The sequence below is a fragment of the Labeo rohita genome, chromosome 10, assembly GCF_022985175.1.
Source record: "Labeo rohita strain BAU-BD-2019 chromosome 10, IGBB_LRoh.1.0, whole genome shotgun sequence".
Classification (NCBI taxonomy): domain Eukaryota; kingdom Metazoa; phylum Chordata; class Actinopteri; order Cypriniformes; family Cyprinidae; genus Labeo; species Labeo rohita.
This window is the reverse complement of record NC_066878.1, coordinates 1,286,585-1,351,759: the sequence shown is the minus strand read 5'-3', so window position 1 is coordinate 1,351,759 and position 65,175 is coordinate 1,286,585. Positions and strand designations below refer to the sequence as shown.

Here is a 65,175-nt window from a genome sequence, read left to right as displayed (position 1 = left end):
AATACACATAAAAGAATTAAAAAATAAAAAAAATTTGAACTTAAAAAAATACTACAAAAACTAAAAAAAAACAAAAAAAAGAAAAATAAAAAAAAAATACATAAAAAATAAGACTTTGTTTCAATGCCAGAGCAGTGATGTAAATTAGACAAGAATATCTCTGATTGAGCGATTGAGGTGTTGTGTTGCTGGATGTAATAATGAACAAAGTGCTCGTCATTTACTCCCGACATCTGAGCTGCTGAAGATGCAGTAGATTACGTTTGTTTGTGAAGGGAATGCGCCTCCCGATCTACATATATGTGTCTGTGTTCGCGCAAATCACTTGTGATCCAGCTTCACTTACTCCAGAAGTGAGTATAAGGGTCTTTTTTTATGAATCTTTGCGATCGACTTTACTAATAATGTGATAGTTAGCAAGTTTAGCGGCTAAATGCGGCTAAAGTAAACAGACTCGTCACATCACGGCGAGAAGAGAGGGGTGGGGCGAGCACAGCTCATTTGCATTTAAAGCAGCCTCAACCAGAATGAGTCGATTTTGGCAAGGTAAAAAGGGTGTTGTTTTACACTACCATTGAGAATTTTTAACCAAAGTATATTACAGACTTTTCATTAAGACCCTAAAGAATCATATCAATTTGTGGAAAATGGGCATCCGATGATAACATTAATAATATTACCAAGGGGCAGCATGTATATTGAAAATAGCAGAGGACCTAGGACAGATCCTTGTGGCACTCTATACTTTACTGGTGATAACTGAGATGACTCTCCATTTAAATAAACAAAGTGACAGCGATCGGACAGGTAGGATTTAAAACATCTTAAAGCCTGCCTTTGGATACCCGCATAGTTTTGTAGTTGATCTATTAGTATGTCATGATCTATAGTGTCGAATGCAGCACTAAGATCAAGTAAAACTAGCAATGAGATGCAGCCTTGGTCTGAAGCAAAAAGCAAGTCATTAGTGATTTTAACAAGTGTGGTTTCTGTGCTATGATGGGGCCTGAAACCTGACTGAAATTCTTCATAGATATAATTTAAAATTAAATATAATTTAAAACTAAAATTTCAGACATAAAACAGAAGATTAGAAATGGGTCTGTAATTTGCAGATAACGATGCGTTAATATTGAGAAGTGGTTCTTCTGCATATTTGCATGTTATAACAATGCAAACAATTCTTTCAGTAATTTAGTGGGTACGGGATCTAATAGCCATGTTGTTGGTTTAGACACAGTGATGAGTTTATTTAGCTCTTCCTGTCCTATAGCGGTAAAGCACAACATTTTTTTTTTTTTTGGGTGTGACAAAAGTAGTTGACATATTAGACGCAGCAGAATCTACATTGGTTATTGTATTTCTGATGTTATCCATTTTTTCAGTGAAGAAATTCATTACTATTAAACTGTAAGGGAATATTTAGTTATTTATAATATCTGGTTATTTGTTAATCAAGCCACTGTGCTAAATAAAAACCTTGGATTGATTTGGTTATTTTCTATGAGTTTACGGATATACTCAGCCCTGGCTTTTAAAGCCTGTCTATATCTGGACATACTGTTTTTCCATGCAATTCTAAAAACTTCCAAGTTAGTTCTTCTCTATTTGCACTCAAGATTATGAGTTTCTTTCTTGAGAGAATGGGTAACACTGTTGTACCATGGTGCAGTATGTTTTTCTCTAGCATTTTTCAATTTGATGGGGGGCAACAGCTTCTAACATACTGGAGAAGATAGTGCCCATGTTGCTAGTCTTTTTGTCTAGATCCTGTATATTATTAGATAACCAATAGTTCTGAAATTCTGCAAATTCTTTTAGAAAATCTGTATACAGCCCTGGTGGACTATACACAGTAGCTTAAACAAGAGATACGAGAGATTTTTTTGCATATCTGACAGAGTAACATTAAGCAGAAGTATTTCAAATGAATTAAACCTGTATCATGCTTTCTGAGTTACATTGAGAATATTACTATATATTGTTGCAACACCACTGCCATGACCACTCTGATGGGGCTGATGCTTATAATAGTAGCTTGGTGTAGACTCATTTAGACCAATATAATCATTAGGTTTTAGCCAGGTTTCAGTCAAGCAGAGTACATCAAAACTATTATCTGTGATAATTTCATTCACAATAACTGCTTTGGGTGCAAGTGATCTAATGTTTAGGAGTGCAAGCTTTAAAAATGGTTTGTGTTCAGATTTTTTCTAGATCCTAAATTTATGTTTTGACCTCACTATTTGAGGAACAGACACACTCTTTATAGACATGGACAGTGCAAGTACTCAGAATAAAAGCCATCAGAGCAGCCATTTGAGAATTCGCTTACTAGTCAAATGGAGTGTAGCATCCTGGAGATGTTGTCCGACAGGAGTTCCGCTCCGACTCTGCTGGGGTGCAGGCCATCAGCACAGAAAAGCCTAGGACGTTCCCAGAAAAGATTTCAATTATTAACAAAGAGCAGTTTCTGTTCTTTACAGAAACGTGCCAACCATTCATTTAGAGCAAAAAGTCTACTGAACCTTTCGTGCCCACGTCGATAAGTGGGAAGTGGTCCTGACACAATGATCCTCGTCACAGGTGACGTACTGCGAATTGTCTCGATCAGGTTCCTGAAGTCCCTCTTCAGGGTCTCTGTCTGCTGTAGCTTGATGTCGTTCACCCCCGTGTGCAGGATGATCGGACTGACCGACCTGCGCAGAAACATTGAGAACGTGAGCACCAGGAAAACAGTGAGTGTGCACTTTACCTTTAGCTAAGGTAGCACGAACGCACCAGACAATGAAGTCTCTGACAATCACAGCATCGTGTTCCGTCTCGCAGAGGGGAGCGAAGCGGTTCTGGGTGGAGATCTCGAAGACCGGAGGGGGCGAAGTCCTCGCCCAGGGCCTAGCTTGGGTCTTCCGCCCCTGCTGCACCCAGGGTCCGTGGTCTGAAGGACACCTGGAGAGATTGTGTCGTGGGTGCACGGGACCTGTGCAGAGAAGCATATGGAGTAGAGGTGGTGGGAGTGTTAGTAACACGCTGTATACTTACCCGGGAGGATTCCAGAGCGGCTCTCCGCACTCCCAGCCCGCCTGCCTCTCCAACAACTCATGAATCTGCTTCTCCATGGCCTCCAGCTGGAGCTGCACTGAGTCGAACGTGTCCTCACCTGCACTTAAAGGTATACACAAATTCGCCATTAAAGCAAGTAACAGTGAGTAAACAACGGTAATGTGTGTAAATAGTGTGTAAACAATGCAAGCAAGATTAGCGGCAACCACACTGGTGCTGCTAACGGGCTAAAGGTTGCGGACTCAGGAAATCAAAACAAAACTAGTGATAAGGCAATCCGGTTGTTTTAGTTGTAAAATACAGGGGTATATTCGCATGTTATAAAAATGAAAATGATGGTGTATAAAATTGATTTTAGATTGAAAAACAGACAATAAGACCTGACGGAGCTCAAACTTTAAGCGTGCAGCAGCAACAAACGGGCACTTAAAGGGTTAGTTATTTTAATGAAATCTGAGAGCTTTTAGTTGACAACCAAAGTAACTACCACTTTCAAAGTCCAGAAATTTCGTAAAGACATAATTAAAACAACTAATGTGACTCCAGTTGTTTAACCTACATTTTAGGAAGTGACATGAGTGCTTTGTTTGCACAAAAAACATAGTTTACCATAATGTAACACTATATTTACAAAATATTAATCTCCAATAAACATTCATGTAAACAACTCTCACAACAATATAACACATGTTGAGGTGCTCTCGTGAACACACATTGGACAGTAATATTTTGTGCGAATAGCGCTCAATTCGCTTCATTAAATTGAGATTAAACAACTGGAGTCACATGGATTACTTTATGCCTTTACTAACTTTCTGGACTTAGCTGCTTAGTTTGTTAATGGAGGTACAGAAAACTCTCAGATTTTATTACAAATATCTTCATTTGTGTTCTCAAGTTGAATAAAAATCTTCTGGATATGGAATAACACAAGGGTGAGTAATAAATGACATCATTTTCATTATGGCTGAACTCTCCTCAAGAGACTCAAGCAGATAGCAGATAGTGAATATGCTTCCTCAGTTCTTTGTCTCTTGTTAGGGACCTCATCTATGATTACAGTTGATGCACTTGAGCCACTGCTTGAATCAGACATCTCAGAAGAAAATTCTAAAGAATCAGATAATAACATATTATAAAAATATATTACAAATATTTTGTAGACCAGCACAAGTATCGGAAACACAAACTTGCTTATTTATCATATTGTTAGTGCTTGCTAATACTTTAATACCTCTTTCAAATTCAATAAAACTCACCATCATTTGTGAAAACTTTCAGCACCACATTGCCTTGACCAATGAGGTCACTGAATATTTCAGCATCAACCTCGGTACCCGTTGCATCCTTGTATATAACTTTTGCATCTGGTGGGAATCAAAATCTCTCGATGACTGAAAAAGATGAGGATAAAACTGAATATGCTTTTTAAGTCATTCTGATATTAGCAAGATACATTAGATAATCTTTTATCACATTTTTAATCATTTTAATCACATGAAATAAAACAAACCTTTTAGATGAAACTGTAGAAAGTCAAACTGCACTTCAATACAATCCAGCTTCACATACTTCTGTTGTTTGCCATACTACCTGGACCAGCATCTTAACTGAGACATGCAAAGACAAATCAAATCAGTGTATATGAAGAATGGCCATGCAGGACATTGTTTCAGCATTAAATCACAATGTGCTGATGCAATAATCACATCGCAGAGCCAATGTGACCAGCACCTTGACAGAAAACTGTGACGTCCTTTAATATTTATATATATATATATATATATATATATATATATATATATATATATTTAATAATTTGTTGCATCATTTTAAGTTAAGCATCACATTAAGTCAAGGCTACGTTGTGTTAATTTGACCCCTTGTTTAAGTCAAAACGAGGGAATGTAGAAGGACATGGCCACGATTTACACAGGCCTATATATCCAACATTATACATTAAATATATGTAACAATTGATGTATCGTGTTAACATAAATGTATGAACTGTGAGAAGATACCACGAAGTATAACGTTACTTATAAGAATTTGTTTCCTCCTTTTAGTAAATCGTGGCTACGCTGTGCTATCCTAATTCATTCAACTCAGTGTAATGAATAGTCCACTTAAGGCGAGATGTGGATGAATCCAAGTGCAGTTTATTATAATCCAAACGTGAACATCCAAAATGCAAACATAATCCAAACATGAACGTGACTTGACTTGAAAACAGACTTGACATGAAACAGGAACAAGAACAGATCTCAAACTCACCAACAACAGGTACACACTTCAATACACAAACAGGAACAATGGCTACATGAGGGCTACTTATACCAAACAATGAGAGTCACAAGACACAAACCAACCAATGAGCAAAGACACATGACTTGAACAACCAATGAGAACATGACACACTGAACTAGGGAACCATTAGCAGGAATACAAGAGGGCAAGGGAAGCAAGACTAGACAAGGAACATGGCTAAACTTCAAAATAAAAGACATGAACATGAAAGAAAACCCAAAGCCCACGTTACACTTGAAAAGATATAACACCGAAATTTCAACTCTACAATTTTTGCTGTGCACAGACTAAACGACCAGAGACAACATTACTACAATACATTGTGACACTGAGAAGAAATGTTCAACAGTCCAGATAGAAAAACTGTGTGGTGCTAATAATGCATGGGAGACAAGAAGATGGCATATTGTCCCAGAGTTTAATAAAACGCCTCAAGCGTTGTCACATTCATCCACATAAATGGGGATCAAGCGAAGAAAAATGTACACAAGCATGCATCCAACTCAGGTCACAAACAGAAAGGAAATAAATAAAATAGAGACACATGTCGGTAGAGCGAGTCATCTCTTCATCTTTAGAGAACGTACAGATGCACGTTATGCACATGCGCAGCTGTCGGTCTGCCTTCAAACTACCATAAATGCACTAGCAGCGTTACAACATCACATCATTAAACGTGAGAACACTTTTTAACTTTTTTTTGTATTTTTAAATATAAATAATTTGTAATAAAGCAGACACTAACTATTGTTCATGTATTTATGTCCTCATTTAGCAAGACGGCAGATGCAGAAAACACTGCGAGTGTCATGCACAGTTCAGCATGTGTGTAATAAACAAAACCCGCACGTCTGTGTCATTCATAAAGAGACAGGATGGTATTAATGGTATTTTTGCAGCTTAATATTTACATATACTAGTTCATATAGCGGTTTAATTTAAGTGTAATGACCTACTTTTGATTTATTCATCCAAAGTTTGACAAATTAAATGACATTTCGTTGTTATACAGTAAATTCTGTTTTTATGACTGGATTCCATGATTCTGTCCATGTTTTCCGCATCGTGGAAATAATAAAGCCCTGATTATAATGGGTTCTATCAAAGCCACTAGAAGGCAAGCCTGCAACCATTAGCAGAAAAAGCCTAACTGCTGAAGCTAACACTTCCGGTCTGGCTGTACGTGGGAAAGGAGACCAGAGTCATTTTTTTTATTTTTAATGGATGTCAATGGAGGAGAGGCTGTACTATGCTGAATAAACAGCTTTTTGGAGGAAACGGCTTATTTAATGAATCAACAGCCTATCTGCTAATCTTAAACATGTTTTACACTAAACAATACTGTTGTATTGAACTATTTTTAGAGCTTACCACAAAAAAAAAAAAATGCTGTTTTACGAGAGAAGTCCCTGACTTTTTGCGACAGGTGGGATTCTGTTTACGGCACTTCTCATTCATTCCTATGGTATCCATAAACAGTGATTGAGTGTCGCACAACTCTTACTGAAATTCAGCGATGTCAGTGCTGTAATGTGATTAATTATTAGGGGCACATGATCCAAGTTAGCCATTAGGCTAACTTAGATCACATGCCCCTAATAATTAATCTTTCTCAATAGTAAGTAATACAGACCCTCTCATCTCCCTATAGTAAGACAATCTCTGGTTCTATTGTCTTTTGTCGCAACGCTCTCATCCGGTGTAGACTAGGGATGGGTGATATGGGCTTAAAAATTTATCACAGTAATTTCTGGTATTTATTGCGATAATTTGATATCGATAATTATAAAACCATATGAAGAGTTCGATAAATGTTCGATATAATTTTTATGTGCCAAAAACGGAATGAAAAAGCGTGTCTCATTTGAATTGCGCCACACGGACCATTTATCCGCTCGGACCAAAGTTTAAACTGCCACGCTGCGTGAACTCACTAGAGAAGATGCATTTATTATGTAGATGTGGCGCGGATGCACCTGGAAAAACTGAGCCCATCCCCACGTCACTTCTGTTATGAGCTGCCACACGCCTACATTTGAAATAATGAACTTGAGCACGCAAAAGACGTGATATGTGAACAGTTCAATCACGCGAGCACTAAACAGCGCTGTGAGATCCAGTGGCATTGAGGTTCGATTACATCATCGATCATGCTTGCTACAATGGGAGACCAATGCTTAATTAAAAAAAAAAAAAAAAATGGGTCAGAATAAATTTAACCATATAAAACTGAGGTTGCTACAGTTTTTACAGATGTTACTGATTGATAATGAACACAAATTTACCTCTGCATCCTCAAGCTACTACCAAATCAAAAAGTGATTATTATTATTATTATTATTATTATTATTATTATTATCAGGCAAACCAAACCTGTTTGATTTGAAACAATATATCTCATTAGAACATGCAGAAACTTATTTTACTATTTAGATATTTATTTTGTTAAGGAAAATTAATAGTCTGGTTTCTACAACTTTCACTTTGGAGCAAAAATCTGACTTTAGACTTGAAAGAAATAACGATTTGACATTTATCGTGATAATTATCAATATCGACTGATATGAAAAAAATGATTGTGATATATTTTTTTTTGCCGATATCGCCCAGCCCTAGTTATGAGCCACTTTAATCATTCACTTTATGAACCACCATGATGATACATTTCATCCTTACAAATTCTGTGGCTCTAAATGTCTGTCCCCTTTTTGCCACTGCAACACCAATGCAACATAACTGATAAAAAAAAAAAAAAACAATTAAGCATAACATGCTTTTATCTACCTGTATCATTTTTTACAGTAGACTTAGAATTTACATTGTTAATGAGCTACTGCAATACAATTCATGAACATTTTGTCACTTAATTTCTGTGTGTACAAAGATGTTTACTGTTAAATTCTGGCAGTATCTGCATTTGAACATTTGAACCGAGTTTGAGATTTAAATGGCAAACATATTAAAAGATTATCACATCTACCTTAAAGAGTTACATCTTTACCAGTTTAATTACAACTGATATTCTGTAAAAATATTGACCAGAGAGGATGCAGGCTGACATATTTTCAGAGTGAAGATGTGTTTAACTGTCTTTCTAAACCAAGGGTAAAATAAAGCATAGATAAGAGGATTCAGGCCTGAGTTAGTATACATGACCCATGCCAAAATATTTTTGGTCGTGGAAGAGATTACCGATATAGAACAGATATAATAAGGAATGTAGCAAAGCAGATAAACAGTCACAATGATTCCTAATGTCAGAGCAGCTTTGCTCTCAGATTTCCTCCTCACTGAACCTTCCATTACACATTTCCCACTCTTCATCAGTGAGTTAATAACTTTTACTTGCTGATGTACTACAAAGAAAATCCTCATATATAAAGTTATGATCATGATACAAGGAAAAATGAAAGCCAAAAATAAATCGGTAATTCTCCAGGCAAAACTTATCATAGCATCTGTTCTTTCTGAAGTGTCCAAATTTCTGTTATTAATTACAAAGGCAGTGTTATAAGTTGAGGAGCAAACCCAGCCCAGACAGATGCTTATTAATGTTTTAGTCATTGTTATTTTCTGTGGGTACTGTAATGGTTGACACACAGCCACAAAACGATCAACAGCAATTAAAACTAAATTACTAAGAGATGCTGAGAAAAGCACTGTAAGAAATGTTAAATAGTGTAAACAGAAAGTGCCTCCAAAGTGCCAACACATCTGAATTAGCCTGGTGGCCTCTATGGGCATCACAAATCCAATAAGCATGTCAGCCACAGCCAGAGAGAGGATGAGCAAGTTGGTTGGCGTGTGAAGCTTCTTGAAGTGAGAGATGGAGATGATCACCAGCAGGTTCAGAAACACAGTCCATGCTGACAGCAATGATACAAACGTATAGATGACATTATATTCAAAACTGGAGTGGTTTCCCTTCATGCATGATGAGTTAATGGTAGGAAAGCAGTATTGTGTTTCATGATCCTCTGTATCATTAGCCATGAGTGAGTCTCCTCCTGTAATGTGTTTGTTCTGCTCTCCCTACTTTCCTTTTATTTAAACAGTGTCTGGATCAGACTGGCCAACCTAACTACCACCCACTCTGATGTAACTTTTTTTTTTTTTTTTTTAACATTAGCTTTGTGATGCAATTCATTTCTTCAATCCAGATTAGGAATATCTTACACTGTTCAAATGTACAGTAAGTGTTAGTAGTATAGTAAGTGTTTGTTTTTGTATTGTCATTACTTCACTGTTATTTCATGTATTATCGGTTGGAACTGAATTTAACACAGGTCTGATGGTTATTGCTTTAATCAGTAATCAGCAGCTGTAGAGCACCCTTTCTTTGAGTGGCTCCTAAAGCTCATCTGAGGGGCCCCCTTTCTTGTACTGTACATAGCAAAAATATTCAGCTCACACACTGAAGGTGCCCTGTAAGGCATGTAGTCTATCCTAGTCCCAAAGTGGCAGGCTGAATTTGTTGACTTTTCTCAGAAAGTGTTGTTTGTTCAACTGAAAATTAGTTTAAATAATGAAGATAACCGATTTTAGGAAGCTGGTCAGCAGTTTTTCAGCTTTAACATGTAGTAACAAATACTAAAGAAATATATAGTAAGTGTATAACCACAACACTGCATAGTCTACACGTTGTGAATGAAATATGAAATTATTTTTTTAAATTAAAGACACAAAAGTGATTTACTACAGGACCGTAAGTGATTTCTTTGATTTAACATTAATGACACAGGCAGCAGCAGTAATATTAGACTGCTATACCTTTTAAGATTGACTGCATGAATTCAGTATACAGATACACATCCGATTTTCACCCAACTGTGTGTTAATTTTACTAGGACTAGACAGTAATTCAACATCAATATAACATTATTTCTTTCAAGTTTAAATGCAGATTTTTGACATGCAGAACATTACAAACACTTTTCTTTTTTTTAATTCTTACACTTAAACTCTTACAATTCTTTACACTTTTTCCTTTACAGTTTCTCTTTAAAATAAATATCTTAATAGAAATAAATAGTTTCTCAGTTCTACATGTTCTAATGAGTAATGTTGATTCAGATCAAGAAACAGGTTTCTGTTGCCTGATAATATTAATAAAAATATAACATTTTTTGAAATACACATTTGATAGTAGCTTGAGTTAGGATGCAGATGTACAGCAGATTTATGTTCATTATCAAAATAAGTCATTCGCATTCGCTCTAGTATGTGTCATGAATCCTGTCCGGTCTGCCCGCCACCAGAGGTCGCCTGTGCATTTCACATTACACAGACTGTTGCACCACACCCTGGACTACGTTTCCCATCATCCATTGCGCAGAAAAAAGGATCCAGCAGCTTTCCCGATGAACATTGTACAGGTATGGACACAACCCGAATACTTTTTAGACTTAAACAAGGTCCACGATCACTGGAGCAACATGTCTGCGCGTTTTTGGCCATAACAAACTATTCAGATATCTGACGGTATTTTTAATAGAAATTTTCTGTAACAGAGCGTCTGATTGGATACAGGTGTGTGCAAGTAATCAGCGCAATGGATGATGGGGAACATAGTCCAGGGTGTGGTGCAACAGTCTGTGTAATGTGAAATGCACAGGCGACCTCTGGTCTTTCGTTCCACTTTTGCCGAATAAACATTATATGTTTATCGAACCCTTGTTAATGTTTATCAAAGAAATGTATATCGCGCAATAGGGATGGCTCGATACCATAATTTTGGCTTCGGTAAGATACCAAAATGTGATACTACGGTATCAATACTACTGTAAATTGATACCATAGGTAACAAATAACCAGCCTCAAAAGATAAGTGAATTGAAAACAATTTAGTAAGTAATGTCAACATACTAAGCATGGATTAGTTCATTGACCTAGATTAATAAGTGCCGTAATACTGTTACGTCAGTTTAGGCCTATCTAATGAATTTTAACAAAGTTTGCTTTACTGTAAAGTGTTATTCTAACAGTCAGAGTATTCAAAATCAAGGTATTACCTCTCTCTCTCAGATTGTTTTCAGATTTCAGACTCCGATAGCCAAAGAAAAAGCATTAAATGTAAATCTCTCTTGCGCGCTCTCAGCTGCTTCATATTAGCGGTCAGCAACGCGGCATAAACATTCCTTTCATATTATTGATACTAAAATTAATACAGCAAAACTGTTGATTGTTTGAAAACTCAAACCCATATGTCTCCAGAGGGTTAACACATGTCTTTTGAAGCGGATACATGGGTTTTTTGTAACAAAAATATTTCTATTTTAAAAATTATACACTTACATCACTGACTTCCGGCAGTGGCGTATGCTCGTTTGCGAGAGAGTCGAGTTCCGGCTTCTTCGCTGACTCGATCTATGACATATAACCAGAGGTCACGTTAACTGAATTTTTTCCGTCATTGACCGTCTGTCCGTCTGTCCTTCTGTCACTTTGACAAATCACACGGAGGGTAATCTATTGTAATTTGTAACTGTAATTCCCACCCCTGACCAGCTAGTGGCAAATGCGCTCCAGTATGGTTCCTTATTCATTTCAGAGCACTGGATCCAGACCAGAACGAAACTGACAGGAATCTTTTGCCATGCGTTTGATTTTGCAGAGGTGAATACCCAGTTTAAGCTGTAATCTATCACGCCAAAACGGTATTTTATTGCTTGAGTTTCCTAATGAAAGGACAGAATTTGAAATAGACTGTTTCATATCAAAAGTAAAGCACAGAGCTTAGCCTTGCGATTTATTGGATGTGAGGCACACTATGTAGCCTACTGTTTATTCATCAACTGAAAACGGCATAGACCAAAAGATCGATTGGGATTTGTATCGATATTGGTTCATAAAAATGAGAATCTATTAAAATTGAGAAATCTTTTTTTTTTCTACCTAATCCTAGTGTATTTTGTTGTTTTATTGTCCTGTGCTGTCACTGTAAGGTGTGGTGTTGAACATGAAAAGTGACGCACAGTCTCTGTTTATCTGTTTTCATAAATAAATAAATAAATTCATAAACCTATATGTTTGTCTTGTAATTTCATGATTAAAAATGAAAATGTAAACAAAAATAAAAGCAATTAAATGTGTTATTATAATTAAAATATGAAAATTAAAATGCTGGACGGAATTATTTCGACTCTATCCATCAAAATAACGGGCAATATTGAAATCTAATGCAACCTTTGCATATGACGTACGCCGCATTCATAGTTTAATCTCAGGTGAGAATAAACGAACAAGGATAAAGCAATACTAAAAGCCGGTAGCGAATTAAAAGTAGAAAACTAGAAGTTTAAAAAAATGTCCGCAGATTTCACTATAAGAGAAGAAGAGCTTGAGTTTTTTTTGCACAGCCTTATTTGTTTGAACCGGAGTAACGTTACACTATAGACCGACCAGGAACTCGACTCTCTCGCGAACGTGCATACGGTCATTGCCGGAAGTCGGTGATTTGAGTTTATAATTTTAAAAATATTAATTTTTCTGTTACAAAAAAACATCAATCCACTTCAAAAGACATGTGTTATCCCCCCGGAGGCATATGGGTTTGTTTTTTGAATTTCAAAATAATGGCCACTATCCAGCACCATTATAAAGCTTGGAAGAGCCAGGATAATTTTTTAAACAATTCTGACTGTGCACGTCTGGAAGAAATAAGTCATATAAACCTGTAACAGTCGTGTGTAGAAGGAGGCGCTCAAAGACGAAATGCAATGACAAATCTTTTAATAATATCCACAATAGGCAAATCCACACATGGAGGGCTGGAAGACACACACGAACATAACCTTGTGATCGGACAAAGAACACTGAACTGAAACCAACTAATAAATGAATGCTAATGATACAAGGACAGGTGTGGGTGATTACCTAATAAGGACTTAACGAGGACAGGAACAGGAAAACCATATATTTCCATAAATTTCCATAAATATAACCACAAATTTCTAAATTTGCGTTAATTATCAGGATGAGCAAGTGACAAATGGCAAATGCTTCGCAAGATTTGATGTGTTGTGGTAGAACATGATTTATAACAAAGCTTGCATACAGGTGCAGTAAGGTTAGCTCGTTGATATTTCACTTTGACTGTTGTCTTTATTTACTAATTTCGAGCATGTTGGAGTTTCATCTGTTTGATGATCCATCGCGTTGTTCTGTTGTCACGTTTACCCGTTTCGCAGCAATTTGGGAAGCACTGCCCATGAACTTCGGAACAGCAGTGTATAAAATACGGAATTGATCAAAATGATGGTATTGAACTGTTTGAAATTAAATATATACCGGTATTTTTTAAAATACCGGTATACCGCACATCCCTATTGCACGATAATTACTGTTAACGATTTATCGCTCAGCCCTAATCAGTATATCATTATATAATTTTTGTTCAATAACAGTGATATGATTTTTAGATGCATTTCCGTTATTTCAATATACATTACCAGTGTTTTCCATACATTGATTTATTTGTGGTGGTTGTTAAATAAACATAAGCACTGCACATTTCAAAATCAAAACACGGTGAGGGTGTTTTATATGAATGTATCTCTGAAGGAAACTGTCTTCAGTAAAGTTTTGATGGCATTTTCATTTTATCTGATAAAGTTGCGTTCAAGAGTGCAGTGCTGCTTTGTATTAGAGCTGAAGATCTTTGCCCATCGGGTTCGGGCTTAATTTATATCATTTTACTCGGGCTCGGGCCGGGCACGGGCTTGCGCTCCGGCGGTAAATGAGCGGTCATGTGATGCGTTTCGATTAGCGCGAGAATGAGGCGAAAATGGATGTTGAGGCTTGCCTCTGGCGATTACGTTTTGGCAAAATTTACAAAACTTGCAAAATTAGCCAGATCAGTACTATGCATCCCGGCCAGTAGCAGCAGCAGTGAAAGGGTGCACCATCAGTGAGCGCAGGACCGCGCTGAAGCCATCTACCGTGGATTCAATAAATTTCCTCCACAAAAACATGTAGCCTAATCTTGGTGAGGTTTTTCAAATTATAACTAAATATTAATTGAGTCTTAAATGCATAATGTAGACAGAGTATATAGGCTAATGTTGGCATTATTCTTTTATTAAATTTCAGCTGCTATTCAGTCGCGTTGAGGCCGGATTGTGGAGAGAAGTAGTGAAGCAAATCCCGCGGAGCCTTTATCTTAATTTCGTTATTGCCAAATACCCATCTTAATTTAGAATTTATCTTAATTTAATTTGTTAAGAAAAACTCATTTTTATTGGCGCGTTGGCCTAGTGTAAGCCTAGGCCTATTTAGAGTGCTAAGATGTAACGATGTTACAGAAGACTTATTTTATTTCTTTGTTCCAACTTCCAAGTGGCCTATAGCCTAAGTTAGTCATGAATAAATTATGTTAAAACATGTATAAATGACTCATTCTTGACAAAAGGCAAAAGTGAATAATGTCGGGCTGTAAATGGATTCGGGCTTTTAAAAAGCTGTCAATCAAAATGTATTTGTCGGGCTCGGGCCGAATTCTGTCGGGCCTAACTTTTAAGGCCCGATTACAGCTCTACTTTGTATACAGCCATTAACAAGGAAATCCCTGTTTCTACCGCTCCAAAAGTGCCTCCTGCTGGCAGAGAATAGTTATGGATATGTTGTCAGTTAAAACCTTATTAGAGCCTGGTCACTTGTTTCTGCTTTCAGTATATCAGTTTTAAAGGGGAAATAATTATGTAAAATACACTGGGCTCAGCAAATGGCAGTTGGGGTAGACCTGTGGGTTGATCTCTCATGTATGGTTAAATGTCTTGGTAATTACTGGTTATTTATGCCATAACAGCATAAGTGTAGTTCTCATTAAAATATATCTTTATCTTTAAAATATATTAAATTATTACTTTTTCCCCTGTTTTGGCAGTTATACATCTGAGATCCAGTGTTTTCACTGGACATTACTGTACATTAGTTTGTGGTTTAGCGCTAAAAATGCATCTAAAATAAATCCCCACCCCTATACAAAAGTCATGAACAATCAGCAAAAATGTCCATAAAAGAGGATGATGGCTCAAAGATTTTAAGAGTTAAGATGTGTTTAACTGATACTTTAAACCAGCGGTAAAATAAAGCATAGATAAGAGGATTCACTCCTGCGTTAGCATACAAAGTCCATGCAAGAAATGTCATTGTGGGAGAAGAGATTTCTTCAGCAGTAGTAACAGCTGTTATATACAATATATAGAATGGAATATAGCAAAGCAGATAAACTGTCACAAGGATTCCTAGTGTGAGCGCAGCTTTGCTCTCAGATTTCCTCCTCACTGAATCCTCTATTTCACATTTGCCACTCTTCATCAGAGAGTTTATAACTTTTACTTGCTGGTGTACGACATAAAATATCCTCAAGTATAAAGCTATGATCACGGTGCAAGGAATTAGGAAAGATATGAAGAGATCCATGATCCTTAATGAATATGGAACGTTTAAATAGCACCCTCCATAACACACATCGGTCTGTGCGGTGTCGAAAAATCTGTAGTTTATTGCAAAGGCAAAATTGCCACTGAAGCAAGTAAACCAACAGATACAGATGCTTGTTAAAGTTTTAGTCATTGTTATTTTGCGTGGGTACACTAAAGGGTAACACACAGCCACATAACGATCAATAGCAATTAAAACTAAATTGCCGAGAGACACAGAAAGAAGCAGTCCGATGATGACAACAAACAGTCCACAAAAAGTGCGTCCAAAGTACCAACACGTCTCAATCAGATTTATAGCATCCACAGGCATCACAATAAGTCCAATAAGCATATCAGAAACAGCCAGAGACAGAATGATCAGGTTGGTTGGAGTGTGAAGCTTCTTGAAGTGAGAGATGGAGATGATCACCAGCAGGTTCAGAAACACAGTCCATATTGACAACAACAATAATAACACATACATGATATTGTATTCATGTCTGGAGCGTTTTCCCTTGATGCATGATGAGTTGATGGCAGGAAAGCAGTATTGAGTCTCATGATCCTCTGTCTCATAGGCCATGAATGTCTTCTCCTGTTAGGAGTTTGCTCTGCTCTCCTTACTCTGTCCTTTCATTTATACAGTGTCTGGATCAGGCTGACCAACCCATCTACCGCCCACTATGATGCTGACATTATTTTCTTGCAATAGTTTCAAGTTTGGCAGTTAAATAGCTTTAAGCCCTGAGGCCTATCTCAAGGAGCAGGTTAAAGTAGCTAGTGCAGAGTTCGATCAAGCCATTTTTCAGTCTCATGAATGTAAATCAGTGATAATGTCATTGTTCAAAGTCACATTAACTAATGTCACACTCTTGGTCTGGGGCAGGTTTTCTCAGTCGATTCTAGAATGTCAGTATTGGGCAGAGCCCAATTCATTGACAGATAAACATTCTGCTCTTATTTGTTGTTAATTCACATTTATTTGTATAGCGCTGCTCATAAAACATTGTTTTATACAAAATGCATGTCTCTGTGTTAAGCGTAATCCATTATCAGGTGATGTTTTGTAAACTTGTAAAGAGTGTGATGGATTGTAGCATGATAAAAGCTCTGTTAAATACACAGGGGCTAAACCATTTAGGGCCTTACAAGTGAGCAGCAATATTTTGTAATTGATACAAAACTTAATAGGTAGCCAGTGTAGAACTGGAGTTCTATGATTGTTTTCTGACCCAGCAGCTGTATATTGGGATAACTGTAGCTTGTTTGAGAAGGCATGACAGCCACCTATTTGCTTGTTAAGTCTGACGTCAAGCATCACCTCTTCTGTGACTTGCGGGTCTGAACGCTCTATCAGATGGCACAAGAAAACAACCAACGGTACTAATTATACATTCACAATGTGATATGATACTACAAAAAATTATAATCCTACCTTTTAACTCCATACCGTAAATCCCAGATAGCCATACAATGAAAATATAAATATAAATATAAAAATTATTTGTGTTTGGGAAGCTGTGAGCATGGAGACATAGTGTACACTGTGAATTTGAAAACGTTTAGCTTAAACATTTAATATGAAAAAACAGTGCTCATAAATGGCTGCTGAGATAGTATTCTCAAGTCTAACGAGTTGGGGTTTGGACCCGGAAACAGCGTTCGTTGGACGCATTAAGTCATCGCTTAACAAACCCATAGTACATTACAATAATCTAGTCTAGAGGTCATAAATGCATGAACTAGTGTTTCTGTATCAGAAACCAATAACATGTTCATTAGCTTGGAAATGTTTCTAGGGTGGAAGAAGAATGTTTTTTGTAACATGAAATGATTTTGAAAAAATGTAAAAACATTCTGTATGATCATTTAGACATTTCATTTGATCTTTATTGAATATATAGCTGACTATCATCAGCATAACAATGGTAAGTAATTCCATGTTTTCTAATAATTTTTCCAAAGCACTGCATGCATATTGAAAACAGCAGAGGGCCTCAAACAGAACCTTGCGGCATACCATACTTTACTTTTCCTATCTTTTTGCAGTCATGGCACAAGTTTTTCAAAAAACTCACACAAAAACTACTGCTCTACAGGCCCTGCAGTCTACAGGCTCTGGACTGCTACATGAGGGTGAAGCTGACGGTTCAAATACATCTTAAAGCACACTTTAAGTACTTCTTCGATGCCACAGTAAAAAACTGCCCACCTAACTAATTTAAAATTCAAATGTTATAATTAAGAAACGTGTACATTTTTTTTTTTTTTTCTGTAATTTTTACGTGGATCTAGTTGTGTTTTCTTAATGACAGGGTTAATAACTGCCAGCTTTAAAGGTCTAGGGACGTGACCTATAGTGACCTATTCACAGTTAGACATCTGTACTGCTCTTATGAAACTAAAGCTCATCATATAGCACACAAAGGATTGCTATATTGGTACATTACTTTTATCTGCCTTTATTGTGATTGCATGGAAATCAGTATTCAGGATTTGCCCTTTTGAGTTCTACAGTTTAGGAAGTATGTGAAGTGAAAGAAAGAATTTTTATTTTTTATTTTGCGATGCATCGATTTTATTTATTGTTCCCCCAACCCTAGTTTTTATAGTATATTGTTTGTTAACACACATCTTGTTTTTATTGTCTTTAATTTTTAAATACTATATTTTTTTATATCTTGCATACATGAAGTAGCCTAAACTGATATTTCAATATATTCAGTGCTGTGTATGACATTTAGTAATTTTGCAGACGCTTTTATCCAAAGTGACTTAAAAATGAGGATAACTGAAGCAATCAAAATCAACAAAAGAGCAATGATATAAGTTAAAATGACAAAATAAACATTCATCAGTCTGCAATTTTTACTTTCAATACTTAAGAATCAAATACTTTTGTACTTGAGTAAAATTGTAAAGGAATAATGTTGAAAAAAAAAAATGATTTATTGTAAGACACAATGGGCTCTGCAAAAGGCAGTGTGAGTGGGCCTCTATCAAGGTAGTCCCGTGGGTTGGTCTGTTATGTACAGTTAAATGTCTTTGTTCAGTTTGTTTACTCTTACTGATGTCAGAAAACATCAATGATGTGTCAACTCTGAGGACCAATTATAATTGTTATGATTTATGTTCTGCATGTATTATTGCTGCAGAGATGATCCTCCACTGAACTGCTCATTAAAGGTGTGAAATACTGTAAACACATGCACACACACAGTGATGCAATAGCTCCTCAGATGCAATGATCAAAATAAATGCTGACATAAACAGATGGTCACAAACAGGCCACAGACAGTGTTGTGAAGTTACAAAAATGTCAATTCTCTGCCCTCTGTAAGCATTACAAGCCTGTTAGGATTCATGTGCAGTAATTCTCAAACCTCACCTCAAGTGATGCCAATTTATAATCAGTCACTATTTTCCTTCAGGGTTATTATGAGATCAGTATGTTCATTTAAATATGAAACATCTTAAAAACATTGCAACATTTTTTTTCCAGTTAATGTTCTTAGGCGTCTGATATCTAGTACCGTTTACAAATTAAGACAAAAGAAGTGTACATTAGCTTGAACTGTTCCCCCACACCCCCTCCAAAAAAGTCATGAATAATCTGTAAATATGTCCATAAGAGAGGATGATGGCTCCAAAATTTTAAGAGTTAAGATGTATTTAACTGATATTTTAAACCAGCGGTAAAATAAAGCATAGATAAGAGGATTCAGTCCTGAGTTAGCATACATAGTCCATGCTAGAAATGTCATAGCAGCAGAAGAGATTACTGTAGTAGTGCCTGTTATATATAATATATAGAACGGAATGTAGCAAAGCAGATAAACTGTCACAATGATTCCTAATGTCAGAGCAGCTTTGCTCTCAGATTTCCTCTTCACTGAACCTTCCATTTCAGATTTGTCACTCTTCACTAGAGAGTTTATTACTTTTACTTGCTGATGTACAACATAAAATATCCTCAGATACAAAGCTATGATCACGATGCAAGGAATAAGAAATGATATGAACAGATCAACAATCCTCAAAGAAAAATTAATTATTAAATAACACCCTCCATAGCACATGTCCTGTCTTTGTGAAATGTCAAAATATCTGCTACTAACTACAAATGCAAAATTGCTACTCAAGCAGGAAAACCAACAGAGACAGATGCTTATTAAAGTTTTAGTCATTGTTATTTTGTGAGGGTATAGTAAAGGATGACACACAGCCACATAACGGTCAATGGCAATTAAAATTAAATTGCCGAGAGAGACAGAAAGAAGCAGTCCGAGGATGACTATAAACAGTCCACAAAACGTGTGTCCAAAGTACCAACATGTCTCAATCAGATTTATGGCATCCACAGGCATCACAATAAGTCCAACAAACAGGTCGGCCACAGCCAGAGAGAGAATGAGCAGGTTTGTTGGAGTGTGAAGCTTCTTGAAGTGAGAGATGGAGATGATCACCAGCAGGTTCAGAAACACAGTCCATATTGACAGTAATAATAAAACAACATACATGATATTGTATTCATATCTTAAGCGTCTTCCCTTGATACATGATGAGTTGATAGCAGGAAAGCAGTATTGAGTCTCATGATCCTCTGTCTCATAGGCCATGAGCAAGTCTCCTCCTGTTAGGAGTTTGTTCTGCTCTCCTTACTGTCCTTTCATTTATACAGTGTCTGGATCAGACTGACCAACCCATCTACCGCCCACTGTGTTGCTGAGTAAAATTGAAAACCTTTGCTTTTACATGATGACTATCCACAGTAATAGAAAGGACAGGTTAAGAATGAAGTCCCAAAACACTGATGTATCAGCCAGTGAAACAAAAATAAATAATAAATAAATAAATAAAAGTTTACTTGGAGCCTTGTTTAGCACTCAGGCCTGTATTAAGGAGCAGGTTTAAGTATTATTCTTTAAGTATTCTAATGATACTCATAATAAACAAATGATTCACCCGAAAATTAAAATTCATGTTCATGAGTCCATCATCAGGAGAGCAATGAACAACCATGGTGTGCATGGCAGGGTTGCAAGGAGAAAGACACAACTCTCCAAAAAACACTGTGGCCTGTCTGCTGTTTGATAAAGATCATGTGGACAAGTCTAAAGGCTACTAGAGAAATGTTTTGTGGATGGATAAGACCAAAATATAATTTTTGGTTTCAATGAAAAGTGTTATGTTTGGAGAAAGAAAAACACTGCATTCCAGCATGGTAAAACGTGGTGGTGGTGGTATCATGGTTTGTGCCTGGTTTGCTGCATCTGGGCCAGGACAACTTGCCATCATTGATGGAACAATAAATTCTGAATTATACCAGCAAATTCTAAAGGAAAATGTCAGGACATCTGTCCATGAACTAAAATGAAAGTGGGTCATGCACAAGTCATTCTACCAAAAAATGGTTAAACAAGAACAAAGGTAATGTTTTGGAATGGCCGAGTCAAAGTCCAAACCTTAATCCAATTAAAATGTTGTGGAAGGACCTGAAGCAAGCAGTTCTTAGGAGGAAACCCACCAACATCATAGGGTTCAAGTGTTTCTGTACTAAAGAATGGGCTAAAATTCCTACAAGCTGTTGTGCAGGACTGATCAGCAGTTGCAAAAAATGTTACCTGTAGTTACTGCTTCAAAAAGGGGTCATAACAGATACTGAAAGCAAAGATTCACATACTTTTGGACCTTGCAAATATTTAACACTGGATCATTTTTCTCAATAACTAAATGACAAAGTATATATTTTTGATACTTTGATTGGATTCTCATTCTCTTTGTCAACTTTAAGGACTTCTGAATCTGATGATGTTTTGCATTATATTTATGCAGAAATATAAACAAATTCTAAAGGGTTCACAAACTTCCAAGCAGCACTGCATTTACTGCAGCCAGTAGCCACTGACTATGCAGTGAAATGAGTGCTTTGATTGTGCCACAGTCACTGACATACACTCATGTGAAGTCATGGCTATTGTAGGTGCATCAGTGGCAGTGAATGTAATACCTGTAAACAAAATTAGACATGCATCAACTGGCAAGCTGCTGATCAATAGTGGTTGATATTTGTCTTACGCTTATACAGTACGTTAATAGAGATTGGCTGAGCATGCTTTAAATCAGAGGCTTTGTATGTAGATTGTAGCATGCATGTATTCACAGACACACACATTAAACACTTTTAACTTTACAAATTGAGTCTTGTCTCAGTGCAACTACTAGAGGCTGAATTGCTGGACATTGCAAGCATTTATGGCTACAAATTTAGATGCTGATAACAGACGATCAAGACTCATGTGCAATGCAGCTAAAACAATACTTTGCGGTGGCTGTTTGGCATGGCCTGCCTTATATGGCTGCCAAACAGGAAGTAACTGTAGAAGCAGCAGAGGGAGTGGTAACAGACAGTCCATGGGCGAGGGCTCCCTCTGCTGGCGTGCCGTTACAGAATCCCCCCTCTAGGAGCGACTCCTGACGCTCAGAACAACAACAGTCCAGGAGGGTGGGGGAACAGAGGCAACACAGGGGGTGGGATGGAGGGCCAGGTCCGTGCAGAGGAGGCGGGGCTGGATCATGGAGCAGTGACAGACAGCGAACCACTGGAGGACCTGGGCCATGGAACAGTGGCAGACAGTGAAGCACTGGAGGACCTGGGCCGTGAAGCAGTGACCGACTGTGAAACACTGGAGGACCTGGGCCGTGGAGCTGTGGCAGAAAGTGGAACCCTGGAGGACCTGGGCCGTGGGACAGTGGTAGACAGTGTAATACTGGAGGGCCTGGGCCGTGGAGCATTAGCAGACGGTGGAACCTTGGAGGAACTGGGCCGTGGAGCAATGGCAGACAGTGTAACACTGGAGGGCCTGGGCCGTGGAGCAGTAGCAGACAGTGGAACCTTGGAGGACCTGGGCCGTGGAGCAATGGCAGACAGTGTAACACTGGAGCAGAAGTCCACTATGGTAGATTCTGAGGAGCCTGTAGCCATGGTGGAGCAGGGAGAGCAGACAGCCATGGCGGGGCAGGTAGAGCAGACAGCCATGGTGGGGCAGACAGAGCAGGCAGCCATGGCGGGGCAGGCAGAGCAGGGAGCCCATGATTGGCCTCCTTGGCCATGACATGACAGGCAGAGAGTTCATGATAGGCCTCCTTGGCCATGACATGACAGGCGGAGAGTTCATGATAGGAGGACGCCGCCCCCTCAGGGGGTTCTGCAGCCGGAGATGCCAACTCCGGGGGCATTGGCGCAGGCTTATGGTCAAATGGGATCTCTGGAGTAGACTCATGAGCAGACAGGACGGTGAGTTCATTAATGGACGCCACCTTCTTAGGAGGTTCTACAGCGTATGCTGACACCTCAGGAGGCATTGGCGCGAACTCGTGGACAGGAAAGGCCTCTGGTACAGACCCATGGACAGACGAGGCCTCAGGAGCAGACTCGTGGTCAGGCGAGGCTTCTGGAGCAGACTCGTGGTCAGACGCGGCCACTGGAGCAGACTCGCGGTCAGGCGAGGCCTCGGGAGTAGACTCGTGGTCAGACGTGGCTATTATTATTATTATTATTTCCTTTATTTAGCCAGGAGATCACATTGAGACAGTACTATCTCTTCTTCCAGTGAGACCTGGTCAAGACGGCAGCACATAAAATTTCATACAAAAAAATCACAAAACACAATACCACCAAAATCACAAAATCATCATTCAAAAAAAAAAAAAACAAATCATGAAAAACAATTACGGGTATCCTTTAAAACGTTATACAAAAGATATTTAAAAGTACTCAGAGTTGGAAGTGTGTCAAGACTAAGGTGATTTTGCAAATCATTCCAAGCCCTAGGAGCATAAAAGGAAAAAGTACACTTGCCAAGATTTGACGATACCCTTGGGACTATTAACCGAATGCAGGAACCAAATCTGGTGGGAGCTGTAACGTGACTTGACTCAGGAACAACAGCTTTAACATGGCTTGATTCCGGAGGAGCCATCTCTTGATTTGCTTTGGGTGCGGCAGACATGGCGAGATGAGATTTGGATGAGATGATTTTGGACTGATGAGGCTCAGGCGTGGTAGCCATCTTGGCCGGGGACTCAGATGGGGCGGCCATCTTGTGAACAGGCTTGGGGATGGCGGCCATGGCGTGAGCAGGCCCTGGAGCGGCGGCCATGGCGTGAGCAGGTCCTGGAGCTCCGGCCATGGCGTGAGCAGGCCCTGGAGCGGCAGGCATGGTGTGAGCAGGCCCTGGAGCAGCAGGCATGGCGTGAGCAGGCCCTGGAGCGGCAGGCATGGCGTGAGCAGACTTTGGTGTAGAAAACATGATGTGAGCAGGCTGTGGCTTGGCAGACGTGAAGTCAGTAGGCCTTGGCTTGGCAGGCATGATATGAGAAGGCTGTGGCTTTTTATAAACGTGATGTGAGCAGGTTCTGGCTTGACAGTCATGAAGTCAGCAGGCCTTGGCTTGGCAGACATGACATGAGGGGTCTCTGACTTGGTAAACATGACTTGAGCAGGCCTTGGCTTGGCAGGCATGGCATGAGAAAGTTCTGGCTTGGTGGACATGATGTGAGCAGGTTGTGTAGACTCTGGCATGACGTTAACAATTCCAGATGTGACAGAAAAATATCCTGGTTTGGCAGATACTGGGGAATAGCAGGTTTCCTCATCAGCGATCCCCACAGTAAATGCAGACCCACAAGTCAATGTACTGAGCCAGAGTCCAGTGAGGTGTGTGACGTGGCATTAACAAAGATAATTCTTTAGTGAGTCCTTAGTTTGTCCCTAGTTTTTTTTTCTTAGTTAATTCTTTAGTTTGACATAGTCCAAGCAGAGCGACTGCTGGGTCCATGGTGGGTCGTGTATTAGTAAAGCTGCTGGATCTGTGGTGTGGCGAAGTATTCTGTAACGGGGACTCGTGAGAAGCATGATAGATCCAGATGCAAGCTTTATTAAACACAACGTAGTCAAGACAGGCAGGGTCAATCTCCACACAAACAGTAATACGTAGGTAAAGACAAAAGCAAAATCCAAATGAACAGGCAGAAGGTCAAAATCCAAGTGAGCAGTCCAAAGTAGCAAAATAAACAGGGCAATGAAACAAGGCAAAAACTATGGCAATGAACTAGACAAAACTATGGCAAAGAAACAAGGTAAAACTATGACAATGAAACAAAACCGTGAAAATAACAAAACAAGGCAATGAAAATAGGGAAAATGCTTGGTAGAGTCCGCACAGGCAAAACAATACTTTGCAGTGGCGGTTTGGCATGGCCTGCCTTATATGGTTGCCAAACAGGAAGTAACTGGAGAAGCAGCAGAGGGAGTGGTAACAGACAGTCCATGGGTGACGGCTCCCTCTGCTGCCGTGGCGTTACATGTTGCTTTTTTAAATATAAATGGGGAGGCGCTTCCTGATCTCAGAATGTGAAATTATGAGCAAACGCACATCAAATTTTGAGAGAAATAAAACAAAACAAATATTTAAATACAAAACCGGAAAACCGCAATTCACAAGCGCATATTGAACCGTGAATGTCACACCGAACAGTTCAATATTATACTGGGTATTGTGACATCCCTAATTTCTTTCATCAAGAAGGGGCCAAATATTAAAGATTAAGTTGACATCTGAATTAAACATTGTTTAGCCTGTATTAAACAAGCATAAGATGATGTGTATAAAGTGTAACAACAACAATCACCAGGCTGTCTGTACCAGGCATTTGTTATAATAAATAATGTACATAAGATGACTGTTTATAGTATGTATATTACACACTGTATATACTTTATTTGAACCAATTATTATTGCTTTATTGTTTAAATATATGTATTTCAAGTCATTTTAAAGACTACTGTTTATTTAGGTCTGTTTTATTACCATTAAAAAATCTGATTGCTTGATTATGCCTAAAACAGGCAAGTGTGCAAAAATGATAAGCAAAAAAATGATTTCTTGTCACTTTTTATATCGTGAGTTGTATCTCCTGGATATGTTGCCCTATTAAAAAACAGCTGAAGTCATCAATAATTGTGAGATTTATTTGATGCAAACAAATATGTAATATTCAAAATATGCTGCATGTATGACATGTCTAAGTGTCCTAAAATTGAGGCACAATTACATTATTAATGTAACAACATAATTTTTTTTATGTTATCCTGAAGACTTTTGTTGGATTTTCAGGTGTTATTATGTGACCTCCATACTCCAAACAACCGTAACAATGACAATGATAACAGTATTGTATGAAAAATTCTTCCTTGTGCCTCCTACAAGAGACTAAAGAATATGTTGCCTGTTTAAGGATTAATCGTCAAAACTGACCAATTACTTTGGTCGTTTACATATAACTGTCACTTTATTCTGTAATGACACATGGGGGGGCTCTTAGTGAGTTTGTGACATACATTTATGTTTTCACATACCATGAAATTACATTATACATCACAAATTTTGTGTAGCAAAACAAAAGAAACAAAAACTCAACTTGTGTGCTTATCTCTGTTATAATGGCTTGAGTCTCTAAAGAATTACTTTCTTCAATGTGGCAAACTGAATTTTTTATTTTTTATTTTTGGTAAACATTCAAAATTTATATTCATTTAATATCTTTGTGCATTATCATACAGAAGTCATGTATGATAATCTGTTAAAATGTCCACCAAAGAGGATGCTGTCTGAAATATTTTACGAGTTAAAATATGTTTAACTGACACTTTAAACCAGCGGTAAAATAAAGCATAGACCAGAGGATTCAGACCTGAGTTAATGTACAAAGTCCATAATAGAAATGTTGCTATCTTGAAAGAGATTACTGTATTCACTGTTAGAGACAAGATATAGTATGGAATCCAGCAAAGGAGATAAGATGTCACAATAATTCCTAATGTCAGAGCAGCTTTACTCTCAGATTTCCTTCTCACTGAACCATCCATTACACATTTATCACCCTTCATCAAGGAGTTTATAACTTTCACCTGCTGATGAGCAACATAAAATATCTTCAGATATAAAATTATAATAACAGTACATGGAAAAAGGAAGGATATGAACAGATCAGTTATACTCCAGGCAAAGCTGACCATAACAGAACACTCTCCATAACACCCATATGTTCTGCTTGATGGATCAAAAGATCTGTTATCTGTTACAAAGGAAAAATTGTAAGCTGAAGACCACAACCAGCAGATACATATGATGACTAGAGTTTTAGTTGTAGTTATTTTTTGTTGATACAGTAAAGGGTGACACACAGCAACATAACGATCAACGGCTATTAAAATTAAATTATGAAGAGATGCTGAGAGGAGCACCCCTGTAAATGACAAAAACAGTCCACAGAAAGTGTCTCCAAAGTACCAGCACATCTCAGTTAGTTTGATGGCCTCTATGGGCATAACAACAAGTCCAATAAGCATGTCGGCCACAGCCAAAGAGAGAATGAGCAGGTTGCTTGGAGTGTGAAGCTTCTTGAAGTGAGAGATGGAGATGATCACCAGCAGGTTCAGAAACACAGTCCATGCTGACAGCAATGAGAAAAACAAATACATGATATTGTATTCATGTCTGGAGCGTTTTCCCTTGATACATGATGAGTTGATGGCAGGAAAGCAGTACTGAGTCTCGTGATCCTCTGTCTCATAGGCCATGAGTGAGTCTCCTCCTGTTAGCGGAGTTTGTTCTGCTCCTTTTTTTTACTGTCCTTTCATTTATACAGTGTCCGGATCAGACTGGCCAACCCATCTACCGCCCACTCTGATGCTGCATAATGATATTGAATTATTTATTGTATAGATTTAGTTAGCCACACAATAAAAACTTTTGGTTGCCAATGTATTCTAATATTGTTTAACCATAAATTTTTAAAGTGTATCTCCATTGTGTGGAGTAAAAGAGGATATAACAACTTCAAAACACACTTTGAATGAATATAAAAGAAAATGTGTTTTAAATTGGTTTATGGACAAGCACGCCCTACAAAAAAACATGCCCTACAAAAAATAAATGAATAAAAAAAAATAAATAAATAAACACCAGGACTGTTCTTTAAAGCTACGGTTGCTAGCAATGGCATGTTTTTGTTTTGATGCCACAGTGTCGTCACATTTCGATCATTAACCACTAAATTATGTCAGTTTATGCAGTTACTGATTCCCCTTAAGATTATTATGGGATCAGTCAGCAAAGAGGTCAAACACTAATGGGGGACTATAGGGAGGAGGAGGTTTATGACCTGTGAGGAATCGTGAGAAGTTGTATTCATGTCCAGACTTGTTTTTATGTGTTGCTATAGCCATACCAATAGTATAAAAATTATTGTTGTGCATATTTTATGCATACACACAAAACAACAAACAAACAAACAAACAAAAACGGAATAACAGGATAGTAGGTAAAAATCATGTTTTATATGTGACCCTGGACCACAAAACAAGTCCTAAGGGTTTTTGAAACCTGAATAAATGAGCTTTCCATTAATGTATGGTTTGTTAGAATAGGACAATATTTGTCCATGATACAATTATTTGAAAATCTTGAATAATTATTGAGAAAATTGCTTTTAAAGTTGTCAAAATTAAGTTCTTAATGCATATTACTAATCAAAAAAAAACAAACAAAAAAAAAAAAACATTTATGGTAGGAAATTTACAGAATATCTTCATGGAACATGATCTTTACTTTATATGCTAACGATTTTTGGCATAAAAAAAAGAAAAAATAGATCACTTTGACCCACGGTGGCTATTACTACAAATATACTCGTGATTATGTTCCTTCATAAGATAAACATGAAAAATTATAAAAACATATGACCAATATAAAACGAACATCATTGTTGTGCATATTTTCATGCACACACACACACACACAAAAAACAAACAAACAAATAAAAAAAAAAACGGAATAACAGGTAGGTAAAAACCATGTTTTATATGTGACCCTGGACCACAAAATCAGTCCTAAGGGTTTTTGAAACCTGAATAAATGAGCTTTCCACCGATGTATTGTTTGTTAGAATAGGACAATATTTGGCCATGATACAATTATTTGAAAATCTAGAATAAATATTGAGAGAAACAGTTCATGCTGACAAAAATGAAAAAAAACACATACATGATATTGTATTCATGTCTGGTGTGTTTTCCCTTGATACATGATGGGTTGATGGCAGGAAAGCAGTATTGAGTCTCGTGATCCTCTGTCTCATAGGCAATGAGTTTATATCCTCCTGCTAGCGGAGTTTGTTCTGCTCTTTTTTACTTTCATTCTGAAGTAAAATACATTGGGCTCTGCATATGGCAGTGTGGGTGGGCCTCTATCAAGATAGTCCTGTGGGTTGCAGTGCAGTGTGCAGTGACACATTGTTGTTTATTCTAATGTCAGAAAAGCTCATTGATGTAAAAACTCAATTATAATTGCTATAATTTATGTTCTGCTTGTATTGTTGCTGTGGAGATAATCCTCCATGGAACTGTTAATTAAATGTGTGAAATATACACACATGTTCTATGTGGACATTCTATGGACATAATGGTTTTTATACTGTGCAAATTGCCTTTTCTACTATTCCCTTACCCTAAACTTCAGTCCTGGAGGGCCACTGTCCTCCAGGTTTAGCTCCAACCCTAATCAAATACACCTGAGTACCTTCAATACAGAGATTTACTTATTATTGGGAAATGAGAGGATCTGTATTACTTACTATTGGAGAAAGCGTAACAGTCATCTTGGATCACGTGTCTTAATAATCAATCAAATTACAGCCTTGATGTCAGAGTTGTGTGATACCATAGGAATGAATGGGAAGTGCCACAAATTTAATCACACCTGTCGCAAAAGTCAGTGACTTCTACAAAATGGCTTTTTTGGTCTAAACTCTAAAAATAGTTCAACCCAAAAGTATTGTTTAATGTAAAACATGTTGAAGATTAGCCGATAGGCTGTCGATTTTCCATTGGCATCCATTAAAAAATAGGCCTCTGGTCTCCTTTCCCAAACTAGAAGCATTAGCCGTTACTCTTTTTTTGCCTAAAGGTTGTAGGCTTGCCTTTGTTCAAGCCTTGTACTGGCTTTGTTCAAGATTACTAACTCTGCAGGACAGTGGCCCTCCAAGACCTAAATTGCCCAGCCCTGCCCGAAACCTACCCTTCACAACAAATTTCTGTTATTTTAGATTTTTAAAAAATCTGCTGTATCTGCTGGTGGTGGTATCATGGTTTGTGCCTGGTTTGCTGCATCTGGGCCAGGACCAGGACGACTTGCCATCATTGATGGAACAATAAATTCTGAATTATACCAGCAAATTCTAAAGGAAAATGTCAGGACATCTGTCCATGAACTAAAATCAAAAGAGAAAGTGGGTCATGCAGAAGTCATTCTACCACAAAATGGTTAAACAAGAACAAAGGTAATGTTTTGGAACGGCAGAGTCAAAGTCCAGACCTTAATCCAATTAAAATGTTGTGGAAGGACCTGAAGCAAGCAGTTCTTAAGAGGAAACTCACCAACATCACAGGGTTTAAGTGTTTCTGTACTATAGAATGGGCTAAAATTCCTACAAGTTGTTGTGCAGGACTGATCAGCAGTTGCAAAAATTGTTACTTGCAGTTATTGCTTCAAAAAGGGGTCACAACAGATACTGAAAGCAAAGATTAACATACTTTTGCACCTTGCAAATATTTAACACTGGATCATTTTTCTCAATAACTAAATGACAAAGTATATATTTTTTCTTGTTTGTTTGATTGGATTCTCTTTGTCAACTTCAAGGACTTCTGAATCTGATGATGTTTTGCATTATATTTATGCAGAAATATAAAAAAATTCTAAAGGGTTCACAAACTTCCAAGCAGCACTGCATTTACTGCAGCCAGTAGCCACTGACTATGCAGTGAAATGAGTGCTTTGATTGTGCCACAGTCACTGACATACACTCATGTGAAGTCATGGCTATTGTAGGTGCATCAGTGGCAGTGAATGTAATACCTGTAAACAAAATTAGACATGCATCAACTGGCAAGCTGCTGATCAATAGTGGTTGATATTTGTCTTAAGCTTATATAGTATGTTAATAGAGATTGGCTGAGCATGCTTTAAATCAGAGGCTAATGATTGTAGCATGCATGTATTCACACACTTTTAACTCCACAAATTGAGTCTTGTCTCAGTGCAACTACCAGAGGCTGAATTGCTGGACATTGCAAGCATTTATGACTACAAATTCAGATGCTGATAACAGACGAACAAAACTCATGTGCAATGCAGCTAAAACTACCATTATATAATGACTGTTTATGCATTAATTGTTTTCCTGTCAGCATCATTATTGGACCAGTAAGCAAAGAATTTAAATATTGTTTTTACTTTGAAAAATAAACATTGTTGATGACGAGAACAACTGAAAATCTATTGAATCTGAAGTAACCTGCACTTGAAAGCACAGGGGTACTCAATCAATAGATATATATTATTTACAAGTTCTGTAGTTTGACATTTTGATGTTAATAAAACAAAGCTGCAAATGAAAACACTAAAAACACTTTAGGCATCTTACAGGGTCTCATGGGTGAAAAGGTCTCACACACAGTGCTTTTGTTGTTTTATCAAGAAATCAATTTTAGTAAACTCTAAAGCTCTGTTATGAACATCACGGCTTGTTATTTCTGAAATGTGCACCTGTGGGTGCTGTTAACACCTGTGCTACATGCAGAGACAGTCCTCAAGTGAATCGTTCATTAAAGGTGCAAAAGAAACAGGCAAACAGACTGATGCAACAGCTGCTGCAGCTTACTATGACAGGGTCAGTGATTTCATAATTATTTAATAATTTCATATAACAATTATTCCACCAGTCTAACCCAAAATTGAAGTACAAAAATGAAATAAATAAAATAAAAGGAAAACTGTGTGAGCTGCCAAAACTAGGTAATTAGTCAAAGCAACTGATTTTGGCCTTTGTTCGGAACATTACAAAAAATCAGCCTATGCAAAGTGATGTTTAGCAGTTCCAGTATGGTATTAATTTATCCATATCCGTATTTAGGAAACAATAAACCTTACTTCGATATTTCATATTTTTATTGTTAGGCTTTACTTTGAATTCTTTTGTGTAGGTCCACCCTCTAAATGCATCATCTTACACACAGTTCTATATGACTGTCCTCTTTTTGTCATTGTCTTTTCTGATTCATAATAACACCGACTCAAAGTGAAGCATAAAGTACATACTATCTGTCTTCATCATTTATTCCAGGAGGCTGAAGATTTGCGACTCTTTGTCATGTAAAGTTTACTTACTTGTTAAATTTTGACAAAATCTGCATTTGAACATCAGAGTGTGTATTCTACAGCAATGATACTCACTGAAACATATTACATAATATTAAAATACATGTACTGTAAATTATAACTTCTACGATAATCTACCTTTATGACATAACAATTGCAGTTTAATTACAGTTAATGTTCTGTAAAAATATTGACCAGAGAGGATGCTGTCTGAAATATTTTCAGAGTTAAGATGTGTTTAATTGTCTTTTTAAACCAGGGGTAAAATAAAGCATAGACCATAGGATTTAGACCTGAGTTCATATAGACAACCCATGTCAAAAGATTTATGGTTGCGGAAGAGATTACTGATATAGAACAGATATAGTAAGGAATCCAGCAAAGCAGATAAACTGTCACAATAATTCCTAATGTCAGAGCAGCTTTACTCTCAGTTTTCCTCCTCACTGAACCTTCATTTTCACTTTTGCCACCCTTCATCAGGGTATTTATAACTTTCACTTGCTGATGTACAACATAGAAAATCCTCAAATATAAAGTTATGATCAGGATACAAGGAAAAATAAAAGACATGATCAGATCAGTGACTCTCCAAGCGAAACCCATCACAACAGAACACTCTCCATAACACGGGGCTATTCTGTGTGGCATGTCAAAATATCCGTTATTAACTACAAAGGCAGTGTTAAAAGTTGAGGAGCAAACCCAGCTCAGACAGATGCTTATTAATGTTTTAGTCATGGTTATTTTCTGTGGGTACAGTAGAGGGTGACACACAGCCACATAACGATCAACAGCAATTAAAGCTAAATTACTGAGAGATGCTGAGAGAAGCATCGCAATAAATATTGAATAAAGTCCACAGAATGTGTCTCCAAAGTACCAACACATCTCAATCAGCCTGGTAGCCTCTATGGGCATCACAAGTCCAATAAGCAGGTCGGCCACAGCCAGAGAGAGAACGAGCAGGTTGGTTGGAGTGTGAAGCTTCTTGAAGTGAGAGATGGAGATGATCACCAGCAGGTTCAGAAACACAGTCCATGCTGACAGCAATGACACAAACACATACACAATATTGTATTCATGACTGGTGTGTTTTCCCTTGATACATGATGAGTTGACAGCAGGAAAGCAGTATTGAATCGCATGATCCTCTTTCTCATAGGCCATGAGTGAGTCTCCTCCTGTTAGGAGTTTGTCCAGCTCTCCTTACTTTCCTTTCATTTATATACTGTCTAGATCAGACTGGACCACCCATCTACCGCCTACTATGCCGCCGCATGATGACGTTATTTTCCTTCAACCTTGATGTGACTGTTGTGATCTTAAGACACTTTATTTAGGACCTGTACAGTATTCCTGCTATAGTTTCTGTAATTATTTTTTATTTTTGTGATTATTATTTTCCCATTAATTATCTAGACTATGGTGGCCCTCAATTGTCTAAACCAGTGTTTCCCAACCTTTGTTCTATTTTGACAAGTAAAAAATCCCATGCCACACCACTAAACATTAAAAAAAAAAAAAGATAGAAAATGGGAACATCATTACATTAATTTTTAATCAATTTACAGGTTATAAAGTTTATTGTAGATGTATATACACTCAGCTTTTCTTGTTTAATGCATTTGGTCAAAATCTCATGTTTTAAAAAATTAACCGCTATGCACAGGACATGCTTTGTACTATGGTAAAAAATTGACATTTTATATCTGAGAAACTAATTATCATTGTTTAGCACGTTTAACATCTATTCATGAACAGAGTATTAATAATAAACTCAAATTACTTTTATATTCTGTTGTTATACATAAATAAATAAATAAATAAATAAATATGATTTTATAGTCATAAACACAAGCATACTTTGTATGAAACAATGCAAAACATGTTATGTTTGGGAAACTAATTTATTATTAAGCATGTCATAGACATATTCGTGAGCAGAGTATATGACAGTATACTAAACATTCTTAGACTCTATCATTCAGTGTTACAGTGTAAACACTATTACTTTTATATCACATCCTGGCATCGTGATACATTTCGATGCAATGAAATGAAACATATTTAATAACGTTTCACTTGATTACACATGTAGTCAGGAATTATAGTTCGGAAAAAGTCTAACTCAGGGGTGTCAAACTTCTGGAGGGCTGCAGTCCTTTAAAGTTTAGATGCAACCCTAATTAAACACACCTGATCCAACTAATCAAGTCCTTCAGGCTTAATTGAAAACTGCATAGTATGTGTGTTGGAGTTTGACACCCCTGGTCTAACTAATATAATGTGTACTAGTTATGTCAGAGTAACATAACAACTAGCGTAAGTAGGCTAATAAAAGAAAGACTTACTCATGTAAATGTAAATTCCTTCGGTGGATCTCGCAGTGCATCACATCGCATTCTTCCTCTGAGGGAAATATAAATCTTACTCCTCACAGCGCGTCTTCTTCTAGAAACAAGATGCAAGTAGCCGAGATGAACAATGAAGACAAGTCTCGCTGCTTTGTTTATGTTGATGTGGGCGGTACGCCGCGTGAGCCTCACGTGGATGATTATAATATCAAAAGTGAAAGTAGCTCGTTGGCGTGATCAAATTAAAAAGAATTAGGTCTGACAAGAAAAACTGGACATGGCGTTGGTTTCATACAGATTACTTTAACACAGGATATTTGTTTTTGATAAGACCGTGGCCATGGCCTAATGGTTAGGGAGTCAGTTCGAGTCCCAGGTCCGGCAGGGATTGAAAGTGGGGGGGAGTGACCACTGGTCTCTCCACCCTCAATACCATGACTGAGGTGAGTCCCTTGAGCAAGGCACCGAACCCGTGTGTGTTCACGGTGTGTGTGCGTGTTTGTTCACTACTCACTACTGTGTGTGTGCATTCTGATAGGTTAAATGCAGTGCACAAATTCTGAGTATGGGTCACCATACTTGGCCACACATCATATCCTTTCCTTTCCTTTCCTTTCATTTAAAAGTAGACATGTCAAGCTTGTGCAAACTACGGCATGCAGTTTTTTATTTATTTATTTTTTTAATATCATGAGATGGCGGAGCACAACAATGCAGTCTGAAGTACTGCAGCTGCTCACTTAACCAATTTTACTCATCTCAATCTGCTTAACCTTTGGTGATGTCGGTGCCCTAAACGATGTTATAATGGACTATTTCACATCCAGAGATGAAGGATCAGATGATGAAGTTTACTAAAGAGGAGGAGTCCGATGACAGTCTGTTAAATGCACAGTGTGCGAACAGTTGCTCTGCGCTCGCTTTTACTACAAGGTAGGCCACATTATTCGTGCTATCTAAACATAAAAAGGGTGATCAAAAGTTCTAAGACTATGCCCATGATAAACAACGTTAGTCTGTTTGTGTAATGATGCAGTAGCGCTCCTAACGTGACAGACAGCTCTCGTTAAACCCGTAAAGTGACAGTGAAAGCCGTCTCACTTTAAACCCGTTTTTCTCAAAATTCCATTCCTAAAAATCGTTGCTATAAGCCAACTTAAGATAGCCATAACTTCAGTTACGTTCAAGCTATGGGCAAAATAAAAACAGTTTTGAAAAAGGGTTTGATCATTCATATGGTATCAAAGGTAAAATTTCACACTGTGTTGGGTTTTCCTAGATCACATCACATATATCTCTCATGTCCCTGTGTCAAGTATTTGCTGAGTTTCAGTTCATTTTAGTGACGCATTTCTAAATGATGATCACAGAGACCAATGCGACAGACTGCACACCCTGTTTGTTTTCTTTATTTCACAAAACCACAGAGTGTTGTTGTTGTTATGAGTGTATACAAATAAAAGTAGACCCTTTACAGATTCGACTGATGTATTACTCTTATCTGTATGATAAAAAATGGCGAAGTAATCTAAGTTCTTTTAGGTGTTATCAGAAAAACTGCCACAAACCGAGCTGGCGTGTTTTTCGACCCCAGAGGGTTAAAACGTACAAAATTATATTAGCTACAACTTGGCAGCAAATGGTAAGACTCTTCTCCGCTCTTCAAACACACAAAAACATTAGCCTTAATAGACAGCGTTTTCTGAGTAAAGAAAACGCTGTACTTATTTAAACTCAGTTCTGTATTTACCCTTGCATTGCAAAGTAAATGTCTGTCTTCAAACTGCACATTGCAGAACTTCATTTAGAATGGACAACCACTGCACTGAAACCTGGGCTTCCATACCACCTCAGCAGTTCCATAGACTGATCACCTCCATGCCATGCCAAATTAAGGCAATAATAAAAGCAAAAGGAGCCCCTACCAAGTATTGAGTACATATACAGTAAATGAACATAATTTGCAGAAGGCCAACAATTCACTAAAAATGTTTTTTTTACTGGTCTTACGAAATATTCTAATTTGTTGAGTTCATCACAATTAATAGAACCAAAGACTTAAGCTACTTCCGTCTGTGTGCACTGAATTTGTTTAATACACGAGTTTCACAATGTAAGTTGAATTACTAATTCTAAATTATTGAGATGCACCTGTAGACTGTGCTTTCTCTTTCCACTCTTTTTTTCCCCTAACAAGCTTCAAAACTATTTGACACCGCTTTTTTCATTCTTGAAGTGAACTTTTGCAGGTGTGGTGATTAGATTTAGTGTTCTGAACTGCAATCTTGATTGTCTTGAATCTTGAACTGACTTTGACACATTCGGTGTGGGATACCTGTGAGTTGTCCTATTAATGTGTTTCAACTGGTGTGTGATTGCCCTTAAATAGATGGTGGTAAACAAAATATTGGTTGTGATATAAAGGGAGAGATTAGCTGTACAAATTGTCACAGTGAGGATTAAATACCATGTGATTTTTGTGCTACCATGTCCTTTTAAAGTGTTTCCTATTGTTCTTTTGCATTACTGACACTGTTTTCCTGTTTAGTGCTGTAAAGCTGCTTTGACACAATCCATATTGTAAAAAGTGCTATGTAAATAAATGTGACTTGACTTTTTTTGCTCTTACAGCCATATATATGCTATTTAATATCAGTGAACACTGCAAATTACACATCTCCAGTATTTGATATTTTTTAATTTGCTCTGCTGCTCTCCATTGTGCTTTAAATTGAAAATATATTTACATGATTTGTGTAATTAATATACATAAATTAATGTGCCTATCCTAAAGTTATTTTCAATTATTTCCTTAATATTTATATAACACAAATTATTTAAAATAAGCATAGTCATCGCAAGGGCTATGTGAAGCGTGCCACAACACAGGGCCTTGTGCTTTAGGGTGTGAGATTGTGTGAATGTTGAACCCATGTATGACAAACTACTTTATCAACATCTCAACCTTAACCATTTCACCCAATTTGTAATGTAAATCAAACATAAGTCAATACAGAATATGTTTCTAAATATCCTAATTGTTGTTCAAAGCGATTTCAAGATACAAATGTAGACCTCTTTCTCTTGATGTGCATGCTTATAGCATTTCTATTATAAAGAAGTGGCCAAGTATTAAAGATTTAAGTGGACATCTGAATTAAGTGTTGTTTAGCCAGTGTTAAACAAGAATTACAATGCTGTGTTAATAACAAGCACCAGGCTGTCAGCCTTTTTTTTGTAAAAACAAAACAAAACAAAAACAAAAGAAATAAATAAAAATAATATACAATAATTCCTTTTTAAAAATATTTTTGATGGTGCATTATCATACAGCAATCATGTATGATAATCTGTTAAAATGTCCACCAAAGAAGATGCTGTCTGAAATATTTTACGAGTTAAGATATGTTTAACTGACACTTTAAACCAGCGGTAAAATAAAGCATAGATAAGAGGATTCAGACCTGAGTTAATATATAAAGTCCATAATAGTAGTGATAATATTTTGAAAGAGATTACCGTATTTACTGTAAGAGACAAGATATAGTACGGAATATAGCAACACAGATAAACGGTCACAATGATTCCTAATGTCAGAGCAGCTTTACTCTCAGATTTCCTCCTCGTTGAACCCTCTGTTACACATTTACCTCCCTTCATCAGAGAGTTTATAACTTTCACTTGCTGATAAGCAACATAAAATATCTTAAGATATAAAATTATAATCACAATACAAGGGAAAAGGAAGGACAAGAACAGATCAGTCATACTCCAGGCAAAGCTGACCATAAAGGGACACTCTCCATAACACCTGTATGTTCTGCTTGGTGGATCAAAATATTTGTTATCTGTTATAAATGAAATATTGTATGCTGAAGACCACAACCAGCAGATACATATGATAACTACAGTTTTTGTAGTAGTTATTTTTTGTTGGTACAGTAAAGGGTGACAAACAGCTACATAACGATCAACAGCAACTAAAATTAAATTATAAAGAGATGCTGAGAGGAGTGCCCCTGTAAATGCCAAAAACAGTCCACACAAACTGTCTCCAAAGTACCAGCACTTCTCAATCAGTTTGATGGCCTGTATGGGTATCACAATAAGTCCAATAAACAAATCAGCCACAGCCAGAGAGAGAATGAGCAGGTTGGTTGGAGTGTGAAGCTTCTTGAAGTGAGAGATGGAGATGATCACCAGCAGGTTCAGAAACACAGTCCATACTGACAGCAATGAGAAAACAACATACATGATATTGTATTCATGTCTGGAGCGTTTCCCCTTGATACATGATGAGTTGATGGCAGGAAAGCAGTATTGAGTCTCATGATCCTCTGTCTCATAGGCCATGAGTAAGTCTCCTCCTGTTAGGAGTTTGCTCTGCTCTCCTTTCTGTCCTTTCATTTATACACTGTCTGGATCAGACTGACCAACCCATCTACCGCCCACTCTGATGCTGCATAATAAAAATTTTATTATTTATTGTATGTATTTATACACAATAGAAGCCTGTGGTCTCAAACTTTTGGTAACCAATGTATCCTAATATTGTTTAAGCATACATTTTTAAACTGTATCTCCATTGTATGGATTACAAGAGGATACAACACACTTTGAATAAATATTAAAGAAAATATGTTTTTAATTAATTTACGGACAAACCCCTCTATCCATACGCTACAAAAAATTAACACCAACATTGTTCTTAAAAACTAGGATGGCTGAAGCAATGCCATGTTTTTTGTTTTGATGCCGCAGTCCCATTTTGATCATCAACCCCAAAAATGATGCAGGTTCTGATTCCCTTTAAGATTATTATGGGATTAGTAAAGAGGTCAGACCCTAATGGGAGGAGGAGGCCTATGACCTGTGAGGAATCGTAAGAAGTTGTATTCATGTCCAGACTTGTTTTTCTGTGTTGCTATAGCCATACCAATGGTATAAAAAGAACATTATTTATCTATCAGCCAGAAAAATAAAGAAAGAATAAGAAAAATGGGGTGCACGATGTTGGATTTTTGAGCTGATGCGCCGATATTTTCCAACTCATTTTGGCCGATAACCGATGTTGATGCATATATATTTTCTTTGTATCCTATGTGTATATTAAGCTAATTATTTTTCTGTTTTTAACAAGAACTTCTTTGTTAGAATTAAACAATGAAGTTCTTTTATAATATCTTTGAAAATAACTATAAATAAAATATATAATTTTTTTCTCAGAAAATGCAGTGGTAACCTTAACATTTTATTTTAAGATTTAAAATTTGTAGATGGTTTAAAGTAAGAATTGTAAAAATTCTGACAAACTTTTAGAGCTCATAATCTGTTTAAAAAATGTAACATGCATTTATGCATTAATGAATAAATCTATATAAAATTATTTTAAATTAAAAATATATATAAAATTATTGAATTTAAAAGTATCATGTGATTTCTTTTTTTACATGCGAATTCACGTAAGCTATAGCTTCTGCCCTTTAAATCAAAACATACTCATGATTTTATGATATCAATTCCTGCTTTATTTAATCAGAAACACAGTCTTAATGTTATTTGTGTGTTTTACTTTCACTTTATTAGAAGCAGGCCAACAGCGCCCCCTATGGAATTATAACTATTTACTGAAGGGACATTAGGACCCGGGGGAGGCTGCAGCTGCTGCCACCATTCTGTACATGCATTCTTAAATTAAATGCAGCGATCCAAAACAGTGATTCTAATCATCATTCAGACAAAACTTTGTCATTGTATGATGCTTCGTGCACCATCCATTATCATTACTCCAACTAATGAGACAGACAGACAATCAAGCTGCATCAATCACAAATTTTTAGACTACAGTGGGCCCACAGCTGAACAACAGAACTACAGAAGCGTGAGTTAGCCGATTAGCAAGACATGTGCAGGGTTGTTACACAACATAACATACACAGCTACGTATTTGGAACGATCGCTAGAAAATACTTGAATCTTTGTAGATTCATCTTTTGGAAGTGAATATAAAACAATTTTACTCTCACAGTGTAGGATACAGCGTCTTCTCAACATTTTAAAGTTGTGGCCATTGAGATTCAGGTGTTCCAAAACACAAATAAAACCCTGAAGGCCGAAATTGGAGAAAGCAAGCGTTACAGTTGGAAATACACGGCGTGAGAGAGAAGGATGGAGATGATGTTCGGAAAGTTGTGATTGATGTCCTTATCACCATAGTGCCTGGCATCAGCGATGAACTTGGAGGTGCCATTGACATTGCACATTGTCCTGGCCCGAAGAGAGGGGATAGTTTCCACACATTCATCATCATTTTGTTTGCACTCTGTCGTTTTCGCGACACAGTTTGGCAAACTGCCAGAGGCTGTAAATTCCTTCTCGACAACAAGTTACGGCTCGCTGAAGCACTTTCACCAAAAGATAGGATCGCCAGAGAGAAACTTTGACCCCTTGTAAAAAAAGCCAGAGATGAGGGCAAAAAAGCTCCCTTTCGCGGATCATTCGCATTAATTGACGGGAAACGATTTAATTACGTTGTGAGATAGACTTGTCCCATGGTTAATGTTAATGGTTCTGAACCATATTATCTGTATGAACATTTTTCATGGCTTTGATGAAATGACTTGACTTTGCGATAGACCTACACTTGAGGGAGGTCTAACTGACTATTGTCTGCTCTTACTTCACAAGTGGAAAAAGGTAAGCATTTATGAATCGCTTTTGGCTCCTCCTGTTGAAGTCACAAAGCTAAATGCTGGAGTGTATGTCACAGTTAATGATGTTCTGTATTTAAACTGACATTCAGTTCTTTTTGTGTACTTGCATTAGAGTAACATGCAAGGTTGTGAAGTATATATCATTTCATTTTGTGCTCGGATTATGTTTTCGGTTATATATTGTTCCTATCTCATTTTAGAACTTTGTCTGTGGAGTTTTAAGAGGTATTAGATCTTTTTTTTGGTGTTTAATGGAATATAAGTTTAATTCATTTTCTGTTGTTTCTTTAAACGTAAGGGGTTTACTGTAATAAAGAAAGCAGTTTTTTGTTCCCCTTCAGTTGTACTCTACGATGTTACATCATTACTGACTTATTTGGGGTCCTACTCGGGAGCCCAATCAGCTTAAGAAGAAAAAGCCAATGAAATTTGGAATTTGCATGCTAAGCCACTCTCCCATACATACGGGTATATAAGATGGCGGCATGCATCCACTCATTCAGATTTATGCTTCGGGGCCGATTGCTTTGTGAGCTGATTCTACAAGAAGAAAGAAAATATCCTTATCGCTGGGGGAGTTTCTCAACTGTGTGGAACATCCCTTCTTTGCACGCTGCGTTGGCATGCCCATCATTACGCTCGGTCATGGCTTACATTAATATTTCAGCCGCCTTTGCGTTCTACCCTTTCCAGTTTCGGGGGTCGCTGGACTCCCGAGGCTGCATTGGCTGGAAGCATGGGAGACCTGAGGTTATAGTCTGGATTGCTCCGCCGGGTCACTCCCCGCGGAGGTCCGGCTACTCTCCGCGTATTACCGTCTAATTTTTGAATGTTGATGCCGGTTCGTCCTACTGCGAGCCTTGCGTCTCGTTTAGTGCTCATGAGGAAGTTAAGATGTCTATCCCCGCATCAGTGGAGGGTCTATCGTCTTCTAATGCCGGAGATTCTGCTGAGCTGCTCCCCATTGATGGTGGTTGCTCAGCTGGGGTCCGAGGCTGAGTTGACGGCCATGTTCCCCTGGGCAGCCCCGACTGCCAGGCGGGAGGTTTTGTTCTCCGCCTTCCACTGGGCATTTGGGGTCTGACGATTGGTTCCAATCGACATCGGACGTGGCTCTGCTGCGTTTTTCCCTGGTGCCTTTCCTCCTGGAGGTTCATGAAGAGCTCAGCTACGTGTTTGGCTCTTCCCCCCGCTCTTCCCTCGCGGGTGGGGGCGGCTTGAGAACACGTTGATGTCCTCCAGTGGAGTGTGCAATTGCGGTGCATTTGTGCTCGCGAGCGCGGCCACCTGGTGGGACTGTCCGTACTTCTCGCTTTCCCTGGCTGTATAGCGGGGCTCACAGCACTGCAGGCCATGCCACCTCTGCCCTAAAGGCGTGCACAAGGGGAGTTCTGACTCAAGGTTGATGCAGGAACTGCGTTCGGTGACTGAAAAGTCTCGGTGCAGTCCCTCAGTCAGGTGATGTCCATTTTTGTGGCCTAAAAGTGCTATTCTGGCTGAACCTGGTGGAGACATGTGACACTGACAAAGCTCGTTTTCTTGGTGTCCATCTCTCAGCCCAGCCTCTTCGGCAACACTGTCCAGGACTTATCCAAGTGATCTTGGGCAGTTCACACGCAATAAAAGAACTTGGAGTGCCCATGGAAGGGCCGCGTTTTTCATCTGCCTGTCGCTGAAGATGCCCCCCCGGTGGCAGGAATTGCTCCACTCCCCTTCGGGTCTTTGCATGAAGCAGGACTTCCTGAAAGCAGACTACCCAGGGATTAGACGATTGCTCTGGGAATTCCCTTGGGAAAGACCAGGGCATTCTCTATCACTGTTGCCTCTGACCTACGGGTTAGCAGGTACCCACCCCTTCAATAAAAGAGCAATTTTCTCTATGTCCTTGGGTTTCTTAAAACATATGAGTTTGTCTGTGAGTGACGCAGGTCTTCCTCACACCCAGGCTCAACTCATGGTCTCGTTGTCTAACTGAGGATGCAGGGCGCATCGCTTCCTCGTATCATGGAAACAACGTGGTATCATGGATCAGGTAAGCACTTCCTTAGTAGCCTGGCGCTACCTCGGGATGCTTGCTTTCCGGATTGAGCCATCTTTAAAAAAAAAAGAAAAGAGAAGCTGGTTGCTCCGCTGCAGGGGTGTTTGTACGGTTCCTATAATGCAGGCAGCAGCTCAGTTCTATTTATACCTAGCCTGTTTGCTCATTGAGTCAGTCGGTCCTTACATCCGAGAAAAGTGCTGGGCTTCGCCCTGTCCTGGTTTTTAAGTTCCGAATTGGTCCCCTCTTAAAAAAAACAAATCGGGCTATCATTCAGGTGGCTGATACGGAAACATGTTTCTGTTCTTCAGCACCAGGATTGGGTTACGTTTCAACCTGAAGGACGCGTGCTGTTATGCTCTGAATGCCCTGACGCAGATCATCCATCACTCCGGGATCCTCAACTATCTCTATCAATGAAGTATGAAGACTTCACTCATGGGATTTGTTGGACAAATACGGGAACTTGTTGTATTCGCACTTTAGCCACTGTGACTTCAGGTCAACTGGGAGAAAGGTGAGCTCTAAAAAAAAAAGTTGGAGTTGGATCTGGTCGAGACATGTCAGCTGAAAAAGTTGGTGCTGAAAACTGTCTGATTCCACAGTCACAGGATGGCGGTCCCTGTAGACGTTCAGAGGCCTGAGGCATATGGCAGCCGTAGTCATGGTTGTCTGCTCGGCTGTTCCATGTGAGATCACTGCAGCACGGACTACACGACCGAATCCTGAGATGGGCAGGCAGCCTCGGGCTCCTGGAAAGCATATCGACTGCAGCGGCATTTGTTGCTTCAATTGCATCCTACCGATGCTGCAGGACAAGCGCATGCTAGTCCTAGGACACCATAGCCACGGTAGCATACACCTACCCCTGTGGTGGTCTATGCTCCCGTCGCATGTTGCAACTCGCCTGCCATCTCCTCCTCTGGAGTCTATGCGGCTCATATTGCTGCATGCTGTTCATTTTCTGAGAATCAAGTTAAAAGAAAAAAAAAAAAGCAACTCTTTCCGAAAATGTCGACTCCAACCCTGGGTTCCAGCTCATCTGGAGTCGATTCAGCGACGCTCAGGAAAACCTGTTTGCTTCTCTGAGTCCTCCTACTACTGGCTTGTTCCTGACCGAGGGCTCGGTAGGCACGCGCTGGCACACAGCTGGACCCGGGGTCTATGAACGGGAGTAAGCTTCCCTGCACATACCTGTACTAGATTGAGGAGACGAGGAGCAGGTTCTCTGGTGTGTCTTACTGACCCACCCGAACCTGGGTTGCCGACACTCATTCTCCTCGTGGCAGCCCCACCCGGAAAGTCCATGAAGAAGAAACTTCTTCTCAGGATTGGCACAGTCAGGTACCCACATCCCGATCTGTGGACCTGTACGTCTGGTTTCTGGATGGGACGCGGTAAGACCTCACTGGCCTTCTCAGGCCGTGGTAGACATTATCACTTAGGCTAGTGCCCCCTCTATGAGGCAGGCATACGCTCTGAGGTGAGGCCTTTCTGTTTTATGGTGCTCCATTCGCCGAGTTAACCTGAGATGCTCGGTCAGGGTTCTGCTTCCCTTCTTGCAGTTGGAGCAAAGAATGTTCCCTCCACTGTAATATTTATCGGGGCCATCTCGGCATATCAAAAAAAAAAAAAAAAAAAAAAAAAATGATGCAGATGATGGTCGTCCCTAGGGGGGGCATCACCTGACCGACAGGTTTCTGAAGGGTGCAGGGGGATAAGTCCCCCAGGGTTGCACCTTAACCCCTCTTGGGGTCTCTCTGTGGCCCTCTTAGGTCTACAGAATGCTTCAGTTGAGACACTTGGATCAGTCGAGCTACAAATTCGGCCACTTAGACCTCACTCCTGATCACGCTCACTTCCATTAAGAGGGTGAGGAACCTGCATGCATTTTTCAACCAACGGAACATGCCTTAAAAATTTAGTCCGGCTATTCTCACGTACTCTTGAGATCGCGGTCTGGTTATGTGCCTGGGGTCCCCACCTCTCACCTTAAGGTTCTGATGGTGGACCTGCAAGCGCTGCCACCGGAGGCAGACCCAGCCTTAGTGTTGCTGTGTCCTGTTCGTGTTATTCACGTTATTGGACTGCACCCGGAGCATTAGATGCTCAGAGCAGTTCTTATTTGCTTATGGATCAGCAGATGGGGAATGCTGTCCTCAAGCAGAGGTTGGCCATTGGGTAAAAAATGGGGCCTCACCTCGGCTTAGTGCCAAGGTGAGCTGTGCCCCCTAGGAGACGAGTTCACTCTATGAAGAGTTACTTCTCCTAGGCGTGGTGCACAGCGCCTCTCCAGCAGACATTTTAGGAGCTGCGGGCCGGGCAACACCCATCATATATATATATATATATATGGTGGGTGTTATAATATATATATATATATATATATATATTTTTTTTTTTTTTTTTTTTTTTGTGCTAGTCTCCACATGGCTTTAAATTTCTAGATAAACTTCAGATATCTGGCTCCCCTGGTGGGCTTGTTATCTGGCTTACAGGGCGTTGGGAAGGTTACGTGTTGAGCTTCATTTGTCCTGACACGCTTGCCTGTCAGCATTTGTTCCTCAACTACGTAATGCAGTTCAGGATTGTGGCATTTTCCAGAGGGACCAGTATTGACGTAACATCATAGAGTACGACTGAAGGGGAACGTCTCGGTTACAACTGTAACCCTCGTTCCCTGAAGGAGGGACCGGAGACGTTACGTCCTTCTGCCACAATCCTGAACTGTGCTGAATGCTGTCCGCTCACCACCAGATGTCACTCTCACCCCATCATCACACTCTGACTCTTGTACCACACCCCGGACTACATCTCCCGTCATGCATCACGCTGATTGCGTCAGCACATGTGACCAATCAGCAGCACCATAAAAGCCCCGGTCTTTCCCCATGCTAGTCACGGATTGTTGTTGTATTGTTAGCGTTTCCTAGTTTCTTGTTCCGAGTTCCTAGTTCCCTAGTTCCATGCCATGCCTCGTCTGACATCCCAAGATCACGGCCTATCAGGATGGCCGGCGTGCTGGACCCACCACTAGCATCAGTGAGGGCAGCGAACATCCCAGTGGCATCAATATCTTCTAGACCCACCTTTAAAGAGGTCCTGCCACCCGCCACTGCTCTTCCCGTAATGGCGGTTGCCATTTGGTGTGTGTGGTCTGCACACTGTGCTTCTGAGGTCACATCTTTTCACAAGTCAGCTCCTGAGGTCACGTCTGTTCATAAGTCCGCCCCCGAGATCACGTCTGTTCTCAAGCCTGCTCTAGTGCTCCCGCCTGGTCACAAGTCTGGTCCAGAGCTCCCGTCTGATCTCAAGTCTGCTCCGGAGGTCCCGTCTGATCTCAAGCCTGCTCCAGACGTCCCGTCTGGTCTCAAGTCCGCTCCAGAGGCCTCCCCCATCGGAGAAGCTGCGCCAGTGCCTCCAGAGGTGTCAGCGCCGGCTGTAGAACCTCTTATGGAGGGGGCGTTAACCTCAAAACTCTCTGCTTCTCCCTTTCTCCTGTCTGCCTCCTCTCTCCCTGTTCTCCCCAGGTCCCAGTCCATTATGCGGGTTCCTGCTCAGCCCTGGAGGGCCCTGGCGCCTTCTGTTTCGCCCTGGAGGGCCTCGGCGCCTCCTGCTCTGCCTCCGGCTCCGTCCTGGAAGGTCCCGGTGCCTCCTGCTCTGCCCTCGAGGGCTCCTGCCCCTCCAGCTCTTCTGTTTGTTTCCTCTATCCCTGCTCTCCCCAGGTCCCAGCCCATGACGCAGGTCCCTGCTTTGCCCTGGAGGGCCCCGGCGTCTCCTGCTCTGCCTCCTGTTCCGCCCTGGAGGGCTCCTGTGCCTCCTGCTCGGCCTCCTGCTCCGCCCTGGAGGGCTCCGGCGCCTCCAGCTCCGCCTCCTGCTCCGCCCTGGAGGGCTCCTGCGCCTCCTGCTCTGCCTCCGGCTCCGCCCTGGAGGGCTCCTGTGCCTCCTGCTCCGCCTCCACCCTGGAGGGCTCTTGCGCCTCCTGCTCCGCCCTGGAGGGCTCTTGTGCCTCCTGCTCCGCCCTGGAGGGCTCTTGTGCCTCCTGCTCCGCCCTGGAGGGCTCTTGCGCCTCCTGCTCCGCCTCCGGCCCCGCCCTGGAGGGCTCCTGCTCTGCCTCCGGCTCCGCCCTGGAGGGCTCTTGCTCCGCCTTCGGTCCCGCCCTGGAGGGTATCTGCTCTGTCGGTCCTGCCTCAATCACCGGGCCCCCCACATGGACTATCGCTTGTATTGGATTATTCTCTACGATTGCCTGTGATATTCCTGTCTGCTCCTGCTTTCACCCTGCCTGTACGACCATGTCTTTGTCTCGCCCCTTTAATAAAAGCTCGCATATGGATCCGCTCGCCTCTCGCCTCTCACTCCCCGTTACACTCGGCTCCTCAGCATAAAACCTGAATGAGTGGATGCACGCCGCCATCTTATATACCCGTATGTACGGGGGAGTGGCTTAGCATACAAATTCCACTCGCTAATTTCATTGTTTTTTTCCTTCTTAAACTTGGAGGTGATTGGGCTTCCAAGTAGGACCACAAATACGTCAGTATTGGCGTAACGTCTCTGTTCCCTCTTTCAGGGAACGAGGGTTACAGTTGTAACCGAGACATTCTGTAAGAGCAGTGAGTCTGATATAATCCTTCAGGAAACACACTCGTGAAATGGATGTAAAGTTTTGGAAAAAATCAGCGGGGTACTACTATTTATTGTAGTCACGGCTCTATCCACTCTGTTGGAGTTTCAATTCTCTTGCGCAAATTTAAAGGGCAAATACTTCGGGTAAGGTCATCTGACGAAGGGAGATGTATTATTTTATTGCTTAAACAGGATAATGCTAACTTTGTTATTTGTAATATTTATGGTTGTAATTCTCGATTGGATAATAGGTCTCTGTTTTCTCAGATAACCTCTGAACTAAAAGAAACACTTGTTAAATTCCCTGACTCTTTTGTGATTCTAGGCGGTGATTTTAATGAATGTGTTGACGGAGACTTTGGACAGATTTCCTCTCAGATGGAACGGCGGTCTTCATTTAAATAGTAATATTTTTAGCAGAGTTTTCTCTTACTGATACATGGTGTTTTTTCATCCTGATTTGCACAAATTCACTTGGTCCAATAGAAATAGATCTATCCAATCAAGAATTGACCTCTTGACTTGGCTAGAGGGTTTTTTAGAGGGGTTGGCTAGAGGGTTTTTTTTATTAGATCTAGAGCCAAATGGCTTGAGGAAGGAGAGACCAATTTCAGTTATTTTTTTGCTTTAGAAAAAAGGAATTGTAGAAAAAAATTCTTTGACAGCTCTGAATATTAATGGTGTCAAATGCACAGATCCAAAATTAATTTCTACTTTTGTTACTGCCTTTTATAATGACCTTTACACTTCTAAATTCAATATGGATAATTGTGAACTTTGAAACAATTAAGAATCACATTCCAGACATTGATAAAGATTTTAAAGATATTTGTGAGGCCTCTTTGACAACTGGAGAAATTAAATCTGCTCTGTTTTCTATGAAAAAAGGCTGAGAGTAACGTAATTTCAATTCTCTGTATGTCCTGTACATGTAAAGCTGTGTAAAGCTGTACACAATAAAGCTGACTTAGGAAATATTGATGGATTTTCCGTTGAATTTTACATTCATTTCTGGGATTTAATACAATCCCCTTTTACTTCACATGTATAATGAATGTATTGCTCAGAGACTTCATCAATGAAACAGGGTATTATTTTCCTTATCCCAAAACCTGAAAAAAGATTCTTTCTTAATAGATAACCAGAGACCAATTACACTTCTCACAGTTGACTACAAGATCTTTGTCACGACTGTGTGTTGAGTGAGACGAACGAAAACGGAATATAATGAAAAGTCTTTAAAAAAAAATTCCACAAACAGTAACTCCAGACAAGAACAGAAGGGAAACACATGCCAACATAACTTTAACATCCGACAACCAAACAATGAACAGAATCCAACTTATAAAGAAGTGCTAACGATACAAAGACAGGTGTGAATGATTAACCAATAATGACTTAACAAGGAACGGAACAGGAAAAACCATATATGGACACAAGAGGGAGAAACCAACAAAACAGTCCAACGGGTGTGTGACAAAGGGCAAAGCCAACACAAACAGTCCAAGGGATCTGACATTACTTCCCTCTCCCAGAAGGCATGACCTCGTGCCGTAGAAAAACAAAAACAAAAGAGTGGACGTGGGACGGTAACAAGAAGGTCAGTGTAGGAGGAGGCTCAGGCAGAGGACGGACTCCCGGTGTACTGGCTTCATATCCAGCAAGCTAAACACTTCTACCCAATAAACAGACTTGAAACCCGGAAGTCGTAGTTCAGATGATTTACTGAGTAAAATGTGTAAAACTGTAAAATGAAACAAAAGATTGTATAAATAAACTCTTACATGAAAAATGTCGAATCCAAATTTGTCCAACATGAGAATCACGCAAAATGTTAATACAGTATAAATGTACTGGGAGATAAATGCTTATAATACATGCTGATAAACATATAGAATAACATAAATCAATGATATTCAAACTTTACTTACAGGCAGTGCCTCATTAAGTGCTGTAAATAAGATGGAATGATGCAACAACATAAAAATGTGCTACCCTGTGCTGCACACGCTATTCTTCTAAACCCGGAAACTGAATAACGTAAATTTGAGCGGTAGAATACAAAATGACCAGTAAGGGGAGCAAAAATGTTAAAATAGGCAGAGTCAGAACACCCGGGAGGAGGACAACAAACAAAGTCCAGGGTGGTGACGATGGAGGGAGGAGCCAGGGAGGAGACAGAAGTGTCCAAGGTGGGTCTGACGGAGGGACGAGCCAAGGAGGAGAGAGAAGTGTCCAGGGCGGGTCTGACAGAGGGTGGTGCCAAGGAGGAGACAGAAGGGACCCAGAGCAGGTGGAGCCAGGTGAGACCCAGACCGCAGCCATGATGGCAGCCCACGGCAGAGCCGACGGAGGGAGGAGCCATGGTGGAGGAAGGTGATGGTGGAGACAATGGAGCTGAGAGCGGGGGTGGAGCCGCTGGGTTGAAGGGCTGAGGCGGAGTCCAGGACTCAGAGGCTGGAGGTGGAGACGAGGGATCCTCCAGCCATGACGCCGATGGAGACTGGCAGACCCGTGGCGAACCCACCGCACAGATGGTGGACTGAGGGTGAGCAGTGGGGCTGTCAGGAAACGGCGGTGGCATGGCTGAAGCAGCAGGGCTGCTAGATGGAAGTAACAGTGGGGAACAGGTGGGTGGGAAATTCCAGCAGGTAGATAGTTCCAGGTAGACAGATTGTTCAGGGCAGGCAGGAAGTTCCATTACAACATCCTTAGTAAAATTAATCAAATCAAGTTCCATATTAGAATGTCCCAGATCCAGGCATTGCTCACCCTCAGCGGCAGTGCAGTGGGCGGTGCTGTCCTCAGCACACTCACGCCCAACTGCTACATCCACCATCGCGGGCTCCGTGGCTGGCTCTCGCACCTGGTCGGACTTGCTAGGCTCAGGCTCTATGGCGACCTCTTGCGCTGTCGCTTCTGCTGGCAATGGCACTGTCGCTCTTGCTCGGGCTTAGGCTCTGCGAGTTGGGGTGTGGTTTGGCTGGGCTCTGGGTCTTGTTGCGAGACGTCTGCAAGGTGTGGATAAACTAGATTGTTTTCCTCCTCCACTTCACCTACGTTGTGCATGGAACCCCATGCACACAGTACGAGGTTGATGTATTGCGGTAGGGTCCAGCAGGGATCTCCGGGAAGAGGAGGTCATCGTCTAGTCCACACCTAAACCACTCCATCAGGCAGACATCGTCGCAAATGGCAAGACCCTTCTTCCTCGGCTGGGATAGTTTAGAGCCCTTTGAAGCTGCATTTAAACAACATTTTGGAAGTTAAAAATCAGGGGCATAATTGAAGTCCATTATATAAAGTAAAATCCTGAAATGCTTTCCTCAAAAACCATAATTCCTTTTTGGTTAATTAAATAAATTATTTGTGAATTTTTGTTCTGGAAGTGGACTTCTCCTTTAAATTTTCTAGTAGAATAAAGACGACTCAAAAATTATTTTTAATCTTCGGTTACAAATATACCTCTCTCTTTATGGTAGGGTTCTCCTCTCTAAAGTAGAAGGTCTCTCTCGCTTCATCTATCCTTCACTCCCCTTATATGTCAATGATTGTACTATTAAAGGTATTAATAAACTTTTCTCAATTTTATCTGGAAAAACAGGTCTCATAAACTTAAAAAAGCAATGATATCTAATTGTAGAAGTGATGGGGGACTGGGAAGATCCCATTGGGCTGCCTTAATTAATAATATAGATTGGAGAAGAGTGTGGCTGTTGCCTCACAAATATTTTCTTCCTAATAAGACCAAAGAAGTCCACTTTAAAATACTGCATAAAAGATATCCCGTTAACTCAACTGTTTCCAAAAATCTTGATATTCCTAGTACCTGCACATTTTGTGGCAACGAAGATGAAACCTTAATACATTTATTCTTTTCTTGTGATTTTGTTCAGAAGTTTTGGTCTGATTTGTATTCACATTTAAACAAACCCCTTGTCTTTGCGCAATCTTTTAGCTTGAAAGATACTATTTGTTATTACTCTGACTCTGCCAACAAATCTAAAGAATATATTTTAAACTTTTTTTTTATTTTGTTTGGCAAATTCTTCATACATAAAAACAAATTTATGAGTTCAATTCCCACTCTTTCACATTTTCTAATTGAGACTGACTCACTGCTCACATCTTTTTGTTTGACTAGCAATAATAAATGTGTTTCCAAAATTTGGAAATATATGAAAAGAATATTTCATTATTATTATTACTATTATCAATATTATTATGTAGTTATTTATTTTTAGTATTTTTTTATTTTTTCCTTTATTGTAAGCAACATACCCCCTTATTGTATTTTATTTATCCTCTTTCTTACTTTAGTCTTCTTTTCTTTGTTAATGTTCTCCTAAAGGTGATTGTATATTTTCATCTGTTTTTTTTTTTTTTTCACAACTTTGCAGATAGTTTGTGTTCACATACAGCTACATGACACACTGCATGAAAGGTCATATCTGAAAAGGCATAATAGGAGCACTTTAATTACCTATTTATTAATATTTGCCTCATGTATTATGAAGAATATTATAAAAGTAATGTAATTAGATGGTAATAATTAGACGGTTTTTATAAACAGACACAACAGAGACAATGTTGTCAAACTACAAATGACACTGAATTGTTTATTAAAGGTGAATTGTTTAGTGTAAACAAAAACACTACACTATTGCAACAGCTCACCGGACATTAAAAATTGATGACATAATTAGATGGTCATTATAAACATGCCACAGACAATGTTATCTAATTACAAACTGGCTGAAGAAAATATATTTATTTAATTTAGGAATTAAATATACTACAACACAATCAAAAGTTGATTTGAGATTGGAGATTTTCCAAATTTTGCTTGATTAGTGTTAGTAATTATGTCTATGTTTAACAACAAAGTTATGACAAGGAAAATACACCATCACCACCTTAACACAGGTCTAGGACTTATGGCGTAAGAGTTTAAACATTCAGAAGAGGGTAAAAATTCAAAACCCCACAACAACTATACGCTCTAATTATATTCTGTAAAAATGTCAATGAGAGAGGATGCTGTCTGAAATATTTTAAGAGTTAAGATATGTTTAACTGAAACTTTAAACCAACGGTAAAATAGAGCATAGACCAGGGGATTCAGACCTGAGTTAATATACACAATCCATAATAGAAATCTTACTATTTTGAAAGAGATTACTGTATTCACTGTAAGAGACAAGATATAGTATGGAATGTAGCAACACAGATAAACGGTCACAATGATTCCTAATGTCAGAGCAGCTTTACTCTCAGATTTCCTCCTCGTTGAACCCTCTGTTGCACATTTACCTCCCTTCATCAGAGAGTTTATAACTTTCACTTGCTGATGAGCAACATAAAATATCTTTAGATATAAAATTATAATCACTGAACAAGGAAAAAGGAAGGACATGAACAGATCAGTTATACTCCAGGCAGCGTTAACCATGAAGGGACACTCTCCATAACACCCATATGTTCTTCTTAATGGATCAAAATATCTGTTATCTGTTACACAGGAAATATTGTATGCTGAAGACCACAACCAGCAGATACATATGACACATAAAGTTTTAGTTGTAGTTATTTTTTGTTGGTACAGTAAAGGGTGACACACAGCAACATAACGATCAACAGCAATTAAAATTAAATTATAAAGAGATGCTGAAATGAGCAGCCCTGTTATTGCCAAAAACAGTCCACAGAAAGTGTCTCCAAAGTACCAGCACATCTCAATCAGCCTGGTGGCCTCTATGGGCATCACAAGTCCAATAAGCATATCACTCACAGCGAGAGAGAGAATAAGCAGGTTGGTTGGAGTGTGAAGCTTCTTGAAGTGAGAGATGGAGATGATCACCAGTAGGTTCAGAAACACAGTCCATGCTGACAAAAATGAAAAAAACACATACATGATATTGTATTCATGTTTGGAATGTTTTCCCTTGATACATGATGAGTTGATAGCAGGAAAGCAGTACTGAATTTCATGATCCTCCATCTCATAGTCCATGATTGAGTCTCCTCCTGTGACAAGTTTGTTCTGCTTTCCTTGTCCTTTCATTTATACAGTGTCTGGATCAGATTGGCCAACCCATCTACCGCCCACTCTGATGCTGTATAATTCTATTTAAATATTTATTGTATGTACTAATTTATCCACACAATGGCCCTTTTCTTTTCTTTTCTTTTCTTTTCTAAAAAAATTAATTAATGAATATTACTTAATATTTACTACGCATTATAAAGATTCTTACTGTGGTAGGGTATATGTAAGGGATAATGCACCGCTAGCTGTGCATTAAATGATTTTAAGAAGTGCATTAATATTGTTTTAAGAAAAAGATGACAGTGTGTGTGTTACCTGCATCTGCGCGTCTTTCTACAAACAGTGAAGCTGTGTTACTTCAGAAACAGCTTGTTTCTGAGGAATATAATGTAACAATCTAGTTTCTGGGCTATTGTATTTCTGTCTGCGCAGTGCAATCTGCAATCTCAGATCTCTCTCTCTCTCTGTGTGGGTTTGTGTGCATCAATTAAAGCAGCGCATTAACATAAAAAGGAGTATAGTAATGCATATTTGGCGTGCTGTCCAGGGAAGGGCTCTGAGCTTGGGAATGGCCCGACCCAGAGAACCCCCCTAGGTGTAGTGAGAACTCGGAGTGAGGAGATGGGGTGGTGGAGGGATGCTGATAAACCGTCAAATGGATAGAGGCAAGTCAGCTGTATTTAAATTTGTAGCGTTGATTAGCTTGAGTGAGCTCCCCTTGTGATAATTAGGCTAGTTATCTGCCGCGCTCCTCCCAAACCTTGTTAATAAAACATCATTTCACGAGTTCACGCTTACATATAATTAGCCGGAGTATAGTAATGCATATTTGGCGTGCCGTCCGGGGAAGGGCTCCGATCTTGGGAATAGCCTAAACCCAGAGAACCCCCCAAAAAGCAATAGAGTGGAGGACAGCCACCGGACTAAAATCCCCCCAAAATAGGCGCTAGGATTTGGCGGGGGCTGACAATCGAGAAGTCGCCAGGTTGGCAGGCCGGAGGAGCCTACATACTCTTGTTTTGAGGCTACGGGTGGGTAGGCCTTGCCGGCCGTTGATGTTGGAATGCGTGGTTTGGGGTGCCCGGTCAGGAGGACTCTCGAGACGTCCGACAGGAGATCAAGACTGGTGGCATCGGATGGGTAAGCCTCGCTTGTGGGCAGCAAATATGGAGGCCCGACCGAGAGGGCTCTCACCAGGCAGGCAGGAAGAAAGGAACACCCGCCTGGGAGGGCTCTCATGGCAACTGCTAAAAGATCAAGACTCCAGGCGTTGCACCAGGCGGGGAGAAGAGACATGGAATTTGGCCCGCTGGGCAGAGAGGGAGAAAGGCAAACCCACCTGGGAGGGCTCTCGTGGCAACTGATGGGAGATCAAGACTCCAGGTGTTGCACCAGGCAGGGGGAAGAGACGTGGGGAGATTACATGGCTTGTCGGCCAGTGAGGGTTTGGTGGGTTTCTTTTATGTGGGACTGGTTAGTTCTGGAGTAGCTTTGGAAGGCTTCTGACGACTATCTTCCTAGGGATTGGATCTGCTGTTTGGAAAGGCTGTCCTGGGCTGCTGATTCCTGCCCCGATGCGAAAAGCGTGGCTGGAGAAATTTCCTGCTGGAATAGCTGACGATTGCAGGACGGATTTGAGGTGTTTTTGGAGCCAGAAGCGAGTGACAGGTTTTTGGTTTTGTCTAAGAATAGGGGTTCGTGGGGGATTTGGCCTGTGAATTTCTGAGGCAGAGGAACTTGAGGACAGACTGATGGGGTTGGACTGGAGAAGGGAGGTTGAAGATATAGATGAGGTGGCCTCTTTTGGCTTGGTCTGTCTTGGTCTGAAATTGTTTTGTTATCGAGTACTGTTAAATCTGAGATGGTGGGGCTGGTATTTGGATTGAATTTAAAGACCTAGTCCATCTCTGGAGCCAGAATCTTGAATTTGAGAAGCGTGAGGTGTTTAGGTGCCCGAGCAGAAATTTAGGTGCCCGAGCAGAGAGAGGAGTTCGCGTTGGAATGGCTTGGGCTGGCGAGGAGGGTGGAGGAGACAAGGATTATTCTATCGATCTTCTCTTTAGGCAGGAATACCTGAAATTTAGCTGAGTCTAGGTTGATGCCTAGAAATTTGATGGATGTAGGAGGACCTATGTTTTTTTTTTTTTTTTTTTTTTTTTTTTTTTTTTTTTTTTTTTTAAAGAGCGATGGGGATCCCAAAGTCGGAAAAACTTTTTGGTTTGTGAGGATATGGGTGGCTGGGATTTCATCGGGAGATGAAATAAGGAGGAAATTGTCTAGGAGACAACCGAAAATTTCACGGATGGCAAAGTAGAATTTCTCGAGCCATCGTATCCCAAATTCCACTGAGTGACTTGTACTGCACATTTGCAAATAAGAGGTTTGTGGTATGTATAGAAATGCCCCCCCTCTATAGGACAACACACACTTTACTATGATCAACAAATAATCAATGAGCTCGCATCACCTATGGGGAAGGCTGAACAGATAATCTCTGTGGGATGACTGAATGTGATGGAAAACCAAAGTCCCTTTATCATTTCACCTTTGAAATGCCTCTCGGGCAAAAGCTCGTCTTTGAATGGGGAAACATCAAATTCTCAAAAAAACTGTTCATCGAACCTACGATTAAATTTCATGTTTAAAAATCACCAATAAAATCGGAGGAGAACTGCCTCGTAAATACTGTTTCTTATGCTCCAATAGCGTTAAAAAGCTTGTTTTTCAGGCTAGATGAGCCAGTGCACATGCCCAGTACTAAGCGCACATCTCAGAGCGCTGACTGTTCCTATAGCAACCGGGACTTCTTACTGCAGCTGCAGTGACGCTTGGGTTGCGAGCCCCGAGCTAACAGGTACAGGAGGCGGGGCTGTGAATGGCGGCCAGTGCGGCCAAGCACTCGCTTGAGCTGTGAGCTCCGAGTTGGACGTGGCAGCAGGCGGAGCGGAATCTAGTAGCCGGTGTGGCCAAGCGCTTACCTGGGCTGTGAGCTCCGAGCTAAAAGAGACTGGCGGCGGGGCTGGGATTGGCGGAGGAAGTGGCCAATTGCTCACTGGGCTGCAGGCGGAGCCGCGGTGGAGGTCTGAGCTGTGGCTGGTGTTTGCCCTTCAGAGGAGGAAGACCGTGGCGTCGGCACAACCGAAGGTTTGTTTTTCCTTTTGGTCACCTCTGAGGCTGGAGACGGCTCGGGGAGCGGTAAGTTGGTTGCAGATTTTTGAACAATTCTTAAAGCTTTGCTTTGTTTAACTTGTGTGAAGGCTGGATGTCAAATTTGGCCAGCGCTTGATTCCTGACTTGCCATAGTCTGTTTCTCTATGGTCGGAACTGTTGGTCTGACCTATCGATAGGAGGATGCTGGGGTTCTCGCCGGAAGAGGCGAGGGTAGGCCGAGGCGTCTTGGGCGACACGTGGCTGTTCGGACCAAGCGGCGGCCACGAGATGGGGCTTAGGTCTCACTTTGGGCGACATGCGGGGAAGGCACGGTCCTGGGGCTGGCTGGAGAAGAATCGGAAGCATCTTCAGATGGGGAAGTTTGTCTTTGCGACATGGTAGCAGACGGGCGAACCAGATGCTGATACACCGTCAAATGGATAGAGGCAAGTCAGCTGTATCTGACGCACTCCTCCCGAACCTTGTTAATAAAACACTTCATCATAAAAAGTCCATGTGGTTTTCTGACACATGGAAATTTACACGTACATTATACATAAGATGCTGTATCCTATGCTGTGAGTAAAATAGTTTTACATTCACTTCCAAAAGATGAATCTACAAAGATTGTATTTTCTAGCGATCGTTGAAAATACGTAGTTGTGTAACAACCCTGCACGTCAGGCTAAACTGCTAACTCATGCTTCTGTAATTCTGTTGTTCAGCTGTGGACCCACTGTAGTCTGACAATTTGTGATTGATGCAGCTTGACTGTCTGTCTGTCTCATTAGTTGGAGTAATGATAAAGGATGGTGCACGAAGCAGCTTTCACACCGAATGCGGAAAGCGATGTGCTATGAAACCCATTTGTTTCAATTGCTTCCGAAAAAATGACAGATCGTTTAACTAGATAAGACTCTTCTTCCTCGGCTGGGATCATTTAGAGCCCTTTAAAGCTGCATTTAAACTACATTTTGGAAGTTAAAAATCAGGGGCACAATTGAAGTCCATTATATGAAGAAAAATCCTGAAATGCTTTCCTAAAAAAACATAATTCCTTTATGACTGAAGACAGAAAGGCATGAACATCTTGTATGACAAGGGGGTGAGTAAATTATCTGTGAATTATTGTTCTGGAAGTGGACTTCTCCTTTAATTTTTCTAGTAGAATAAAGACGACTCAAATTATTTTTAATCTTTGGTTACAAATATAATATAAAAGGTCTCTCTTGCTTCGTCTATTCTTCACTCCCCTTATATGTCAATAATTAAAGGTATTATTAAATAATAATAATTAAAGGTACTATTAAAGGTATTAATAAACTTTTTCTCGATTTTATCTGGAAAAACAGGTGTGATAAACTTAAAAAAGCAGTGTAGAAGTGATGGGGGACTTGAAGCTATAAACTTTCATAATACTTTTTAACTTTTAAAAATAAACTAGCTAAGATGTTTAATAAGTCTAAATTCTGTATGGTTCTTTATTTCTAATTATATCTTTAATAAAATCGGCAGCCTCCCCTTTATCTTAAAATGTAATTATATGTATAATAAACTCCCAGTTAAATTAGCTAATTTTCATCAGCAGGCTCTTCTTGCATGGAAGCCGTTACGTTCACAACTTCTCACCACATAAAACTCTTTTGTAGAATAATATGGATATAACTGTCTTTTTTTCACTAACTTGTTTAATAGAGGTTTCATTTAAGTTTTTTTCTTTATTTGATATTTTGGTAATGTCTTGTCGTATGATGACGTTTCATGACTGTCCATGATTTTCCTGTTCCTTTCAAAGAATATAATACTGTTCTTAGTGCTATTCCCACCGGGTTAATGCATCTGATTAAAGGCCATGTTTTTATACACCAACAAAGATACACGAAATGTAATAATAAAAATGTTCAGCAGATTTTTTTTTTTTTTTTTTTGCCTTGAATGCCTTTTACTGTCACTGTACACATATACAATGTACATTATATACATGTACAATGAGATTAAGAGCATCTCACTACTCAGTGCAACATGTAAGAGATATATTTACAATACAACATAACAAAAGTTACAGTAAATAACTATAGTAGTGCAAATAGGGGATAGAGGGGGGTAAAATGAGATGGAATAAACAGTTTCTATAATAGTGCGAGAGAGATTTACAATGAAATTGCACAGCAATTGTAAAAGTTATTGCACATTGATAAATATATTCAAGGTAGATATTCACATTCAACTGTCAAAATAATATTGTACAATGAAATGCATAATGCATAAGTCCAGTGTAATTCAAGTCAGACCGTGTATATGCATGTGTGGGGTCAGTGTAAATTAAGAATGGTAATGGCTTTTAGGAAAAAACTATTTTTAAATCTATTTGTCTTAGCTCTGATGCACCTGTAGCGCCTTCCTGAGGGCAACAGGTTAAACAGATCGGAAGCAGGGTGTGAACTGTGCTTAATTATGTTCTCAGCTCTGCTGAGGCAGCGGGAGGTGTAAATGTCCAGCAGGGAGGGGAGAGGGCAGCCGATGATCTTTTGTGCTGCTTTGACTACCCTCTGAAGCCTCTCTCTGTCTGCCATGGTGCAGCTACCATACCATACAGTAATGCAGTATGTCAGCAGACTCTCAATTGACACGCAGTAGAAGGTCAACAACAGGCTGGAGCCCAGATTGTGCTTCCTAAGAACTCTCAGGAAGTAAAGTCTCTGCTGGGCCTTCTTAATAATTGCTGTGGTGTTCACTGTCCATGAGATGTTGTCCGAGATGAAGACACCAAGAAACCGGAAAGTATGGACTCTCTCCACACACTCGCCATTGATGTAGAGTGGGGCTAAGTCGGTGCTGTGCCTCCTGAAGTCAACAATGATCTCTTTGGTTTTCTTGGTGTTCAGAGCTAGGTTATTCTCTGAGCACCAGGTTGCCAGCTTAAGGACCTCCTCCCTGTACGCTACTTCATCACCACTGCCATAGGACGCACTGCAGTCATGGGTGTAGAGACAGTACAGGAAGGGGCTCAGCACACAGCCCTGTGGAGAGCCGATGCTCAGCATGCGGGTGGACGACAAACGAGGGCCAAGTCTCACAATCTGGGACCGGTTAGTAAGAAAGTCTTTTATCCAGGCACATGTGAGAGAAGGGAGGCCAAGAATGTCCAGTTTGTTAAAGAGTATGTCTGGAATTATTGTATTGAAAGCTGAGCTGTAATCTACGAAGAGCATCCGACCATAGCTCTGCTGCTGCTCCAGGTGGCCCAGCACAGCGTGGAGGGCTAAAGCGATAGCATCCTCTGTGGATTTTTTTGTGCGATATGCGAACTGGTGGGGGTCGAAATTTGAGGGAAGATATTCCCTGATGTGACGAAGAACCAGTCTCTCAAAGCACTTCATGATTACTGGGGTGAGGGCCACAGGACGATAATCATTCAGGCTGGTGATGGGAGACTTCTTCGGTACTGGAATGATTATGGCAGATTTTAAACAGGATGGGATGACTGCCTGGGCTAAGGAGAGGTAAGAGATTGCAGTAAAGATGAGGGCGAGCTGGGGGGCACATGCCCTCAGCACCTTGCCAGGTACTCCATCTGGGCCAGCTGCTTTCCTGGGGTTCACTGCTAGGAGCACCCGTCTGACATCTTGCTCTGTAACAGTGAGTGGAGTGGTGCAGGAACCAGATGAGGGTGGTGGTTGGAGTGGGAGCAGGGCTGGAGCAGATGAGTGCTGTTGTTGTTCTTTTTCAAAGCGGGCAAAGAAGCTATTCAGCTCCTCTGCCAGCGGTGCACTTGGGTCTCCTGTTGTCACATGACAATCTCTGTAGTTAATGATGTCACGAATGCCCTGCCACACCTCTCGTGTATTATTGCTGGACAGATGGGACTCTAATCTCCTCTTATGGTCCGTCTTGGCTTTTTTGATACCTTTTTTCAGGTCGGCTCGGGCAGCTCTGTACAGGGCTCTGTCGCCTGACCTGAAGGCAGCATCGTGGGCTTTGAGGAGTCTACGGACCTGGCTGGTCATCCAGGGTTTCTGATTTGAAAAAACACGGATGTTTTTCCACAGTCACATTCCCAATGCAGAACTTGATGTAGTCTAGCACCGTTCCTGTGAATGTTTCCAGATCCTGATGTTTAAACATGTCCCAGTCTGTCCGTTCGAAACAGTCCTGCAGTCTAAAGAGTGCATTGTCAGGCCAAATCCGATTTTGTAGTGGGCCTGGTGCTGCGAATGAGGGAGGTGTAGGCTGGGGAGAGCAAGAGGGAAAGATGGTCTGACCGGCCGAGGTGAGGGAGGGGTATGGTTCTTGAGATTAGAATAAACATGATCCAGAATATTCTCTCCTCTAGTCAAACAATTCACATGCTGATAAAATTTTGGGAGTACAGACTTCAGATTGGCCTTATTAAAGTCTCCTGCAATTATATGAACACCATCAGGGTGGGCCCACTGCTGTTCGTTCATGGTGTTTAGCAGGAGCGAGAGGGCAATGTTTACGTTTGCATCGGGCGGGATGTACACAGCCGTGACGATCACAACAGTTAATTCTCTCGGTAAAAAAAAAGGCCGGCATCTTACAGACATGTACTCAAGGTCCGGGGAACAATGTTTTTCAATAATTGTCCCGTTGTTGCACCAATTGTCATGTACATAAACACAGAGCCCCCCTCCTCTGCTCTTACCAAAGTCCTTTGTTCTGTCCCAGCGTAGCAGAGTGTGACCTGCTAGCTGCATGCTAGCGTCGGGTATATCCGGGTGTAGCCAGGTTTCTGTTATGATCAATAAGCAGCAGTCTTGAACATAACGATTTCCAGCGAGTTGTAGTTCTAAATAGTCCATTTTGTTTACCAGGGATCTGGCGTTGGCGAGATACAGACTCGGCAGAGGTGGCTTGTACAGTTGTTTTCTAAGCCTTAGCATAACACCAGACGTACAGCCTTGTCTCTGCTTCCTCTCCCTCCTCCATCTCCATCCTAGAGCCGACAACAATCCACGGAGAACCCGCTGGTCTCGCTATCTCGTCAGGGATATTGTGTGCGTGATGAAAAACCCTAGATATCGATGTCTGGTGTTGTTTTCCGATATCTATGAGGTCCTGACGTGTGTAGTGTGCATTCGCGTAACTGCCATTGCACAAACAAACAACAAAGACGTACAAAAACAACAAAAAAGAGCACCAAGCAACAAAAAAGAGCACCAACAACAAAAAAGAGCACCAAACAACAAAAAATAGCACCAATATTTCAGATATTTCAGAAGAAAGACAGTATTGTCTCAACTGTTTCCAAGTATCTTGATATTCCTAGTACCTGCACATTTTGTAGCAACGAAGATGAAACCTTAATACATTTATTCTTTTTTTGTGATTTTGTTCAGAAGTTTTGGTCTGATTTGTATTCACATTTAAACAAACCCCTTGTCTTTACGCAATCTTTTAGCTTGAAAGATACTATTTGTTATTACTCTGACAACAAATCTAAAGAATATATTTTAAACTTTATTTTGTTTAGCAAATTCTTCATACATAAACAAAAATTTATGGGCTCAATTCCCACTCTTTCACATTGCCTGGTCTTTGTCTTCTGTATTCGTGTTTAAGGACTTTTATTTTGTAGTTTTTGTGTCTTATTGTTCCCTGCTTCCCTGTACCTCTGTTCCCTTGTTTGTTGCCATGGATCTTCATTGAACCACACCCACTCCCTCATCAGTTACCCCGGTTACCAATTAGATCATTACCTCACCCTGTGTATAAATAGTCCTTGTCTTTCCCCTGTATTTTGTCAGTTGTTTAATGTCTGTGATGGTTGCTCCCTGTTCTTGCCTGGATTCTAAGGGTTCCCCGTTCTGGATAATTTGTTGTTTTCTTTGGATGTACAATAAACTCTTGCACATAGATCCTCGTCTCATCTCCGCTTCGTTACAGAACAACTGACCAACTATGGATCTAGCAGGAGTTTATCGCGACCCTCTGAGCACTCTTTGCTCAATTTTTCAAAACGGCCGACCGATCGAATATTATGTGGAGGAGTTCCTTTATTACAGCCAGCTAGTGCCTGGAGATGACACCAAAATAAAGGACTGTTTCTGGAGTGGACTCGATCCAGAGGTTAGTTTAAACTTACCGGATGAGGACCCCAGCTGGACCCTGTCACAGTATATAGACTTTGTTTTGCTGTTCTGTGAATCCCCTTTTTCTGTTAAGGAAGTAGAAAGGGTAATTCACAGCATGGTCGCCACTCCTGAGTCTCCTTGCAAGATGGCCGCCAGCCCAGACCCACTGCACAAGATGGCCGCCACGCCAGAGCCAGTCGCAAAGATGGCCGCCACGCCAGAGCCAGTCGCAAAGATGGCCGCCACGCCAGAGCCTGTCGCAAAGATGGCCGCCACGCCAGAGCCTGTCGCAAAGATGGCCGCCACGCCAGAGCCTGTCGCAATGGATGCCAGAGCCGCCACGCCAGCCAGCCCTGTCGCAAAGATGGCCGCCACGCCAGAGCCAGCAAAGATGGCCGCCACGCCAGCCTGTCGCAAGATGGCCGCCACGCCAGAGCCAGTCGCAAAGATGGCCGCCACGCCAGAGCCTGTCGCAAAGATGGCCGCCACGCCAGAGCCTGTCGCAAAGATGGCCGCCACGCCAGAGCCTGTCGCAAAGATGGCCGCCACGCCAAAGATGCCCACGCCAGAGCCTGTCGCAAAGATGGCCGCCACGCCAGAGCCTGTCGCAAAGATGGCCGCCACGCCAAAGCCAGTCCACAAGATGGTCGCTGTCTCCAAGTCACGCCACATGATGACCCACGTGTTGGACTCACCCCTAATGGCTGTACGGACAGCTAAGATGGCGCTCCCTCTTGTTGCGGCAGCTACCCCTGATTCAAGTCAAGCTACAGGGCCGAGTCAAGCTACAGCAGCTGTTCCCCACGAGTCAAGCCAAGTCAATGTTGTTCCCGAGTCAAGCCATGTTGTTCCCGAGTCAAGCCATGTTGTTCCCGAGTCAAGCCATGTTGTTCCCGAGTCAAGCCATGTTGTTCCCGAGTCAAGCCATGTTGTTCCCCATGTTGTCAAGCCACGTTACAGCAGATCTTCACAAGCCAAGTGACGTTATCGCTGCTGCTCTTCCCTTAATGGCAGTGGCCATGTGGTGTGTGTGGGCTACACACTGTGCTCCTGAGGTCACGCCTGTTCACAGGTCAGCCTCTGAGCTCTCGTCTGATCACAAGCCTGCACCAGAGCTCTCGTCTGGTCTCAAGTCTGCCCCAGAGGCCCCGTCTGGTCTCAAGTCTGCTCCAGAGGCCTTCCCCGTCGGAGAAGCTGCGCCAATGCCTCCAGAGGTGTCGGCGCCAGCCGTAGAACCTCTTACGGAGGGGGCGTTAACCACCAAACTCTCTGCTTCTCCCTTTTCCCTGTCTACATCCTCTGTCACTGTTCTCCCCAGGTCCCAGTCGATGACGCAGCCTCCTGTTCCGCCCGGAGGGCTGCTCCGCCTCCTGTTCCGCCCGGAGGGCTGCTCCGCCTCCTGTTCCGCCCCTGTTCCGGAGGGCTGCTCCGCCTCCTGTTCCGCCCGGAGGGCTGCCCGCCTCCTGTTCCGCCCGGAGGGTTGCTCCGCCTCCTGTTCCGCCCTGGAGGGCTGCTGCGCCTTCTCCCTCTATTCTGTCTGCCTCCTCTGTCCCTGCTCTCCCCAGGTCCCAGAGCGTGATGCAGATTCCTGTTCCGCCCCGCAGGGCTGCTCCGCCTCCTGCTCCGCCTCCTGCTCCGCCTCCTGCCTCCGCCTCCTGTTCCGCCTCCTGGCCTGGGAGGGCTGTTGTGCCTCCGGCTCTGCCCTTGGGGGCTCTAGTGTCGCTGGCTCTGCCTCCGGCTCCGACCTGGAGGGCTGTAGCGCCGTCTGTTCTGCCTCCGGCTCCGCCCTGGAGGGCTCTAGTGCCACCTGTTCTGCCTCCGGCTCCGCCCTGGAGGGCTCTAGCGCCGCCTGCTCTGCCTCCGGCTCCACCCTGGAGGGCTCTAGTGCCACCTGCTCTGCCTCCGGCTCCGCCCTGGAGGGCTCCTGAGCCTCCTGCTCCGCCCTGCTGGGTACCGCCTGCTCCGCCGTGGAGGTCTTCTCTCATGATCTGGTGGTCCTCAGCTCCTCCCATCTGGCCGACTCCACCCTGGCCTCTTGCTCTGCTTCAGTCCCTTGTTTATCTCCCC

At 40.7% G+C, this 65,175-nt stretch overlaps 5 protein-coding genes and 2 pseudogenes across 5 annotated transcripts; all 7 read right to left on the bottom strand.

Moving 5' to 3' along the window:
- Nucleotides 1–8,379: 8,379 nt before the first annotated feature.
- On the bottom strand, nucleotides 8,380–9,411 carry LOC127171887 (trace amine-associated receptor 13c-like). The gene has a single exon (XM_051120825.1). It carries the CDS (start codon nucleotides 9,361–9,363, stop codon nucleotides 8,380–8,382), a length of 984 nt encoding a protein of 327 aa, XP_050976782.1. The 5' UTR covers nucleotides 9,364–9,411.
- Nucleotides 9,412–15,357: 5,946 nt separating this feature from the next.
- LOC127172385 (trace amine-associated receptor 13c-like) lies at nucleotides 15,358–16,377 on the bottom strand. Its single transcript, XM_051121646.1, has one exon. It carries the CDS (start codon nucleotides 16,375–16,377, stop codon nucleotides 15,358–15,360), a length of 1,020 nt encoding a protein of 339 aa, XP_050977603.1.
- A 3,019-nt stretch (nucleotides 16,378–19,396) lies between these two features.
- LOC127171859 (trace amine-associated receptor 13c-like) lies at nucleotides 19,397–20,467 on the bottom strand (annotated as a pseudogene).
- A 5,954-nt stretch (nucleotides 20,468–26,421) lies between these two features.
- LOC127171856 (trace amine-associated receptor 13c-like) lies at nucleotides 26,422–27,498 on the bottom strand (annotated as a pseudogene).
- A 4,750-nt stretch (nucleotides 27,499–32,248) lies between these two features.
- Nucleotides 32,249–33,301, bottom strand: LOC127171868 (trace amine-associated receptor 13c-like). Its single transcript, XM_051120803.1, has one exon. It carries the CDS (start codon nucleotides 33,245–33,247, stop codon nucleotides 32,249–32,251), a length of 999 nt encoding a protein of 332 aa, XP_050976760.1. The 5' UTR covers nucleotides 33,248–33,301.
- A 4,469-nt stretch (nucleotides 33,302–37,770) lies between these two features.
- On the bottom strand, nucleotides 37,771–38,841 carry LOC127171857 (trace amine-associated receptor 13c-like). Its single transcript, XM_051120800.1, has one exon. It carries the CDS (start codon nucleotides 38,839–38,841, stop codon nucleotides 37,771–37,773), a length of 1,071 nt encoding a protein of 356 aa, XP_050976757.1.
- A 13,907-nt stretch (nucleotides 38,842–52,748) lies between these two features.
- On the bottom strand, nucleotides 52,749–53,878 carry LOC127171865 (trace amine-associated receptor 13c-like). The gene has a single exon (XM_051120802.1). The coding sequence runs from the start codon at nucleotides 53,876–53,878 to the stop codon at nucleotides 52,817–52,819; it is 1,062 nt and encodes a 353-aa protein (XP_050976759.1). The 3' UTR covers nucleotides 52,749–52,816.
- Nucleotides 53,879–65,175: the final 11,297 nt, after the last annotated feature.

What these genes read in the sequence shown, in the direction of transcription:
- LOC127171887 (XM_051120825.1), bottom strand. Translation starts at nt 9,363, where the DNA reads ATGGCTAATGATACAGAGGATCATGAAACACAATACTGCTTTCCTACC.
- LOC127172385 (XM_051121646.1), bottom strand. Translation starts at nt 16,377, where the DNA reads ATGGCCTATGAGACAGAGGATCATGAGACTCAATACTGCTTTCCTGCC.
- LOC127171868 (XM_051120803.1), bottom strand. Translation starts at nt 33,247, where the DNA reads ATGGCCTATGAGAAAGAGGATCATGCGATTCAATACTGCTTTCCTGCT.
- LOC127171857 (XM_051120800.1), bottom strand. Translation starts at nt 38,841, where the DNA reads ATGAAAGGACAGAAAGGAGAGCAGAGCAAACTCCTAACAGGAGGAGAC.
- LOC127171865 (XM_051120802.1), bottom strand. Translation starts at nt 53,878, where the DNA reads ATGAAAGGACAAGGAAAGCAGAACAAACTTGTCACAGGAGGAGACTCA.